This window comes from Leucoraja erinacea, chromosome 21 (genome assembly GCF_028641065.1).
Source record: "Leucoraja erinacea ecotype New England chromosome 21, Leri_hhj_1, whole genome shotgun sequence".
In the NCBI taxonomy this organism is placed as follows: domain Eukaryota; kingdom Metazoa; phylum Chordata; class Chondrichthyes; order Rajiformes; family Rajidae; genus Leucoraja; species Leucoraja erinaceus.
In genome coordinates, this window is record NC_073397.1 from 8,172,282 (window position 1) to 8,244,370 (window position 72,089).

A 72,089-nucleotide genomic window follows, 5' to 3' on the forward strand; every position below is an offset into this window, starting at 1 on the left:
TAAAGAGAATGGGACTGACAAGAGACAACTGGCCTAGAGACTAAACTGAAACTTCTCATATAGATAGGCAACCTCTCACCACCAGATGGGTCTCTTCATGTTAAATTGAAAACCACCGAGAAGGATTTTAAAGATAAAAACCTGAGGGCAATAGTAAATGTCAGCTATCTGTGTGGATAGCAACAGCATCTGTTTCTGGAATATAATCAATAATAAAATATACTCCCCTGTAGTAACATTCTTGTATTTTGAATAAGAGCTGGTAAATATTAGTGCAAGGGAACATCAAAGTTGAAGTCAAGCATAAATATCGGTTGCAGCAGTAGCAAGAGTAAGCTATTTGATCTGGTGAGTGTGTGCGCCCCTTCCTTCAATAACATTGTGGCTGATCTCTTACCTCAGAACCATGCTTTTGATTCACTTAATATCCAAAAGCTTGTCAATTTGTCTTGAATATACCTGGCAGTTAAGGCTCCAAGTGCTTTTCAACCAAGGATTCACCATCCTCGAGACATGCTGATGGCCTCCATCATTTAAAAAGTTGCAAAATTCAAACATGCACTTTTATTCAAAGAGCTCCCATAACATCTTGATTTATTGCAAAGCTGGATTCTAATGGCTCACACAAGCATGTGCAGGAAGGAACTGCAGATGCTGGTTTAAACCAAAGATAAACACAAAATGGTGGAATAACTCAGCGAGACAGGCAGCATCTCCGGGGAGAAGGAATGGGTGACATTTCGGGTTGGGTCTGAAGAAGGGCCTCAACACAAAATGTCACCCATTCCTTCTCGCCAGAGATGCTGCCTGTCCCGCTGAGTTGCTCCAGCATTTTGTGTCTCCCCACACAAGCATGTTCCTTGTGAGGGTTCTTGTCATTTCAGGAGTGGGAATCCTTGCAGGCTATCAATCTCCCACGTAAGGTTCATGGAGCTTAGAAAGGGTATTTGTACTGATGCTCATTCTTGCTCAGATAAAACATTCGTAATGCTGCAATGGACCAGCTTCAGGTCACAAATTCACTTCTCTTGCTGGATGAATGTTTATGTTGGTGGCAGAAACCTTTGCTTCTTTCAAAACCAATTTTATTTACTTTAAAAGGCAAAGTGTGTCTATTGGCAAAGGGTACCACATTTTGCAGATATATTTTATTTGCTTTCACTTCTCAATTGCAACGACAGTGTGAGGTGGCAGTTTGCACAGTAAATGTCATTTTGCCGATACATTGTGTTTTCTTTGTAAAGCAACACGTCATGAGGCAAAGTCTGAAAATGATGAACAGTGAATCAATTACAACATTTACGGGGCTTTGGGGGTTATCTCAAACCTGATGGCACCGTGCAGGGCTTCTCAATGTGAATACATCAGAAAAGCTGAAACCTTGACTTAGATTACAGGTCCCAGCCATGCATTAAAGTTTGTGAAGTGTGAGTTTTTAAAATCAGTGTTTCAGACACAGCGGCTCCTAGTTTTAGCGATGTTTTATTTTCCAAATGGGTCGCTGAATAAGAGACTCCTAATCTACTGATACAAAAGTCACGAACCAGGAACCATTACACCCCAGTAGAGACAGAGAGACTAATGACACAGACTGGTCTGCCGTGAGGGAGGATGGAGGAGGATTGTTCATGACAGTTTGTCTGTCTGGTGGAGATGTAAGGAAGGACAAGAGAGAAGAAAAATCTGCTGGACGTGTAAAACACAGAATGCAGCCGTTGCTGCACGCCCAAAAACAAAGGTGAATATTGGGAGAGTGCAGTATCCATGAAGAGAAAAAAGTTGCACCAGAACTGGCCAGAGATTGAAGACCAGACACCGGGAACTCCCAGTCAACACCAGCCTACATCATCTATTTTCCCTCAGCCTGCACTCTATCACTCTCCATTGTCCTGCCCTCCACTCCCCCTTCGCTGTAACTTAAAGATGCCTGTTTTCTGAATTTTCCCTTTCTGATCCAAGGAGGAGGACCTGAAACATTAACTCCGTTTCCCTCTCCACGGATGCTGCCATATTTGCTACTTATTTCTGGCATTTTCTGTTTTTATTTCATATGTTTAGTTTTTGCAGTTTAGTTGCTTTCCAATTGCTGTAGCTTTCATTCCATTCTGAATGGTTGGCCAGTCTTTGACTATCAGCAAAATATCTTAATATTACTGCTTTCCAATTGCAACTGCCATCAATCCTGCAGCTGACAGTAGCCATGCACTCCCTGTTATTTAAACAAGAACATCATGTAAGGCAGCATTCTTACATACCTGTAATAACAGTTCCTTTGCCGATCTGATATCTTGCAACTCGTTAAGAGTTTTATACAAACAATGATCACAGGTTTTAGGAGCCACATTGTTAAAATGATATTTGATGATATTAAAAAAAAAGTCTGATATTTTCACAAAAAGCTGGAGTTACAGGAGCTGCAATTCCTTTCTACATGGCAGGTTGTAAAGCTTTTCCAACACAGTGTAAAGCAACAGATATCACTATAAATCTGTTTGTTCATTGAGGAATGTGTGTGAAGTATGTGAGAAGTATCAGCTGCCTTATTTGAGCATGGACCTACTTTACGTAGGATTCTGAGGAGGTTTAAAAGGTGTTAAGCTTGATAATCATAAGAAGTGTGGTTGAATCTTTCATTCACGAGTCATGTTTTAACTCACTGACAAATGTCTGTCTTGGCCCCTTCAAATCTTGAGCATTAGAATTAGGGTTCACTGTCTCAGGATTGGAGGCAGACATATAGGGCTGAAGTGGTTATAGTTATTCACTCAGAGGGAGGTGACTCTTTGGAATACGCTTTCCTCGAAGACTCTGCAGGCTCAGTCGTGCAGTTCATTCAAAACAAAATCAATCATTTTTTGGTTTGGAAAGGAATTGTGAGATAAAATAGGGCAGGGAAATAATGTTGACATCGAAGAGCAGCCATGACTGTTAAATGTTGGAGCAAGCTCAAGGGGACAAATTATCTACATTTTTTAGATGCTTAAACAAAGAAAATGTAAATAATTATTTTACTACACAGCGTACAGAAGGTAGTGGCCATGGATCTCCACAGTATGGGAGGTATGGGAAGAAATAAATGTAAGGTGCCCTCTTTACATTTTTATGAGTCAGTCTGACCCATCCTGTTTTCAGGTGGAGGTCTGGGCATAGGGCAACAGAGAAACATCCAGTAATGCAGCAATATTATTGATCACAGTCCACATCGGAGCTCCAACGTAACGCATCTGCTGAACTATAAGACAGCAAACTCAAGCAGAATCTTGACCTAACTGAAGATACTCCAAGCCTGTCAAAGGCAGAAGGTAGAGTAAAGATCAAGGCTTGGAGACACAACGGATAGCGGATGTTGGAATCTGGAGCAACCAAGAATCTGCTGGAGGAATTCAGAGTCGAGTTGCATCAGTGGAAGAAAAGGAACTGTTGATGTTATGAGTCACAACATAACTCAAGACTTAGAGTCACACAGAACGGAATCAATCCCTTTGCCCCAACTCATCCATGTCAACCAAGATGGCCGAATTAAACTGGTCCCATTTACCGCCACCATATCCCTCTAAACCTTTCCTGTCCAAGCATGTTTAAAATGTTGTTATAGTGATGCAAATTGTCCCTTGTGTGTGTGGGATTGTGTTAATGTGGGGGATAGCCTGTCGGTGCGGACACAGTGGGCCGAAATGCCTGTTTCTGCGCTGTATCTATAAAACTAAAATTACATTTCAGATTTCCAGATCTGCAGTTTTACTTTGTTTTTCGATAAATTCAAATACTGTCCTTTATAGGATTAGATTTGTTTTCCATTCATCATACCAGACGTTCCAACCTCTTTGCTTTTTATCCCAGTTTGGCACACACATCTACTCATGAATCTTTTTTTCTACGGTAAGGGAATAAAAACTAGAGGGCATTGGGTTAAGGTGAGAGGGGAAAGATTTAATATGGAGCCTGAGGGGCAACCTTTTCATACAAAAGGTGGTGAATGTTTGGAATAAGCTGCCAGATTATGTTTAGAGGGACGTGGGTCAAACTCGGGAAAGTAGGATGAGGTTAGATGGGGCATGTTGGTCGGCGTGGGCAATTTGGGCCGAAGGGCCTGTTTACGTTGTATGACTCAACAGTTTGTGTTCTGTTCAGAACAATCTGACGTACAGTGTGCTTGGATAGATTTTGACACTAAGGGAATCAAGCGATGTGGGGTTAGTGCAGGTATATCACTGAGATGAAAGATCATATTTTTTCTTGAATGGTACACAACAGTGCAAATGGTCTTTCCTTTCTTCTATTTCTGAACCCAATACTCCAAATACCGAACTGAACCAAATACAGCCTCACCACCGTTATGTATAATTGTTATATAGTGTCCCAACGTCTCTACTCATTATACTGACTGATGAAGGACAATGTACTAAAACCCTCCTTTACTATCTTGTCTACCTGTGACACCACCTTCTGGGAACAGGCAGATAAACATTGTATGTCCTTGAGGTGAATAATGAAACAGCAGCAGTGAGTCTCAGCAGGGTGGGAGACGTCCACAGAGACAATTCTTTGATTTATATCTTCAATTTTGCCATATTCAACAGCCCTTGTTTCACGTCAAGATTTCTCATCATAAAGTGTGGCTGCTCTCTTTTTTGTTCTAACAATTTCCTATTGCAAAAAGAGAAAAGAGTTGTCATTCCATTCCTAAAAGAGTTTTCAACAATTACCATTCATTAGTTTTCAGACCGATACTTTGTGATAATTCACAAATGAGTAGGGGCAGTGAAATTGAAGAATGGTAACATTTCTGATAATATGAGGGAAATCTCAGCAGCAAAGTCATTTGTAATGTTTCTTGTGGAATCATATGAAGCAGCCATAAAAAAGACAGTGTGGGGGAAAACGTAGGTGGGATGGATGTTAGAAGCCTTGATAACGCACAAAAAGCTGGAGTAACTCAGCGGGTCAGACAGGATTTCAGGAGAAAAAGAATAGGTGATGTTTCGGGTCGAGACCCTTCTTCAGAATGAGAGTCTGGGGAAAGGGAAACTAGAGATATAGATAGTGATATAGAGAGACATAGAACAAATGAATGAAAGGAATGCAAAAAAGTAGCAATGATAAAGGAAACAGGCTGTTGTTAGCTAGTGGCAAGGTGAAAACGAGTTGCAGCCAATGAGACTCAACAAGACGACTTTGAAGCTAGTACAACCTGGGTGTGGGAGGGGGGAGGGACGGAGAAAGAGGGTTGCAAGGATTACTTGAAGTTAGAGAAATCAATATTCATACCGCTGGGTTGTAAGCTGCCCAAGCGAAATGAGGTGCTGTTCCTCCAATTAATGTTTGGCCTCACTCTGACAATGGAGGAGGCCCAGTGCAGAAAGGTCGGTATGGGAATGGGAATGGGAATGAAAGTATTTGACAACTGGGAGACCAGGTAGGTCCAGGAAGACTGAACTAAGGCGTTCAGCGAAACGATCACTCCGGCTATGTTTGGTCTCGCCAATGTATAAGAGTCCACACCTTGAACAACGAATACAATAAATGAGATTGGAGGATGTGCAAGTGAACCTCTGCCTAACTTGAAAGGACTGTCGGGGTCCCTGGACAGAGTAGAGGGAGGAGGAGATGCAACAGGTGTTGTATCTCCTATGGTTGCAGGGGAAGGTACCCATGAAGGGACTGCTTTGGGTGCGAAGGGATGCTAACCAGGGAGTTGTGGAGGGAATGGGAAGGCGGAAAGGGGTGGAGATCGGAAGATGTGACGATGTGTGGGATTCCATAGGAGGTGGCGAAAATGTCGGAGGATTATGTGTTGTATGTGATGGCTGATGGGGTGAAAGGTAAGGACTATGGGGACTCTAATCCCACTCTGTCCCAGTACCTCCTTGGGCAGCCAGAGCAAGAGCAGAGCTGCAGGATATCGAGGAGACTTGTGTGAGGGCTTCATCTATGAAGGAAGAGGGGAACCCCCGTTCCCTAAAGAATGAGGACATCTTGGATGTCATAGTATGGAACACCTCATCTTGGGCGCAGATGCAGCGTAGATGGAGGAATTGGGAGTAGGGGATAGAGTCTGTACAGGAAGTAGGGTGGGAAGAAGTATATTCTAGATAGTTGTGGGAGTCAGTAGGTTTATAATTGACGTCAGTTGATAGTCTATCTCTTGTGATAGGTGAGACAGTGTGATCAAGAAAGGGGAGGGAGGTGTCAGAGATGGTCCAAGTGAATTTGAATGCAGGATGGAAATTGGTGGTGAAGTTCATGAAGTCTATGAGTTCTGTACGGGTGCAGGAGATAGCAACGATGCAGTCGTTAATGTAACGGAGATAGAGTTTGGTGATAGGGCCAGTGTACGCCTGGAACAAGGATGGTTCAATGTACCCTACAAAGAGGCAGGCATAGCTGCGGCCCATACGAGTGCCCATACCTACACCTTTGATTTGGAGGAAGTGGGAGGAGTCGAAGGAGAGTTATTAAGAATGAGTACCAGCTTCGCTAGGCAGAGGACCCAAAACATCACCTATCCATGTTCTCCAGAGATGCTGCTTGACCTGCAAAGTTACTCCAGCATTTTGTGTCCTTTGTTGACAAAATACAATCTGTTCTAAAAATGGGAACAAATGGACCTCCCAGCATCAGATCTTCATGTAAATCAATTACTAGACCGGGTTAATCCCCAACGTAAAGAAAATTATGTCATTGATTTGTGTGTTGTATAGACCAGAGGGTTGCAGAATTCCTGGGAGAAGGAACCAAGACTAATTCTCCCTTTTAGAATCAGGCTGGATTTGCTCCTGCTTTCTAGCTGTTCACAAAGTTCTAAAAATCACTATAACATGCATGTTTGTTTATCCAACCCCAATTTCTGTAGGCACAAGCATGAGATCACTGGAGCCCAGTCATGCCATCCTTAATCCAAACAGCCAAGAACAAGGATGGACTCAGCGGCTACTGCGAATGAAGACGGATCCAGTGGGTCACCGCCTTAAGGGAAGCTCGAAAGCGGCCGAGCTTGGCTCTGAAGTCGAGGAGGTGGGAGCTGAACTTGGATCTGAAGACCATTGGTTCGAGGAGGAGGGAGCCGCTGGTGACGATGGACGAGAGGACTGGGCTAGTAGGAGAGGGACCTGGGTATTGCCTCCAGTGTCTTCAAGGTCGGCTGCAGAAGGTACCTCCAGAGCACAAGGTGGGCATGCAAGGAGAGGGAGGCTGGTTAGCAGGCTGAGTCGGTCGAGGGTGACAGAGAAGGCCCTGCAGCAACCTGGGGCTTACCTGGATCGGGGGAGCTCCAGTACATCCAGCATGTAAACTTCGGACTTTTTCTTTTTGTAAATGGCACCAAAATATGGCGACTGTGCATGTGTGAGCAATGACTTCCAGAATATTCTCCGACATTTCTACGTGATCCCATCACCAGTTACTTCATCCTGTCCCCACCCCTTTCCACAGAGAGTCCTCCCTCCGCAACTCCTTGGTTCATTCATCCTTTCCCTACCAATTCTGTTCCCTCCTCAGGTACCTTCCCTGGCAACCGCAATAGATATACACCGACCCTCACAACTGCATCCAAGGACCCCAGAGCCATTTCTGGTAAGTCACCTTTTCAAACCTTTCCTACTCTATTTGGTGCTCCTGAAGAGGCCTCCTTTACATCAGTGAGACCAAGCATAGACTATGCGACTATTTTGTTGAAACACTTGAACTCTGTACACTAAGGCCTGCTGGATCTTCTAGTTGCTAACCATTTTAACCCCTCTTCCCTATGGCGACCTTTCTGGCCTCGCCCTCCTCCACCACCAGTGAGACTACTGGCAAACTGGAGGAACAGTACATTGTCTGGCTAGCTTACAACCAAACAATATGAACATTGAATTCTCCAATTTTAAGGAAAAACATTATTACCCTCTCTTTCTTTCCTGCCCCCTCCCCCTCCTACACTCTGGTGCACACCCATTATCTTTAACACCCTCCCCCCTCCCCCCACCGTCACCCTGCTGCTTTCCACTTTTTTGTACACTCATCTCCCATCCCCAAGTCCCTCATTTTCCATTTATCCCCACTCTCTCTCCTTTCCCCATGACACCTTCCACCTACATATCCCCCCCTTATGCTTCACATTTCATTCCTGTTATTTTGTCCTTGTCTCACACCATTTTGTCTCCTTGTCCCCGTTGTCATTTGCTCCACCCATCTGTCAATCAAACCTCAGACTGTATCCACTATCCTACCTGATCTCACTTTAATTCTCCTTCCCATTCCCACATTGAGCTTTCTGTCATAGGTCTCCTCCATTGTCAGAGTGAGGCTAAATGCAAATTGGAGGAACAGCATCTGATATCTCACTTGGGCAGCTTACAGCCCAGTGGTATAAGTTTTGATTTCTCTAACTTTGAGTAATCCTGGCATTCCCTCTCTCTCTATCCCTCCCCCACCCAAGCCGCACCAGCTTCACGTTTTCACCCAACAGTTAACAATGGCCTGTTTCCTTTATCATTGTTACTTTTTTGCATATCTTTCATTCATTGTTCTATATCTCTCTACATCATCGTCTATATCTCTCGTTTCCCTTTCCCGTGACTTTCAGTCGGAAGAAGAGTCTCGACCCAAAACGTCACCCATTCCTTCTCTCCGGAGATGCTGCCTGTCCCGCTGAATTACTCCAGCTTTTTGTGTCTATCCACTAATAACTTGCCAGGCTTTGTCCCATCCTCACCTTTCTTTTCCAGCTTTCTCCCAACTACAATCAGTCTGAAGAAGGTTCTGATCCGATTAAAGGAAGAGATATATCTGTCGACCCACCCATGCGCCTGCTCACCCCGTCCTATGATCAGTTTCAAATTTGTGTTCAACCATTGTGTTGCTCAAGAAATTCAATAAAAGGAGACCATATCTTTAAAAATTGTTCTGGTTTATCATTCAAGACAAACCGAATTCTCTGTGTTTTGCTCAAGATTCCAACACCTGATGTTCTTTGTGTTTCCCTGGATGCTAGTGTGGTTCACAACACCACCACAAACCTGTGCAGGTTCTGTACTTTTAGAATTAGCATCAAAGCAGCATTGCACAATAACTGGCATTGACATCTGCGTACTTCTGGTGTACTTGAACCTTTGGCTCGACTTGATATTTGCTGCCAGATGCATTATGATGTGACTTAACTTCTTGATGAAAATTCCAACATGATGAAGCAATGTGACTATAACAACCATTTAAAATCTATTAAGTGTTGAACATTCACCAATTATGCCAAAGAACATTGCATAACCTGTAGATTAGGGGATCATTAATAATAACAACTTCATTTTAATGCTTAAAAGTGTGCAAAAGTCTGAAGTTCCCATTTTTATGTCCAATGTTGATATCCTCACTTCTATTCCAGTTTAAGGGCAACATTCATCCAAGGAATGTGATTCCATTATACACCCAGAAAAATTATTGTGTTCAATAATTTCCCCTCTGCTGATAGATAGAAAGTGTGAGTCGCCACTGCTGTAAAAAAACGTTCTCTTTGCAGTTATCTTATTTAAGTAACCAAGGAAAATTGTACCAGTTGAGGCTATTGAAATATATATTGTCTCTGGAAATTTAAAAAAGCTTGCACACTAAGAGGATTATCTCAACCGCGGTGTGCCAGTAAACGGTTGCATTGGCATTTGCTCATCCATGTACAAGTTAATGTAGAAATCCATGTACAAGGCTCATGCAGTTGACAAAAGGTGTTAGGTTTTGATCAACCTTGATGAAAAGGGTGGACTTGCACAACCAAGCCTTCCAAACCAAGCCACTGGTAAGGGTAAAGGGAGTTGGTAGAGGGTGCAGGGATCCCTTGTTTAAGAATGAACAGCAGATGCTGGACAAATTGAAGGTAGACAAAAATGCTGGAGAAACTCAGCGGGTGAGGCAGCATCTATGGAGCGAAGGAATAGGCGACGTTTCGGGTCGAGACCCTTCTTCAGACTGATATAGAGGTGGGGGGTGGGGGGGTGGTGCAGAAAGAAAGAGGTGGAGACAGTAGGCTAAACTGATCCCTTGTGGTCATTTCCCTCAAAACAAATACACTTTTCTCCAGCGATGCTGCCTGACCTGCTGAGTTACTTCAGTGTTTGGTGTCTATCTGTAGAGCCCATAGTGGCTGTTGAGGTGGAAAGGTTGGTGATGAAGTCCTTTTACATGCTTGCTTTTGAAAGCAAGGCCTTTGAGTACAAAAGTTGACATATCATACTACAGCTGTAGAAGTCGTTGGTGAGACCACTCTTGGAGTACTGCGTGCAAATCTGGTCACCCGACTGAAGGAAGGATGTCAATAAGTTGGAAAGGGTGCAGAAAAGATGCTCCAGCATGTTACCTCGCCTTTCAGGCTGAGTTAATGCTGGATAGGCTGCAACTTTTCATATTTAGAGCATAGGAAGCTGAAGGGTATCCTTATTGAAATGTACAAAATCATGAGGGGGATAGATCAAGTGAACCCTCACAGTCTTTCCCAGGGTAAAGGATTTTAAAACTAGGTGAGAGATTTAAGGGGGTCTCAATTGAAATATTTTGAGTGAAAAAGTGATCTGACCCTATCTGAAACATGCTGCCAGAGGAAGTTATAGAAGCGGATACAATTGTGAATTTCAAAAGTAAATTGGATAGATATGTATAAGGTTGTGGAGGGATATAGGCTAAATGCAGGCTAATGGAAATAACTCAGAATGGCAACTTTGTCAGCATGGATACGTTGGGCAGAAGGGCCTGTTTTCATGATATATAGTTCATTGACAAAGTGCCAGTCATGTGTTGAAAATAGACTCAATGCGATTTGGAGCTCATATGTCACTCCAATGTTTCAAATAATAATTAATTGTTCGGGTCAATTTCAGTCAGAGATAGATAACCAAGAGTCACCAAGATTTGCCACCAGCATGCTAAGTCGAGAAATGAATTCTCCTTCGAACTAAAGTAAAGCATGCACACATTAACATGAATGTAAAAAAGAGTAAAATAACATATAATTTAGGCAACTTTAAGGAAAAACTCAGAAAACTGTTTATTGGGCAAAAATGAACTTAAACCCAAACCAGTTATTTCCAGTTTGATCCAAAAAAGCATGTAATAATGAAACTTGTTAATGATTACTTTTTAGCAAAACAGGATAGCAAAGTCATGAAAAACAGGTTTATAATGCTAAGCTACTCACGTACCCAGAATAAGGTCAGATTGAATAATTTCACAAACAGCTTGTTTTGGTAGCAAGAAATGGGTGAAAGGTTATATGTGATTTCTGACTCTCCACCTGTAACATAGAAACATAGAAACATAGAAATTAGGTGCAGGAGTAGGCCATTCGGCCCTTCGAGCCTGCACCGCCATTCAATAAGATCATGGCTGATCATCCAACTCAGTATCCCGTACCTGCCTTCTCTCCATACCCCCTGATCCCCTTAGCCACAAGGGCCACATCTAACTCCCTCTTAAATATAGCCAATGAACTGGCCTCAACTACCCTCTGTGGCCGAGAGTTCCAGAGATTCACCACTCTCTGTGTGAAAAAAGTTCTTCTCATCTCGGTTTTAAAGGATTTCCCCTTTATCCTTAAGCTGTGACCCCTTGTCCTGGACTTCCCTAACATCGGGAACAATCTTCCTGCATCTAGCCTGTCCAACCCCTTAAGAATTTTGTAAGTTTCTATAAGATCCCCTCTCAATCTTCTAAATTCTCTGCTCTCTTGCCATTTGTAAGCAGACTCTTGTCATATTTTTAAAAGCCCTCTTTGCTCTTGGAATGTTCAGTATAAGGCTTTTAAATAGTAAATATCACTATAACGTTGAAGGTAGACAAAAAGCTGGAGAAACTCAGCGGGTGAGGCAGCATCTAAGGAGCGAAGGAATGGGTGACGTTTCGGGTCGAGACCCTTCTTCAGAGCCGAAACATCACCCATTCCTTTGTTCCATAGATGCTGCCTCACCCGCTGAGTTTCTCCAGCTTTTTGTCTACCTTTGATTTTTTTTCAGCATACACAGTTCTTTCTTAAACTATAACATGTTGAAGTGTTTTTAGATCTGAATATGCACAAGGCATTGTAGGAATAATAGCATTAGAAAGCAGAAATCAATCTCGCAAACATATACTGCAACAAATATATCATGATATGACGATTACTTATACTGGCAAACACTTCCATGTGTGTATGCAGAACTAAGCTACCTCACCTAATTTACAATTCTCTTTGTATTAGCCCAGGCGATTTGTCCAAGTTAACTACTAGGACCATCTATCTATATAATATTAAAACTGTGTGTGTGTGTGTTTCTGCCTGACTTGTGGGTGCCAGCCTTTGATTCGTTGCTACACCAACACCAGACCCACAAACGCCCACATTTTTTCCATTTCGGTAGAGATTTCACTTTTCATTCCAAGTATCCACTCCTGATTAAATTTTGTCATGTTTATGTACACATTTTTAATAAAATCCTTCTCCCCCCCCCCACTCACTCATTTTGTTGCTTCTTGCTGGCCAGTAACCATAACGGCTGTTGGCGCCCGCCTCTCACCTCAAAGACGCCATTTAAAAACAGCCGCACTGCTGAGTCCTGAACGACTTGAGTTGGAGGACCACGTCTCCCGTGGGGCTACGGGTAGGAAACGGCTGCGTTGGGGGAGCAGACCCAACGGGTCTGCGCTAGGTCTAGTATAATATTAAAACTCTGTGGCTGGCTGTGTGTGTGTGTGTGTGTGTGTGTGTGTGTGTGTGTGTGTGTGTGTGTGTGTGTGTGTGTTTCTGCCTGACTTGTGGGTGCCAGCCTTTGATTCGTTGCTACGCCAACACCAGACCGATATTTTTTCCATTTCGGTAGATTTCACTTTTCATTCCAAGTATCCACTCCTCGTTAAATTTTGTTGTGTTTATGTACACATTTTTAATAAAATCCTTCTCCCACCCCCCCCCCCCCCCCCACTCATTTTGTCGCCTCCTGCTGGCCAGTGACCATAACGGCTGCTGGCGCCCGCCTCTCGCCTCAAAGACGCCATTTAAAAACAGCCGCACTACTGAGTGCTGGAATCTTATGTTCGGGAACGACTTGAGTTGGAGGAACACGTCTCCCGTGGGGGCTACGGGTAGGGAACAGCTGCATTGGGGGAGCAGACCCAACGGGTCTGCACTTGGCCTAGTAAAACTATAAATCCATCACAATCAAGCTTACTTCAATCCTCAACTGCTTATGAAATATACGGAAACATTTTCATCAGAGGATATGAAATAACAAACAGATGAAAAGGGATCTTCACCTCTGCTAAAGTCCAAACCCAAGAATGATGACTCTGCACTGTACTTGAGGCCTAATAGTAAAGCTATCGGGGATGCCAAAAGAGACTTCCAAAACAAGCTTTGAGGCTCAGTTCAATCAAGTGGATGCCAGACCACGATGATGGGGCCATCATGGACTACGCCAAAATCCATGGCAATTTCTGGCGCAATGCAACAATGTGCTCAATGTATATTACGCCATTTTGAACAGGCAAACAAAGCTTCATCTAAGTACCTCTGTCCCAAACATCTCATTGGCAGAAGTATTGCTATTAATTTATTATTGTTACATATGCAGAGAAACTGAGAAAAACATTGCTGTATGTGCTATCCAAGTAAATCATCCATACATGATTACAATCAAACCATACATGAATATAACAGCATTGACCCTATTACCTCTGTAAGGTGTCAACATACGTGTCGAACAAAAGACTCTAAACCAAGGTTTAGTACAACTTAATCTTTATTAACACTTGAGTAACTTAAACATGCATGCAAACTATTGACCTAATAACCTCATTTACTTTACTATTTCAACATCACTTCTTAAACTAAATCACAAAACTCATGACTTGGGCTCAGATATTACCCGCATGAATGAATTGACCAATAGACAATAGGTACAGGAGTAAAGCCATTTGGCCCTTCGAGCTAGCACTGCCATTCACTGTGATCATGGCTGATCATCCACAATCAGTACCCCGTTCCTGCCTTCTCCCATATCCCTTGACTCCGCTATCTTTAAGAGCTCAACAGATTCACTCTGTTGGTAGGGGGTAGTCTTGTCTGTGCTTCGAACTCAGGTCCTTTCTTCTTGCCATGCACGTTTCCTCGTTGTCGTCCCTGAAGTCTCGGACCATGCTTCTTTTATACAAATTTTCCTTCAAACTCCTAAAGACACAATCTTCTCAAGGCCACACTACATAGCCATGAAGTTACCTTCAGCTCTGCTCTCATCAGATGTCCATCACGGGACCATATTCGCAGTGCTTCTTTGTTCTCTTGGTCCCAGCATTTCTCTGTCTCTCTCGAGCTAGTTGCATACTCCCAAAGCTTGTCGGGATACTTGACATCAAGTCTCCGGCTACAACAGGTAGTGCAAAAAGAGAAAGGAAACAAAGTTCAGAATATAATGTTAGAACTGCAAATAAATGTGCAGATAAAAAAGTGAAAAGGCAGCAACAAGGTAGATAAGTCAATTGAAAATACAATTGTGTGGAGGAGGATGGTTTGCATGATATACTGGGCTATGTCCACAGCTCTTTGCAATGTATAGCAACGTATAGCAGTCTTTGACAGAGTAGTTGCCAAAGCAAGCTGTGAAACCCATATCCAAATCATTCACAAACATGGTAAACAGTATGGGACCTAGTACTGATCCTTATGGGACACCAATAATCATTGACATCCAATCGCACAAAAAACCCTCTATTGCCCCCCTCTGTCTCTTGTTGCCAGGTTAATTTTGGATTCAGTCCAACTTGTCCTCGATCACATAGACTCTTGCCTTTTGAACGTCTCCAATTAAGGATTTTGTCAAAGGCTTTGTTAAGGCCTTTATTTATCACTAAATCACTGCCCTCATCAATACTTTGACTCTTCTTCAAATAATTCAACCACATTGGTCAGACGGGCGGCACAGTGACAGATTTGCTGCCTTACAGCGTAGAGACCCTGGTTCGGTCCTGACTGCAGATGCAGTCTGTATGGAGTTTGTACGTTCTCCCTGTGACTGTGTGGGTTTTCTCTGGATGCTCTGATGTCCTCACGCACTCTGTGTAAAAAAACCTGCCCTGCACATCTCCATGAAACTTTGCCCCTCTCATCTAGAAGCTATATCCTCTAGTGTTGGCCATTTCCATTCAAGGAAAAAGATTCTGACTATTGCCTCTCATAATTTTATACACCTATCATCTCCTCTCCAGCTCTAATGTTCTAGAGTGAAATATCCAAGCTCTCCTTGTAGCTGAAACCCTCAAACCCAGGCAGAATTCTGGTAACTTTGGAGAGTGCACCCTCTCCAAAGCCTCTACATCCTTCCTGTAATGGGGCGACCAGAACTACACGTAATATTTCAAATGCGGCCTAACCATATTCTTATAGACTGCATCATGGCTGCCTGACTCATATGCTCAATACTTCTAGCAATGAAGGAAAGCATGCCATATACCTTCTTTACCACCTTATCTACTTATGCCGCCACCTTCGAACTATGAAGTTGGACTCTAAGATCCCTCTGCACATCAACGCTGTGCACTCTTCCCTTAGATTCAGTAGTAAAGAAAGCAAACTCAATGCCAGCACTTATTTCAAGAGAGCTTGTATACAAAAACAAGGATGTCATGTTGAGGCTACTTTTGGAATATTGTGAGCAATTTTGGGCACCATATCTGAGGAATGATGTGCTGGTTCTGGAGAGGGTCCAGAGGAGGTTTACAAGAATGATCCCAGAAATGAGTAGGTTAACCTATGATGAGTTTTTGTCGGCACTGGGCCTGTACTCGCTGTATTTTAGGAGAAAGGGGGGGACCTCATTGAAACAGACAGAATAGTGAAAGGCTTAGATAGAGTGGATGTGGAGAGGGTGTTTTCACTAGTGGAAAAGTCTACGACTATACGTCATAGCCTCAGAATTAAAGGACATTCTTTTAGGAAGGAGATGAGGAGAAATTTCTTTAGTCAGAGTGTGGTGAATCTGTGGAATTCATTGCCACAGAAGGCTGTGGAGGCCGTCAATGGATATTTTTAAGGCATAGATAGATTCTTGATTAGTACAGGTGTCAGAGGTTATGGGGAGAGGGCAGGAGAATGGGTTAGGAGGGAGAGATAGATCTGCCATGATGAATGGTGGAGTAGACTTGATGGGCCGAATGGCCTAATTCTACTCCTGTCCCTTATGGTATTCAATCTCCCAAAGTGCAACACCTCACATTTGCTCAGATTAAATTAATCTGCCATTTATTTGGCCATTTCTGCAGCTGATCTATGTGTCGCTGTATCTTCTAACATCCTTCCTCATTGTCTGTAACTCCTCCAATTTTGGTGTTGTCAGCAAACTTACTCACCGACCCATCTACATTTATAACTAAATCATTTATATTAACTCAAGAATCAGCAGGTGAATCAACGGGTCAGCAGTACTAATGCCAATGGCTGGGTAATGTTTGACCGCTTTCAACTGAGAACCGTGGGGACTGTATTGTTAGACCACGGTGATAACATGTATTGATGTTCTCTACTAATTCTGTGGAATTCTCTGCCTCAAGGCGGTCGGTAGAGGCCAGTGGAGGCCAGTTCTCTGGATGCTTTCAAGAGAGTTAGATGGAGCTTTTAAAGACAGCGGAGTAATGGATGTGGGAAGGCAGGAATGGGGCACTGATTGTGGATGATCGGCCATGATCACATTAAATGGCGGTGCTGGCTCGAAGGGCCAAATGACCTACTCCTACACCTATTGTCTATTGACGGCAGCGTTAACAACAGAGCCGGATGGGCAATGAGAGAGCGAATGGCTAATGAGGGGGGGGGGGGGGGGGAGAATGGGAAGGAAAGGCTGGATAACAAAGAGCCCGAATGGCTACCTGTTGGGCTGAACAATGTTGAGATAACAGTTTTTCTTTGTCCCTAAGGGAAGAAAATGAGCTTTCTTCTGCCTTTGGCGATGTCGCCCAACTTACTCTTCGATTCTGCAGCAGCAAGTCGCTGCACCGCCGGGCACCCTCCTTCCACGCATGCGCAGAGCCGGACATCCTCCTCTTGGGCATGCGCGAAACCGACGGTCCTGCTTACTGCGCCCGCACGCAGCCGGTCGCCACCTTCCTGCGCCTGCGCGGAGCCGGCGGTCCTCCTGATGCGCTTGCGCTGAGACAGCGGGTCTGTCTGTACCGCTGCCATTTTGCTCGAGCGGCCGATTCCCGCCCGCCCGCCGCCGCCGCCAGCAGGAGGTGAGGACCAAAGATTATAGAGGAGCTGGTGAGGACGACGGTCGACGCCCCAGGCCGGGCCCACGGGAGCGTCGGGATCTCGCCCATCCTGAGGCGGCGTCACCCTCCTGCACCCACCCTGGGCCCAGTGAAGGGGCCACCAGTGCGCCGCCATCACACTGCCCACCATGTCGTAGCCCCAACAGTCACCGTGCTGCATCACGTAGCATTGCTCTCAAGTAAGGGCGTCGAATAAATGTTGCCGGACCGATGAAACCCCCACGGTTGTATTTGAAGGCGTGAGACTACAGTGATGCTTCAGACACACGAGGCAGCCTAAGATAGAGCAAATGCTGCTAAAGATCACAAAGTGCTGGAATAACTCAGCGGGTCAGCCAGCCTCTCTGGAAATCAGCAAAAGGCGACATTTCGATCTGGACCATTCTTCAAATTGATTATAAGTGTAAAGTGCTGGAAACAAAAAGTGGATAGGGGCTGGTTGAAGGAGAGGCGGTGGGACATTGCCGGCAAGTGATAGGTGGATACAGATGAGGAGAGTTTAATTGGCAACTGGATGGGCAAAAGCTGGAGACGAAAAGGAAATGAAAGGGTGTAAGATAAAGAGAGAAGAGGAATGAATACAATAATCCTAGTTCCTCAAGACAGAACAAAGTAAGAGTTCCCCATGTCTTAACCTTTCATTCCACCAGCCTCAGCATCCAACACATCATGCTCCAATATTTCTCTCCCCTGCAATGTGATCCCACCACTAATCACATTCCTGTTCCCGCCTCTTTTTGCAGACTACTCCCTCTGCAGCTCCTTAGTTTACTCATCCCTTCCCATCCAAACCCCTGCTGTATCTGTTCCTATACCTCCTTTCTCACATGCACCCAGGAACCCTGATAGTTCTGTGGCCTGAGACCAAGTGTAGACTAGGTATGTAGGGAGGAACTGTAGACTGTTTCGCTACACACCTGGCTCGATCTGTCAAGGCCTGCTTCTCCCGGTTGCTAACATTTTAAATCCCCTTACCTTTCCCATATTGACCTTGTGTGTAGGAAGGAACTGCAGATGCTGGTTTAAACCGAAGATAGACCCAAAAAGCTGGACTAACTCAGCGGGACAGGCAACATCTCTGGGGAGAAGGAATGGGTGACTTGAAGAAGGCTCTCCGAAACGTTACCCATTCCTTCTCCAAAATGCTCCCTGTCCCGCTGAGTTAATCCAGCTTTTTGTGTCTACCCATACTGACCATTATGTCCTGGTTCTCCTCCATAGGTCAGGGTGTATCTCCTGAATTATTTGATGCTACTCTCACATCTTTATTACTTTCCAATTCCAGAAAGTGAACCAATGATAGTTAACTGAGTCCTGGTAGTCAAAATGTTCTTGAGAAATTTCTGCTGGAAGGAACCTATGAATTATAATTAGCCAAATCACAATTTATTTAAAATATTTGGAGAAAATTCCGAATGTTTTAAATTACTAGTTTGACACTTTTATGTGTGGAAGTTCTGAAATGTATTGGAAAATTCAAAAAATCCTGTAAATCTGATGTTACACTGTGTAGCAGTGATGAAACTGAGTGGTATTTTGAATCTGTCATTGATGTACTGTTAAAGTTGTACAGGTGCACAACCTTTTATCCGAAAGCCTTGGGACCAGACACTTGTCGGATTTCGGACATTTTCGGATTTCAGAATGGAAGATTTTTAGCGTAGATTAGGTAGGTAGCGCGGGCGGCTTGAAAAGTCTGGAGCAGCTGCCTCCTCCCCGGAGACCGGGAGAATCATTGCATAAATGTTAGTCAGTTAGTTTGGAGGGATTTTATGTGGTGGTGGTGGTGGTGTAGGGGTGAAGGGGGAAACTTTAATTCTTAGTCCCCTACCTACCTGGTCGGCGACTCCCAACCTCGCGGAGCTGGGGGCTCCGTCCGGCCGCGGGCGGCGCCGGTTGTAGCTCCGACCCCGGCAACTCTACCCCTGGCTGCAAGGCGCTCCAAATCCAGCGCGGCCCGCGGCCGGACGTCCCAGCTCCGAGAATGTCGGGAGTCGGCGGCGTCGCAGCGCTGGGATACCAGCGGGGAGCGAGCAATGCCTTACCGGGTCGCCGTGCGGCAAGCTCCGGAGCGCTGTGGCCGCCTTCTTCCAACATTCGCGGAGCGTCGCTGGATTTGGAGCCGCGGAGCTGGGGGCTCCGTCCGGCCGCGGGCGGCGCCGGTTGGAGCTCCGACCCCGGCAACTCTACCCCTGGCTGCGCGGCTCCAAATCCAGCGACGCTCCGCGATGTTGTGTGTCGGCGGCCACAGCGCTCCGGAGCTTGCCGCACGGCGACCCGGTAAGGCATTGCCCGCACCCCGCTGGTATCCCAGCGCTGCGACGCCGCCGACTCCCGACATTCGCGGAGCTGGGGCGTCCGGCCGCGGGCCGCGCTGGATTTGGAGCGCCTCGCAGCCTGGGGTAGAGTTGCCGGGGTCGGAGCTACAACCGGCGCCGCCCGCGGCCCCACCAGCCACAGCGCTGCGGAGCTTACTGCACAGCGACCCGGTAAGGCATTGACCGCTCCCCGCCTCTCCGACCAGGTAGGGGACTAAGAATTAAAGTTTACCCCTTCACCCCCCTTCACCACATAAAAGCCCTCCAAACTAACTGACTAACATTTAAGCAATGATTTACAGATGTTTAAGCGTCTCCCGGTCTCCAGGGAGGAGGCAGCCGCTACAGTAGTACAGACCTGGGTTGACCGTGGGTCGTTTTGGGTCAAGTTTGGCGCCAAACGCGAGCTTTGGTGCGCAGACGACATCTGGAAAAAATGGCCGGTTTTCGGAGCTTTTCGGTTTCTGGAACACCGGATAAAAGGTTGTGCACCTGTACTGTGTACTGTACTATGAAAATCTGATAAAGGAGGAAAGTATGGTGTAAGAAAATGCCTTGCAATAGAGCGATTGTTTCTAGTTTCTATTTTCTCTTTCTTTCTTTTCTAGGGTCTAGTTTCTCACTTTACTTCCTTCTCTAACTTCTTTCCTAAGGGGCTTTCTTTTCCCAACACTCTTGCACTTCACGACTCTCTTGCACTTTCTTTACTTTCCTTACTTCTACCTTTTTCTTAAAGCTCAAAAAAAAATGAAGCGGTACAAAAAATGTATTAAGATATATGTGTTGTGTGGGATTGTAATTTACCGTACTTCTAATAAAAATAAAATTAAAAAAAAATATTTAAAAAAAAAGAAAGAAAGAAAATGCCTTGCATATATAAAATACCTTTCACAGCCACGGAAGCACTAAGGTAGTTTGAAGCCAAAGTATTCTGGAAGTGCAGTTTTTAATGTTCCATTAGTTTGAGACATATATTAAATTGTTTTGACTAATTCATGTTTCTTTTCAGGCAACCATATCAGATGAAGTCTCAGAATTGGAAATATTTTGGAGACATTTACTTATTGCAGTTCACTAAAAGAAAAAAGTGATGCAGTTGACAGAATACAAAGCAAACACAAAGTGGAAAAATCTGAAGTTTAGAAACCATGATGGAAAGTGAAATTTTATTCCATGAAACAACTTTATTTTTGACAAAATCAGAGGAGGACATTGTGGAATATTCTGTAGAGCGGGGAAGTTCTGACAAAATGCACGTCATCACATTACAGGTGGTGAATATGGATGATCACGTCCAACCTTGCCTGAATGAGGTTAATTTAATGACAGTGCATCAAGAAGGGATTGAAATCATTCCAACTGGTGTGAACCAAGCATTGGAAAGTGAGGGAGAGATAATGCATACTCTTCCGCTCCCTGAGGGAGTACAAGTGTTTAAGGTATGGAGTTGAAAACATTGCAAAATATGTTTTTACTATACTGATAGCTTTTCTAAAAAGGTTTAACATTTCAAATGATTATTCAGCATTGTTTTATACCATAACTTTTATCATAGAAACATGCAGCATAGAAATAGACCCTTGCAGCCCATCTTGCCTATACCAACCGTGATGCCTAATCCGATGTGTCTACATTAGGCCAATATCCCGTCACACCTTTCCTGTTTAAGTACCTATCCAAATGTCTTTTAAAAGTTGTAATTGTATTTGCCTCGAATACCTCTTCTGGCATCTCATTCACTATCTTTTGTGTGAAAAACTTAAACCTGTCCCTCTAGTTCTAAAGATTAGACATTCTTTCCATCCATGCCTGTCCCGCTGCAAGTTACTCCAGCATTTTGAGTCCATCTTCCGTATAAACCAGCATCTGCAGTTACTTCCTACACCTCTAGTTAAATTTGCCTTTCTGGGCAAACGATTCTAACTATCGATTTATGCCCCTTACATTCCATCGAGAATAAACCCAGCTTATCCAGTCACTCCATGTAACTCCATTTCAGGCAACATCCTGGTGAAACTCTTTAGCCCTTGGATCCACAGATTTACTGAGAGCTGAAATTGGTTGCAGGACAGTGACATAACAATTAAACTAAAGAGCTTCATCTATAGTGATAAAAAAACAAAGACATGAAAAGCTAAAGTGCAAAGATGCTCAAATAAGGAATCATTGTTGTTATCAAAAAGTCCATGAATGGACATAACTATTCACAAAAACGTTAGGCCCAATGCACACTACAAACTTTGATATTAAAGTTAATGTCAGATTCTCTGACTAGTTGTGTGTGATACACTGTACCTTACCCAAACATAGTTAATGTAATCTGGTCACTATTCGTTGTTTGATTTATATTTTTACCCAGCCTTAAACTCACTTGTTGTTAATTTCTTCATTGTTAGGTTGGTCCAAATGGAGAAATGCAGAACGTTGAGCATACAGATCTGGGTACTGCTACTACTGAAGCAGATTACATGGGCACACTGGTGTATCAGGATCATAATCCTGCTAACAAGGAAAAAAGTACATTGCCACTTAACATGCAAGTTGGAAATACTACAGATGTGTCCATTTGTGAACATCGAGAGACACTTTTGGAAGGGTCACGACCAGATGTAATTGTAGAAAATATTGGTCTTGTCAATAGCAACAGACCTATCAAAATTAAAACTAAAGGTTAGTGTTCTTTTCCACTTGAAAATAATTTGTTTGTCCCTTTCTTGCTATCATTCCATCTTGGCTAAGTGTTAAGCGACTAGCTTCCAGGTATCTTGTTATGCTGATTATTTTCTAGGAAGTAGGTATTGATGTAGGAGTAAATACATTCTGTTTCAGTGCAGGCAATTTATTTTACTTATGGTGCATTGTAATGACCTTTAAATAACTGCTCCACTACAATCTGAATTAAAAGCAAAGCAAGTGTCCAGAGAAATGCATCATATCCCAAAGGCAATTTCTGGACGTGGTCAGAGTCCTTCCTCTGTTCAAGTATGACAATTGCCATGTCTCCATATTTTTTCTTTATTTTAGCCCTATAGCTGCTGACAACATAACTGGTTGGAAATTCCATTATATAATGCAATATTTGTTGATCCTACAGTATTGAATTTCTTTGAGTAGTCTTTAAAATACAATTGCTCTATACAAAGTGTTCAAGAAGGAACTGCAGATGCTGGAAGATCGAAGGTACACAGAAATGCTGGAGAAACTCAGCGGGTGCAGCAGCTATGGAGCGAAGGAAATACAAATATCTGCAGTGCAATCGTCAACAATGGGTGGGAAACAAAAATCTTTCCAATCAAATCTGGATTTAACATAACATGGTTGTCCTCTCTTTTGTCTTGTTTGTATGCCACTAGGGGTGTTGCATGATGGCAGCATCGGCCTACAGTCTGTTTGTTTTTCCATCTTTTTTTATTTTTAGTCTGTTTAAAAAGTATGTTTTTTAGTATTTTTATGTGGGGGAGGTGGGTAGGGTAAGGGGGAAACCGTTTCCCAGTCACTTCCTGGCGAGGATGTGACTATTCTTCGAGTTGCATCTTCGCCTACCAACTGGATTGGCGTGACCAGAGCTTCAGCAGTGGCGCAGCACTGGATTCATCACGGAGCGGGCGATTCCTTACCTGGGATCGCCCTTTGAAGCTCCGGAGTGTTGGGCCTGCTGCTTCAACATCGTGGAGCTGTGGTTTGCGGAGCTTCCAGTCTTGGGAGCTGACTTCAACATCGCGGAGTCCTGGGATTCCTTTGCCGAGGGCCGCCAATGTGAATCTCCGCCCAGCTCGGCCTGTGGACTTCGGTAGCCGCAGTCCCCAGTAAGAAGTGGCCGATTCGGAAGTCCTAGCTGCTAAGAATGTTCTTCCGTTCCGACGTCGTAGTTCCATCATCCCGGCGAGAGGGCCTGTGCCTCGGGGCCGCTGTAGCGGCGACTGCGGGGGGCTCGGGAGGCCCCCAATCACGAGTGAACAACAGAGGAGGATGACTGAACTTTGGTGTCTTCCCTCACAGTGGGGAAGTTTATGTTAAAGTCTATGGTGTGCTGTGTTTTTTTTTTATTCGTATGGCTGTATGGCAACCCCAAATTTCACTGTACCAATTGGTGCATGTGACAATAAATGTCTCTAGAATCTCTCTTGAATCTCTTGTGCTACATAGACTCTTTCCTGGAGTCCATTAAAAGGAAACGGGCATAAGAAGGATGATGATCTCAAGCAGTAGAGACACTTAGGTCAAGGTCTCCCTTTAAATGGTCAATGTCATTATCTATTGGGATTTCCACAGCGATTTAAAATTCACCAGCAACCAGTTTGAAGTCTTGGACCAAAGTAAGTTGCACCAAAATTTAAGCGATGTTTTTTGGCAGTTGGTGCAAGTAATCCCCCCACTGTCGGGTCCAATTATCTAAGGCGGGGGTCTCCAAACTATGGCACGCGGGCCACATCCAGCCCGCCACTGGATTTTATCCAGCCTGCAGCTAGCTCAACGCAGAACGGAGCGTGTGTCAGTTAGCCGTCGAGTCAATTCGAGTCGGGGAGCATGGATGCCCAGAGCTGCTCTTAGTGTTGTTACTGGGTAAGTCCCTCGAATTGTCAGAGCCGAGACATCACAGGTCCGTCGTGAAGAAGGGTGCAATGGTGGTGGGGGGGTGTTGTTCGGCGCTGGCGGCTAGAATGGGTTTCGGCAGCGGGGGCAGTGTTCGGCGGCGGTCAGAATGGGTCAGCGGCGCATGTGCGATCGTTGCTCTCTGCCCTCGCACTGTGTGCACTCTTCCCTCTCTGTCCTCTCTCTCCCCTCTCTCTCTGCCCCGTCTCTCTCTCTGCCCACTCTCCTTCTCTGCTTCCTGCTCTCTCCCGTCTCTGCCCCCTCTCTCTCTCTCTCGCCCCCCTCTCTCTCTCTCTCTCTCTCTCTCCTCTCTCTCTCTCTCTCCCTCTCTCTCTCTCTCTCTCTCTCTCTCTCTCTCTCTCTCTCTCTCTCTCTCTCTCTCTCTCTCTCTCTCTTCTCTCTCTCTCTCTCTCTCTCTCTCTCTCTCTCTCTCTGCCTCTCTCTCTCTCTCTCTGCTCTCTCTCTCTCTCTCTCTCTCTCTCTCTCTCTCTCTCTCTCTCTCTCTCTCTCTCTCTCTCTCTCTCTCTCTCTCTCTCTGCCTCTCTCTCTCTCTCTGCCTCTCTCTCTCTCTCTCTCTCTCTCTCTCTCTCTCTCTCTCTCTCTCTCTCTCTCTCTCCCTCTCTCTCTCTCTGCCTCTCTCTCTCTCTGCCTCTCTCTCTCTCTCTGCCTCTCTCTCTCTCTCTCTCTCTCTCTCTCTCTCTCTCTCTCTCTCTCTCTCTGCCTCTCTCTCTCTCTCTCTCTCTCTCTCTCTCTCTCTCCCCCTCTCTCTCTCCCCCCTCTCTCTCTCCCCCCCCCCTGTCGCTCCCCCTCTCTCTATCTCTCTTGAGTTCATTAAATGTATTAAAAAATATATAAAACTGCCTCTATCTCTGCCTCTCAGCCTCTCTCTGCCTCTCTCTGCTTCTCAGCCTCTCTCTGTCTCTCTGCCTCTCTCTCTGCCACTCTCTCTCTCTCTGCCCCTCACTCTCTCACTCTGCCCCTCTCTCTCTCACTCTCCCCCTCTCTCCCCCCTCCCCCCTCTCCCCCCCCCCCCCCCCCCCCCCCCCCCCCCCCCTTCTGTCTGAGTTCATTACATTTATAAAACTGACATTTCTTTATTTTTCCTACGGCCCGCAAAAATGTGCCAAATATATATTGTGGCCCTCATGCTGAAAGGTTTGGAGGCCCCTGATCTAAGGTGCTAGGGACACAATTTAAAGAACTCGGGGCTTGGATGAACTTTGAGATCCGCACTCTTTTAAAGTCCAGACACAGGGCATTCATGTCCGATGATACAGTGGCCTACATGAAGTCCAGATACGACCTTGGTAAGGCCATCAAAAAGGCCAAAAGGGACTTCTGCTCCAAACTGGAGGATGAGACAGATGTTCGGCAGCTGTGGCGGGGCCTGAATGCAATCACCTCCTACAAGGCGAAACCAGGAGGCAGCTCGAATGTCGGTGAAACATCACTCCCTGACGAGCTCAATGCGTTTTACGCACGCTTTGACAGGGAGAATACTGATGTGCCTTCCCGATCCCCCATTCGCTGTGATGGCATTTCAGTCTCAGTCACAGAGGCCGACGTCAGGAAATCCTTCAGAGGGGTGAACCCCCGAAAAGCTCCTGGACCTGATGGTATACCCGGTCGTGTTCTTAAAAACCTGTGCGGACCAACTGGCGGGAGTTTTTACGGACATTTTTAACCTCTCACTTCTGAGGTCTGAGGTCCCCACCTGCTTTAAAAGGGTATCAATTATACCAGTGCCCAAGAAGAGTAAGGTGACGTGCCTCAATGACTATTGGCCAGTGGCACTAACGCCGATAGTCATTGAGAGGCTGATCATGGAGCAAATCAACTCCTGCCTCGACAAAAACCTGGACCCACTGCAGTTCGCTTACCGCCACAACAGATCAACGGTGGATGCGATCTCGCTGGCCCTCCATTCCGCACTGGACCACTTGGACAACGAAAACTCATATGCCAGGCTGTTATTCATCGATTACAGCTCGGCATTCAACACAATCATCCCCTCCAAACTGGTTACCAAACTCGCAGAACTGGGTCTCTGCGCATCCCTCTGCAACTGGATCCTCGACTTCCTCATCCACAGACCACAGTCTGTTCGTATTGGTGGAAATGTGTCGGCCTCGATAACAATCAGCACGGGAGCACCTCAAGGCTGCGTGCTCAGCCCCCTGCTGTACTCACTCTATACCCATGACTGCGTAGCCAACCACAGTGCGAACTCCATCAAGTTCGCTGACGACACCACTGTTGTGGGACGTATCACTGATGGGGATGAGTCAGAATATAGAAGGGATATCGAGCAACTGTCCATATGGTGCCAGCGTAATAACCTGGCCCTCAACACCAGCAAAACCAAGGAACTGATTATGGACTTTGGAAGGAGTAGGAGGGGGACCCACAGCCCCATTTATATCAATGGGCCGATGGTTGATAGGGTCAAGAGCTTCAAATTCCTGGGCGTGCACATCTCTGAAGATCTTTCCTGGTCCGAGAACACTAACGCAATTATCAAAAAAGCTCATTAGCGCCTCTACTTCCTGAGAAGATTACGGAGAGTCGGTTTGTCAAGGAAGACTCTCTCTAACTTCTACAGGTGCACAGTAGAGAGCATGCTGACCGGTTGCATCGTGGCTTGGTTCGGCAATTTGAGCATCCTGGAGAGGAAAAGACTACAAAAAGTAGTAAACAGTCCATCATCGGCTCTGACCTTCCTTACATCGAGGGGATTTATCGCAGTCGCTGCCTCAAAAAGGCTGGCAGTATCATCAAAGACCCACACCATCCTGGCCACACACTCATCTCCCTGCTACCTTCAGGTAGAAGGTACAGGAGCCTGAAGACTGCAACAACCAGGTTCAGGAATAGCTACTTCCCCACAGCCATCGGGCTATTAAACCTGGCTCGGACAAAACTCTGATTATTAATAACCACTTTCTGCTATTTGCACTTTATCAGTTTATTTATTCATGTGTATATATATTTATATCATGGTATATGGACACATTTATCTGTTTTGTAGTAAATGCCTACTATTTTTCTGTGTGCTTAAGCAAAGCAAGAATTTCATTGTCCTATACAGGGACACATGACAATAAATCACTTGAACGAACTTGAACTTGCACCAAGAATTGGTTGGAGCATATGAATAGCATAAAGAAAAAATGTGATAACTGGTAACAGCGCTCACTATCGATCGTGGTAGAGCTCCTGTTCATTAGCGGCGAGATGTTTCAGTGTTGCTGTATGGGATGCAGGTGTAGCCTATAATCAGCAATTGTGTTGTAACGGTAGCCGTCACCTGAGAACTTTCCTGCTTCATCTGGAGTGCAAAATTGGAATGTTTGCAGCTTCTCAATCTTTAAATCTCCAGTAAAAATGGGGCAAACTACCCACACGATCCTCATTCTGAGGGATTCTGCAGGCAAAACTGCATCATACTGGGCACGGATGCAAATCAAGTTTATTTGTCACATACACATACAAGATGTGCAGTGAAATGAAAGTGACAATGTCTGCAGATTGTGCAAAAACAACAGAACAGAATCGAACACAACCAGTATTTACATTTTAGGAAAAAAAAGACATAACACAACAGTAAATTAGTCCCTGGTGAGATTAGAGTTTACAGTCCTAATGGCCTGTGGGAAGAAAATCCGTCTCATCCGCTCTGTTTTCGCAGCGTGACAGTGGAGGCGCTTGCCTGACCGTAGCAGGTGGAACTATCCGTTGCTGGGGTAGTAGGGGTCCTTCATCATGTTGCTTGCTCTGGATCTGCACCTCCTGGTGTATAGGTCCTGCAGGGGGGGTGAGTGTAGTTCCCAAAGTGCATTCGGCCGAACACACTACTCTCTGCAGAGCCTTCCTGTCTTGGGCAGAGCTGTACCCAAACCGGATTGAGATGTTACCGGACAAGATGCTTTCTACAGCCCCAGAGTAGAAGCACTGAAGGATCCTCAGAGAGACTCTGAATTTCCTCAGCTGCCTGAGGTGGTAAAGGCACTGCCTTGCTTTACTCACCAGTGCGGCAGTATGTGTTGTCCATGTCAGATCCTCTTTGATGTGGACTCCCAGGTATTTAAAGCTGCTCACCCTATCCACAGTAGTCCCATTTATCTCCAGTGGCGTGTATGTCCTCGGATGTTGAGCCCTTCTAAAGTCCACAATCAGCTCCTTATTTTTTGTGACATTCAAGAGGAGTCTGTTGTCCTGACACCAGAGTGCCCGATCAGCCAACTCCTACAGGTAGACCTTTTCATCGTTATCGGAGATCAGGCCCACCACCACAGTGTCATAAGCAAACTTGATGATGGAGTTGGAGCAGAACCTGGCCACACAGTCATGTGTGTACAGGGAGTACAGTGGGGGCTCAGGACGCAACCCTGGGGGCATCCTGTGTTCAGGGTGAGGGGGTTGGAGGTATGTCTCCCCATCTTGACCACCTGGGGCGTGGCGGTGAGAAAGTCCAGGACCCAGGCACACGGGAATGTTCAGCCCCAGTTCCAGCAGCTTCTCAGCAGGTCTGGTGGGGACTATGGTATTGAAAGCTGAACTGAAATCAATGAACAGCACCCTCACATAGCTCCCCTTCTGGCTGTCAAGGTGAGAGAGAGTGGTGTGCAGAACCTTTGAGACCGCATCATCCGTGGATTTGTTTGGACGGTATGCGAACTGCAGCGGGTCCATGGTGTGAGGGAGGAAGGCACAGATGTGGTTCTTGATCAGCCACTCGAAGCATTTCTTGGCTACTGAGGTGAGGGCCATTGGTCGGTAGTCATTCAAGCAAGCTGGAGAGGCATTCTTAGGCACTTGTACAATGGTGGATGTTGTTAGCTGGCGAGCTAGGGGTGATGTTGCCCGTCTCGAATCGTGCGTAAAAAGAGTTCAGGTCATCAGCTAGGGAGGTGCCGGCACTCCCGGTTGAGGGGGGGATGCTGTGGTAGTTAGTTATAGTCCGTAGCCCCTGCCAAAGGTGTCTGGTGTCCCGCTGCTCCATCTGCGACTCCATCCTGTCCCTGTACCTCCTTTTTGTGTCCTTCACTGCCCTTCGCAGTCCGCGAACTCACTGATGTCTCTGGAACTTGACTCGACATCGCTCAGTGCATCCTGCAGCATGGCCTCTGTATGGTCAGACCATCGCTTCACGTCCCTCGTCACTGCCGCTTCCCATACTATCTGTTGTTTATACTCCGGCAGCAGGAAAATGGCAGCGTGGTCAGATTTTCCAAAAGGAGGCAGAGAAACGGCCCTGTAGCCTTTCCTGAATGGCGTGTAGCAGTGGTCCAAAGTTCTTTCCCCCCTGGAGACACACGTGATGTGTTGGCAGGTTAGGCATGACCTTTTTGTGATTTACCTTATTAGAACCTCAAAAGGAGTGAATCTTTATAACTCTTGGTAAGATCTCATATTATGTGGAAATTCAGAATGAATCCGGTTAGGAAGAAATTTCACAGCATAGATCCATTATAAAATTGTCATATTTTCATATTCACCAATGTTGATTGTAGCTTTTAGATCATTGGCCGAGGTGCTTTTTCATTTCATTTTGTGACCCAAATCACGTATCTACCTGTATTTATAACATATTGTATAAAAATATTATAGAAATCATACCTGAAACTCGTCAAGACCAAAACCTGCACGTATTTTTCAAATATGAGAAAAACCTCCAATTTTCCGAGCAGTAATTGTCCAATCAATGCGCGTTTTGCATTGAGGCGGACGCCAATTGACCAATCACGCGCTTTGTTACATGGTCGTTATGCAGCGAGCACCCTGGGATCATGACTGCCTCCTAATTACATCAAAACAATAGCAAGGTCTCGAAGGAATAAAGGTAATGTAACGATACTGATAATTTTGTTTTACAACTGATTTATCGTTGTAAAGTTATGATGTGAACTGTTAAATAAAAAAGATAAATAAAAATGTAGAGCTAGGGTTAGGGTCAGTCAGTCGGTCGGGCTGTCGGCCCGCCGGTGAGTGCTGCGAGGGGTCAGTTGGGCTGTTGGTAGGCCAGTAGATGCTGCGAGGGGCCGGTCGGGCTGTCGGTATGCCAGTGGTTGCTGCAAGGGGTCTGTCGGTATGCCGATGGATGCTGCAAGGGGTCGGTTGGGCTGTCGGCCAAGGGGTCTTTGGGGCTGTTGGCCAGCTGGTGGTGCAGCGAGCGAGCGAGCAGGCGGACTGACGGAGCCAGCGCTATGGGGATGCTGAAGGTGGCCTGGGCAGCGTGCAGGGCAGTGCTGCTCCCCACCTCATCACCACGATGATCCAGAAGGGCACACGTACGGAGCCCGCAGCCGGTCCCAAAGCGGCTCTAACTCCAGCAGTGGCAGCTCTGGAAGGGGGACGACCTAAGGTTAGGGTTAGGCATTTTCCTCGCAGTGGAAAATGCCTTCGCCTTCCCCCAGCCTGGCACTGCCCCCGTTCCACTATGGCCGTGACCCCCACTATTCCCACTGGCAGTCAGTGGTATTCAGTAAACGGGGGAACGCACAGGATCTGCCCTCACCCATTAATTAGGCCGGTTCAGGAGCCGATGAAACCCGGGACCTCTGCGGCAGTCTCACTCAACATATACACTCACAATTATATTCATCATATTATTTTAATATAATATAATTATATAGAATTATATATAACTCCAGTCATATTCACGTCATATATATATTTATGGTATAATAACTCAGCACGGAATTAGGCTCGCATAGAGTAATATGAGCATTGAGCACTAGATGGCACTTACTTTTTCGATCTAATTTTCTAATTAGCTTAATTAAAGTGCAACTTTTGACACTGACGAGATATGAATTCCTTCTCAATTATATTTTATCTTATCTATGTCAAATTTCAAGTTGATACCAGACATGGTTCACAAAAGTTAAATTCTAGACACATTTTTGATGCTCAGCCCACAGCCTATTTGCACTTATGATTTTTAATGTGTGTACTTGAATTTGTCAGCAAGGTTTAAGTATATGCCAGACCTTCAGTCACTCCTGGATTATTTGTAATGTGGCACAATAACAGTCCTAATCTATCTCCACTAATCCTTATTTTCCAGCATAAACTAATGATAGAAAAATTATGCTGTGCATGTAAATCAGAATCAATATTATGCAGCTTTTGATTAGAACTGATAAATGTATGCTTTCTATAAGTCAGACCCTACTCGTAACACTTTCCTGGAGCCAATGGTGACACGATACAAGATGAAAGGTACCATTTGTTCAAGCACATTAGAAATAATCTCATTCAACCATCCACATGAAATAAACTTGCTCTTCAGCTTTTGTGCTCTTCTTCAGATACCCTTCATTATAGCAGACCATAGGGGAGGGGGATGGTGTCCGTTATTGCCGATTGTTCGCGATCACCAAGTAAGGGATTCGCTCCAATCAGTCACTTCTTGAAACCATTTGTTTTCAAATACAAAGTTCTTTATAACGGCCAAAAATGTATTTTTGTTACTGCAAGCTAAAAATACCAAAGGCTGTTTGTTACATTGTTTAATAGAGTATCATTGCACACGTGTGGATCGAAGCAAATGCTTGTCAATTTCGATGACCTCCCGCGGTGTAACTATCAGCCTTTCTTAAAGAGACAGTGGTGTCTAATTACTGTGGGGACACTCTGTCCGTTATAACTGAAATTGGTTATAAAGGGATCCGTAATAACGAGGGTTATTTGATTACTTCATCCACTTGAAGCTATTTTTTTTTAAAGTGTTTAAAATTAACCAATAATTGTGGGTCTGACATTACCCATTATTAAAGTGAATTAGGCAGGCTAATCATAGTTTTGCATCCTCATTCTCGATTGCCCTAATTTTGGACTAAGATTTTCTACAAACCTTTCTGGCAAGCTGAAGAATTGTATTTTGTAATTGGCCAATGACGATTAAGAAATCATTACTATGTAGTGCATTATTAACTGAGAATCAGTTCCCTCAGCTCAGTTTGTTTATTATTAGTAAGATTATTTGACATTCATGAACAGTAACTAACATGTTTAGTTCTTTAATTGCTTTTTATTCTACAGGCGTTAAGAAGACTTTTCCGTGTAATCTATGTTCACGCACCTTCCCTCAACGATCTAGTGTAGACCGTCATATGAGAAGCCATACAAATGAACGGCCACATAAATGTCATCTATGTGATAAAGCTTTCCGAACCATCACCCTCCTCCAAAACCATATCAATACTCATACAGGTAAATGTGCTGGTTACCTTCTGTGTTCATGTACATTACAATGCGGTGTTCTTGATTCCTGGCCTGTTGGAGACCAACATTTGAATGAGACATCAATTAAATCCTGTCTGCCCTCTCCTGATAGGTTGTGGTAATGCATGGTGTTTATGAGCTATTTAATAAGCATGTTTGGTATCTCGATAAACGCAAGGAATCATAGGATTTGTCAAAGGTCATTCGGGATTTTTTTTAAGTCCTGTATAAACTGTAAGTGCATTTTCGTTCTGAGTTTTCGTCTTCTTTGAATCATATTGGTTATAGCTGATCCAAATTACAACGATATGTCACTGGATGATTTTCTGCGATGGAAAGTCGAAGCTTTGAAGCATTTTTTAGCGGACAGAGAGTTGAAAAAGGGGGTTGAAAATGACAGGACGAGAAATCTCACTGCTCTTGCTTATGCTGCATTGTACATGAAGAAGCCCGTGCTACCGACTGCCGGTGAAGAAAAACGTTGTCATGCTGATCAATACAAGGAACTCTTGAAATGTGGAGAAAAAATTCTTCCCGATCCTATGAGCGAACTGAACGATGGGTGGCTTGGTGAATCACAAGGACTAAACTGCTGGCCTCCCACACCCATCGTCGAGCTGTCAAATCATCTTGCCAGTTATGATGAGGCTAACCAACCGGCTACTTCACTGAAGTCTCTCCTGCTTAGTGACCTATCAGAAAATTGGAATGTCAAATACTGATTCAAATTATCCAATGTAATGGGATTGAGAAGAGACATGATTAGTCAGGAGACTCGTGGCTGTGTTTTGTACTACACAACTTTACTTACACATGTACATGCAGAACTCATTCAGAAGTCAACAAATGTGCATACAGCCCGTGGCCGTTGACTAGTATAGTAAGAGGTGAAAACCTCACAAATACTTTTCATATTATCTATTGATAGTTTTAGAAATCATACATTTCATTTCATCCTCTTTTTTTCCCCCCCCCAAACAAAAACAATAAAAAAATGGTTGTTATTCATTGTCACGATCTCGCTTACTCACCGAAGCATAAAGCAATATAACCACCAAAATCATCGTAGTTTTGTACAAATGAACCATAAATACACACAGTTAATAGTTTTGAAAGCAGTATTTTCTTACCTCGAAGACGCAAAACTTAAAAATACGTTTGAAACGCAGGTCCGTATACACACAGTAGCTCAGCTGCCGAGAATGTTTATCCCAATTGACCTGGGCATGCACAGGTGTAATACTGAATTTGCCTATTCCAAATGTTTCTTACTTGACTGGCCTGTGAATTTAAGAGTTGGGCCCACTTTGGTTTTACTGACCATTTTTCCTTTGAAAGGTTTCTATGGGAATTATGAGAAAGTGAATTTACTCTTCTATTTCAGACTGCTACATATAATTTGCTTGTGTAGGAAGGAACTGCAGATGCTGGTTTAAACCGAAGATAGACACAAAATGCTGAAGTAACTCATCAGGACAGGCAGCATCTCTGGAGAGAAGGAATGGGTGACGTTTTGGGCTGAGACCCTTCTTCAGACATAATTTGCTTGTGACTCAGAGAGTAGTTGCTTAATCATAACATTATAGTGTTAAGTCGTGTCTGATGATTTCAATGTAACGTTTAGGTTAAGATTTCAGTGCAGTGTTGTATGATTGCTTCCCTGTTAGATGAAACATAAACTGAATTTCAAAGTACATATGGATAATTTCCCTTGGATTTGGCTATTATTTTTCCCTTCAGTCACATTGGTGTTTATGGATCTTGTCAAATCAAGAGAATTTAATTGTCATATGTACCAGCGACAGGACAGTGGCATTCTTACCAACAGCAACTTTACAGACTCATTAACGCAATAATATAAAAATAAATATACAATAATCAATAATACAATAATTTAATAGTTAGGGCATCACAGTGGTGCAGCGGTAGAGTTGCTGCCTTACATTGCCAGCACCCATTTCTCACTTTCCTCTTCTCCCCGTCCCCTTCCACCTATATTCCTTATTCTGGCTATGCATTTCACACCACTTCTAACCTTAGATTCATAGAGTGATACAGTATGGGAACAAGGCTTTCGGCCCAACTTACCCACATCGGCCAGCACGCGCCAGCTATACCAGTCCCACCTGCCAGCATTTGGTCTATATCCCTCCAAACTTGTCCTATCCATGTACCTGTCCAACTGTTTCTTAAATGTCCCTGCCTCAGCTACCTCTTCTGTAGTTTGTAGAGCTCAGATTCCTGTTAAATCTTTTCTCCTTCAACTTAAACCTATGTCCTTTATTCCTCAATTCACTTACTCTGGGCAAGAGACTCTGTGCCTATACCCGATCTATTCCTCTCATAATCTTATACACCTGTATAAGTTCACCCTTCATTCTCCTGTTCTCCAAGGAATAGTGTCCCAGCCTACTCAACCATTGCCTATAACTCAGATCCTCTAGTCCTGGCAACATCCTCGTAAATCTTCTCTGTATCCTTTCCAGCTTGACAACATCTTTCCTATAACACGGTGCCCAGAACTGAACACAATACTCTAATTATGGCCTCACCAACGTCTTATACAACTTCAACATGACCTCCCAACTTCTATACTCAATACTCTGACTGATGAAGGCCGATGTGCCAAAAGCCTTTTTGACCACCTGTGACTCCACCTTCAGGGAGCTATGCACCTGCACGCCAAGATCCCTCTACTCTACAACACTACCCAGAGCCCCACCATTCACTGTGTCAGTCCTGCCCATGTTAGATTTCACAAAATGCAACACCTCACCTTTTTAGATTAGATTAGATTCCTTTATTGTCATTCAGACCTTTAGGTCTGAACGAAGTTTCGTTGCCTGCAGTCATACATATAATAATAAATACCAAAACATACAATAAACACAAATTAACATGCACCACAGTGAGTTCACCAGGCACCTCCTCACTGTGATGAAGGCAAAAGTCTTAGTCTCTGTCTCTTCCCTCCTTGTTCTCCCTCTGCGCTGAGGCGATCCAGGCTTCCGTTGTTGTGACCCTGCCGGATGATGGTAAGTAAGTCCCGCGGCTCAACCGAGCTCCGCGAACGGGCCGGTTCAAGCTCCGTGGCGCGGGGTGGTCGAAGCTGCAGTCCAGCGGGTGCAGCTGTAGTTGCGGGAGCTCCGGAAAATCAGGTCACCAACCTGTGACCTTCGAGCTCCCGACGATGTCGTCCATTGGGCCCGCGGCCGAGCCCCGAATTCAGGTCGCCGCCGCCTCAGCCCCGAAGCCGGGCCACCACCGCCGGAACGCCTGCCACAGCCCAAATTCGGCCAGCCTCACGTTGGTAAGTCCTGGCTGGCTCTGCCTCTGGAGCCTCGAGGTTGGTCGCAGTTGGAGGCTGCCAGCTCCACCATTAGGCCTCAGTGCAGACAGAGGCAGAGAAGGGGGATACGACAAGAGTCGCATTCCCCCGAAGGAAGAGACAAAAAAACATGTTTCCCCCCCCCCCCCCCACACACATATACACAACCTAATAAACTAAAATTTAACTAAAACAGGACAAAAGAAAACAACAAAAAAAGTAAAAACAGCCGGACTGCAGGCGAGCCGCAGCTGTCAACAGCGCCGCTACTTCCGGAAGAATCTTTCTGCATTAAATTCCATCAACCCATTTGGCCAATTAATCAAGATCCTACTGCAATCTTTCACAACCATCTTCACTATCTGCAAAACCACCCACTTTTGTATTATCTGCAAACTTGCTAATCTCACCATGTATGTTCTCATCCAAATCATTGATATATCTACAGCTCTGCCCTCATTGACCTTTTTGGTCACGTCTTCAAAAAACCGAATCAGATTTGTGAGACACGACCTCCCACGTACATAACCATGCTGACTACCCCTAATCAGCCCTTCTCTCCTTATCTCACACTCTTTGTCTTTTCATCTCTGCCCTTGTCCAACCATCTGCCAATCAATCCCCTCCCCCCTCACCTTTATCCATCTATCACTAGACAGACTTTGTCCCGTCCCTACTTCTCTTCCTACTTTCTTCCCCCCCAACTACAATTGGTCTGAAGAAGGGTCTTCACCCAAAATGTTGCCAATCCATGCTCTACAGAGATGTGCCTGATCCATTGAGTTACTCCAGCACTTTTTGTCTTTTTTTTGTGGTAAACCAGCATCTGCAGTTCCTTGTGTCTACCTATTCCATAGTCTCACTAACTCAGACTGAGCTTCTTCCCCAGCTCATTCTAATGTGGGTACACAAAAAAGCTGGAGAAACTCAGCGGGTGCAGCAGCATCTGTGGAGCGAAGGAAATCGGCAACGTTTTGGGCCGAAACCCTTCTTCAGACTCGAAACGTTGAATATTTCCTTCGCTCCATAGATGTTGCTGCACCCGCTGAGTTTCTCCAGCTTTTTTGTGTACCTTCGATTTTCCAGCATCTGCAGTTCCTTCTTAAACTCATTCTAATGTGGATTGGATCTTCCACTTGTCCTATTTCAGTTTGGGCAACTTCCAATGAGTCCCAGCTTCCCTGTTTTGAGAGCAGATTGGCCTCAGAGCAGTGCTTTACCTAAAACATACTACAATGGCTGATTGCGAAACACATTCTGTAAATTATCTATTAACGTGAAATATGAACATTTTGAGAAAAAAGGTACCTGGTCTATTTTTGATTTTGCAATTAGTATGCACTATAGTTTAAAACGAATGCTATGAAAAAGTTAATTTAATCCACATTTCTACTAGAAGCAAATCATTAATCTTACGGCAATCTTTCTTTTAGGCACTCGACCACACAAGTGTCCAGACTGTGCTATGGCGTTTGTTACAAGCGGGGAAGTAGTGCGACATAGACGTTACAAGCACACTCATGAGAAGCCCTTCAAATGCTCAATCTGTGATTATGCCAGCGTGGAGGTGAGTGCTGTACAATAGCTAAATGGGTTTCAGATTCTGGCAGTTTTTCCAAATGTATGTTTTCTGACGGTTTCTTAATTCCCAGGGACATAAGACAGAAAAGAGAAAAGAAAAAGTATAATTATCGGGTCTTAGATCCTTTCATTTTGCTTAGTGTTTGTATTAGGTTTCTTGCCAGGGAGAGAGTCTGTTTATCCTGAAACTAGGACTAAATGTGCAGTAAATTTGCAAAGGAGGTAAGATTGTCCATTGCAGTTATTCCCTATATTTACCTGCAAATATATTGGACTATCATACCGAGCACAAAATAAACCTGTTGGCCAAATACCTAGCATTACTCCTGTATATCCTTGGACAAGAGATAATAGCCTGAGAAATCACTGTGTAGTCATGGGGTCTTACAGCGTCTTACAGTCTAACGCTCACACCGACCAACATGTCCCATCTACACTAGTCCCACCTGCCTGAATTTGGCCCATATCCCGCTGAACCTATCCTATCCATGTATCTGTCTAACATGTATAATGTTTCTTGAACGTTGTGATAGTAACCTGCCTCAACTACCTCCGGCAGCTTGTTCCATAATCTGTTTACAAAAGTTACCCCTCAGGATCATATAAAATCTTTCCCCCCTCACGTTAAACCTTCTCAATTCCCTTACACTGGGTAAGAGCCTGTGCTTTACCTGATCTATTCCTATCTTGATTGTATACACCTCTATTAGATCACACCTCTTCCTCCTGCACTCCAGGGAACAATCGAGTCCTAGCCTGCTCAACCTCCCCATTAAACTCAGGCCCTCGAGTCCAAGCAACATCCTTGTAAATCTTCTCTGCACCCTTTCTAGATAGACAACAGCTTTCCTATAACATAGTGCCCAAAACTGAACAGAATACTGTAAATGTAACCAACGTCTTATATAACTGCCCAAAGTTTCAGAGAATGTGATTAGTGATCGTCTCATTCTGTGGGCAGTGGCGAATGATGATTCTAAAGCAAAATGTTGAAACTCAGTTCCAGAAACTCCAGACAAGAGTATTCTTTAGGCATTTACCCAGTACCCAGAAATGCCTGATCAAATTACACAAAATACTGACTTGCCTCATGACAGTTTTGCAATTTTGAACTAAAACAATTGAAAATAATTTGAATGATGCTGAAACACAGCTCTGCACAATGCAATTTGTATCTTAAATGTGCCCTGCTGTTATCTTTCTTTCATTATTTAATATCTTGGTGTCTTCATTTTGGTAACCACATTACTCAGAATGCAGGATAAGACTCTTTGGTCTACCATGTCCGTGTTGATCATTTTACCACTTTAACCTAATCCCATCTATTAATCCCATCAGCTGCCGCATTGTCCATAACTTTCTATTCATCCAATTCTATCTAAATTGTGTCTGTCAAAATGCCCCGCTGTCGTATTGTCTCCCCACCTCCCCTGGTCGTGCATTTCAGGCATCTATCATTCTCTGTAAAATAAACCCATCGCGCACATCTCCTTTAAACATTTACCCTCTCACTTTAAACCTCTACCCTTTTGTATTTCATCTTGTCACCCTGGGAAAAAGATTCTCATGATTTTTTTTTGAAAAGGACCCTATGCATCTCCTAATTTTATATACTTCTATTAGTTCACCCTCTCAGCCTCCTACTATCTACAGAAAGCGATCCAAGTTTGTCCAACTTCTTCTTATTGTTAATACAATCAAATCCAGGCAACATCCTGGTGAATTCCATTAGTTGAGTTTCACCAGCAGATTTTTGCTCAAAATTCCCACATCTGAAGTCTCTTCTGTCTCCATCTTGTTGAACCTCTCTATCCTTCGTATAGTGTGATGACCAGAACTGCGAATAATACTGACGTTTTTTGCAGTTGCAACATGATGTTCCAAATTGTATACACAATGCCCTGACTGATGATGGCAAGCATTCCTTATGCCATCTTTACCAAATTATCCACTTGTGTTGCCACTCACAGAAAACTATGGACTTGGTCAATGCTCCTAAGGATCCCCACCATTGTTTGGCCATTTTCCTCTTATATTTGACCTCCCAAAGTGCAGAACATCACAGTTGTCCAGATTAAACCCTATTTGCCAATTCTCTGACCAAATTTCCAATTGATCTATACCATACTTTACCCCGTCCTCACCATCCACAAAGCCACCAATTTATGTACCATCTGCAAACTTACTTTTCAGACCACCTATAATTTCATCCATATCATTTATATATACATCATAAACAGCAGTTATCCCAGCATTGGGGGTACGTTATTAATGACATTACTATTAGATTAATGAATTGTATTTCAGATAAATGGTTTAATGCAGATTGATTATCATTGCGACATCTTAAGCATAACTAACATTTAATACAGTATTAGGAACATAATCCTCATAGCAGTGCCTAGGAATGATAAATATGTAAATTCTGCAATATTTGTATGTTTTCTTAGTACTATAGCCAGAACCACATGCAGATTAGACCTTTGATGTCAGCAATGCAACTGTGACCATTGTAATGCTTTAGAAAATTAATGTGTCTCCTGTTCTCAAATTCAGGAAGAACATTTTATTTAATCAATTTTTGGAATAAAACATCCAAGAATTTAATAATTATTTAAACTGATTTACAAGGATCATGCGGTAGAGATTAGAATGACCAATGAACGGAATTTAGTTTTTAAGGGAAGAGGAATTGGAGGCTAGAGATTAAGAGAATTAGTTGATTATTTTCATGTGTACTAAGATACAGTGAAAAGCTTTTACTCTAGGAAATGAAATAGACTATTTACTGACATTGCTTCCTTAATCTGTAATGGGGTGAGTATCATGATGAGCAAAGGCTGAAACTTTAGCTTAAATTGAAGTCAAAGGGCAAGAATGTGGGCTCAAACTTTAAGGAAAGATAATTAGGAATCCACCACAAATTACACTATTTGCCATATACCAATGCCAACCAGTTTTGGAGAGTCATAGCGTTGGTTATGGTGAACCACTAAACCAACCTATCTGTCTAACGAGAGTGAGTCAATCTGTCTAAAGAGGGTTGATTGGGTAATATATCTTGGATAAAGACTAATTGTTAGACAGGATACCTGGATAACTCCCCTGCTTCCCTTGAAACAAATTTAAAATGCAGTTATTTCATCATTATGCAATTGAAGCTCAATTATTTCTGTAGCGAAACATGATGATGGGCATGTTTTACTCTAGTATAGACATTTAATGGGCATTACCTGGCATGTTGGCCTTGTGTGGTAGATGTGATTTCTGCATCAGTGATGAACCAGATGACGCCATTCCTTTTTGTTGCGAACTGACAATGTTTATCTGGATGATTATCTTTGGACACTCTTAACAATAACCATTTTAAAATTATTCTGGCATTAAACAGTTAAGTAAGCCCTATGCTTTTCTGCCTCTAGATCACTCCTTCACCACTCAATCTAGCCCTTAATTCTACCTGTCCACATTTTCCAGACTCTCATGCCTTAATCCTCCTGAAGGGCCTGTCCCACTTTCACGACCTAATTCACGACCTTTTTTTACTCGTGGACATTTTTCATCAGGCGAGAAAAACGCCTCAACCTACTTGATGCCATGAGCACCTACGACTAGCATCACGACCTCCTACGACCACATGACGACCATGCTGCGAGTATGAGTCAAGGGCTAACTCGGCAGAGGTCGTGAATTAGGTCGTAAAAGTGGGACAGGTCCTTGACACCCTGACTGGAAACTCCCAACGAAGACCCCAATAGTTCTTGGCAAAAAAACGAAATACTGGGGAGCTCAGTGGGTCAGGCAGCATCTGCGGAGGGAATGGGCAGACCATGTTTTGGTTCAGGACCCATCCTCAGACTGATGGAGTGGGAGGTTGAGACACCTGGGAAAGAGAGGTGGGGGTGAGGAATAACCTGGAAAGTGTTCGGTTGATACAGGTGAGGGGATGATTGGCAGATGCATGGATTAGCAGATGCGAGGGTGAAATGGAGATAGGAGTCAGTTTAGGAAATAAGAGAAGAGAAATGTAAAGCTTTCTCTCCCTACTTCATGAGTTTGATGAAGGATACTGACCCGAAATGTGGTATGTCCATTCTCTCCAGAGATGCGGAATTTAGTTTAGAGATACAGTGCGGAAACAGGTCCTTTGGCCCACTGAGTGCACGCCGACCAGCGATCCCCGTACACTAACACTATCCTACACACTCGGGACAATTTACAATTTTACAAAGCCAATTAGTTTAGAGGATGGGAAGAAACCGGAGCACCCAGAGTAAACCCACCTTCTCACAGGGAGAACGTACAAACTCGCAACATTCAGCACCTGTAGTCAGAATCAAACCCGGGTCTCTGGCAATGTAAGGCAGCAACTTCACTGCTGTGCCACCCCCCCCCCCCCCCCCCCCCCCCCCCCCCCAGCCCATTTTTTTAAATTTAAGGCTCCAGCATATGCATTTCCTTGATCCCAAATCGTTCTTTCCCTTATCGTCCATATCATCAGCATAGATGTCTGTGGCTGAGAGCTCTCCTCAGATGATCTCTGGCAGCACAATTGCAGTTACAAAAACATGTAGTATCCATTTAGTTAGTTCTTGGAATTTGCAGCTTGGGGATCATGGCTAAAATATTTGTTAGCAGTTTAATCCATTTGGTTGGATTAAAGCATCTTATCGAGTGATTTGAGAGACGATGATTTGCAATTTGCAGATTCACAAGTATTTAGAATGTCAGTTGTACATTTCTTAAAATAACACTTGCATTTACTGTGTCACAGTTTCCATTTAATTCCGCAGCTTACTTTATAATTCTCTATATCACAGATTTTGCTCTTCAGTGTACTTCTGCATGTTTTGTTTTTAGGTAAGTAAGCTGAAGCGACACATCCGCTCGCACACCGGCGAGCGTCCTTTCCCATGCACATTTTGCAGCTACGCTAGCAGAGATACATACAAGTTGAAGAGACACATGAGAACTCACTCAGGTATGTAAAGAACATTTTGTATCTTCTTTGTAGGGGGTTTGTGATGTTATGCAATTTTTATAGCGCAGAACTCCAAAATACGTTAACTTGAGTTTATCCAAAGTCCCAGTAGTTTGCATTTATTTTAGTCTATTATTAACACCTAAAATGTTGTTGGCTGTTTATCTTCAAATTATATACAATAAATGGAAAGATTCACAGACTGGGTAACCGGCTGGCCATAACATAGGATGAGAAGTGCCATGTGTTCCACAGAACATGAGTTTTAAATTAATTGTTCAGCTAGAATTTACAGAATAATCTTATGTCTCCTTAGTTAGTTTGAACTTTGCAATGTTACCTATAACGCATTTAATAGGTTGTTATTTAGCAGGACTTGTTTTTAAACATCATGTGTAACTATGGAAAGATTCCCCAAAAGACTTATAGGTCACCAGCACTGTGAAACAGATCAGATGATCCTTTGAGAGAGACAAAAGGCTGGAGTAATTCAGTGGGTCAGGCTGCATCTCTGGAAAAAAGGAATAGGTGACTTCAAAACATCACCTATTCCTTTTCTCCAGATATGCTGCCTGACCCGCTGAGTTACACCAGCCTTTTGTGTCTGTCTTCGGTTTAAACCAGCATTTGCAGTTCCTCCCCACACAGATGATCCTAGGAGTTTGACAGTGTGTTTAGTTGATCCTAACCATGGCAATAATTGCTATGGGAATGGAATGTCCACTGATGCATTTGAGAGTCTAGTTGCAATTTGTAGTTAATGAGCAGCTACTAATGCTGTAATTTCCAATCTTTTGCAGGTGAGAAACCTTACAAATGCCATATTTGCCAGGCTAATTTCACACAGAGTGGTACAATGAAGATGCACATCCGGCAGAAGCACATGGACAATGTGCCCAAGTACCACTGTCCTCACTGTAATGCTATAATTGCAAGAAAAAGTGACTTGGGTAGGATCATCTGGATGAAGGAATGCTTTGAAAGTGAAGACAACGAAAGTCTATATTCTATTAACTTATTCTAAATATTCTTCTTACCATGGCGTGGAACTTGCAACAGCAGTGGGCTAGATCTTGCTGACACTGATGTCACATGTAGAGTGCTGCCTGTAGTCCCTTTGTGTATATGTATGCTTGCATTGCGTTGCCCCGATGCATTGCTGGATTTCCATCAATACAGCTGCATCTACCTTGAAAACTAGTGCCTTAGGTGGTAGGTTGAGGCGATACTGGCCTGGAAATATCCTTGATGTCCAGCATAGCTGTGAGCGCATGTTATAAGCTGTAAAAGCTGAAGCTCAAATGTTTCTGACATTGAGAAATGTTTAAACAATTGAAATTAACAATCACAACGTGTACAGTAAACCCTTGGGGGGTGGATGCTGTCCGTTATTGCTGATTGTCCGCTAAACGAGTAAGGTATTATTGTTGTATTAGTAGTAGAAACAAACAATTGCGGAACACAAAAGGACACAAAGTGCTGGAGTAATTAACAGGTCAGGCAGCATCTCAGGAGAACATGGATAGTTGACGTTTTGGGTTGAGACCCTTTTTCAGGCTCTCGGTCAGAAACTGGGCCTGGAATCCAGGTGAGTTGATGGCCCTGGCCTGCTGGTGGTTGGAGGAAGAGGTGAGGATTAAGGGAGCCAATGGTTGCAGTCCATGGGTGGCTGGAGTGCAGGTGGGGATCAGTAGCAGCGGCAGACACAGATTCATTGGGATGTTACCTGGTCTTGCAGAGTTATATGGAGAGATTAGATAGGTTGGGACTTGTTTCTTTGGAGTATAGGAGGCTGAGGGGGGACCTCTTTGAGGTGTACAAAATCACTAGGTGCATGGATAAAATGGACGCTCAGTCTTTTTCCCAGGGAGAGAATTCTGAAACTAGAGAGTGTAGCCTTAAATTTTTACGATTGATTAATTTATTGCTTGCAGTCTTATGAATGACTCAGCAGTTAACACTCTTCATTTAGAGCAAAATTGAATATCACAGCAACAGATTATTTAATATTTAGAAATGTTAAATAAAAGCTACTATCTCAATCAACTTGCATTCATTTATTTTCACACCCACTCAGTGCAGTGGTGTAGAAAATTGATAATGAACCTGTTTTATGCCTCTTGTCATGGATAGAGATACAAAACTGGCTGTGACTATTGCACAGAATTATAATCTACCCCGATTTTTTTTTTAAGTTGTCCACAGTGATATTCAGAAATAATGACACTGGTATTTTTAATCTATAGGCGTCCATTTACGAAAGCAGCATTCCTATACAAGCTCTGGCATGAAGTGCCGTTACTGTGAGACTATGTTCCATGAGCGCTACACACTTATTCAGCATCAAAAGACCCACAGGAATGAGAAACGCTTTAAGTGTGACGAGTGTGATTATGCATGTAAACAGGTACACAGCTCAAGACTATTCAGGTATATGAGAACATAAGAAATGCAGACCATTCACCCTATCGAGCTTTCCTCACCACCTATTAAGGTTGAAGCCAATCACCAAACAATGTGCAGCTTCCCCTTCACTACCCTTATTCTTTGATTGAATTAGTGCTCAAAAGTCTATTGGTAAACTTAATGATCGAACATCAACCACCCTTTAGGATAGCAGAGTCCCACAGATTTATATTCCTCAGAGAAATGTCTCCTCATCTCCCTCCTAGGAGCGGAAATCGCTATCAAAACATGGGGGGGGGGCACAATTTCTTGGCAGGCTCACACACACGCGCGCCTGAGGCTTCGGCCGTGGGCCCCTGTGGACGGTAACATGGGGAGCTGACCTGGTTGGTGACCGACTCCGAACTCCAGCAACAGCAGCTCAATCCACCCCGATTCGTGGGGCTTGAATTGGTCCGTTCGCGGGGCCTTTCATCGCCCGGCGCGGCTTAAAATCATCCGCGAGATCTTCTGTCGTCGGCGGGGCTTCAACATTGGGTGCCTTGTTGCAGCAATTTGACCGCGGGGTGGTGGAAGACCCGTAGTCGATTTTAAGCCGCACCGGGCTGGGCGATGAAAGGCCCCGCGAACGGGCCGATTCAAGTTCCGCTCTATGATGTCCAATCACTGCGCTCTATCCTCAGTCCCACACTCCTACTTCTGCCTCTGACTGACACCTCCCTCCTCCAATCATCGCGCTTAATCATCATGTCCTGCATCCCCAACCCCCCCACTGCCTGCTGACCGACGTCTCTCTCGTCCAAAGGTGGGCCTTCGATCGTCAGTCCCACCCCCACTGTCTCGGAAAGTGGAGATTTTTTATTTTTCATCAAATTTCAAAATCCGGATTACAAAACATGGGGGGGGGGGGATTGTCCCCCACCCTCTCAAAACCCCCCCCCCCCCCCCCCGGATTTCCGCCCACGCTCCCTCCCAAATGTCCACTCCTTTATTCGGAGGCAATACAGTCCCTTCTTCAGACTGATAAGCTATGAGCTCTGAACTGCAAAAGACTTATTATTTGTTATTTGCACTATATTTGTTGTTTATTGAACTTTTTTTCCCGTTATTCTGTTGTGCTGCAGCATAGTAACATATGTCTGTTGTGCTGCGTCAAGTACATATGACAATTGTCCTGTCTCTTGACTCTACTTTAGGTTCATCAATGTCATTAAACTCTTGGTTCCCCACTACTTCTACTATGTTTATTGTGCCTTCTTCAGTAAAGATAGTTACCAAATGAGTTTAATGCCAAAACTATTTTCCTGGTACAATTTCTTTTGCTTATTTTGAGAGAGCTGTATTTATTTTTGTCAAGTATTTGTAGCATTTTTTTAGATATTTCTTTCCGATTAACTTTCTTTCTGCACCAAATATTCACCACATTAGTGCAATGAGAAATGTAACTTCAAGATTTCAACCCAATCTCGCTGAATTCCTTCTACTTGGTTGTTGTTAGGCCTGCATAAGGCTTGTGTTGTCAATGTGATGATGGACGGTTCTCAGACTTTTTAATTGATCAATTGTGCCACCATATTATTCAACTAGTGGCTTCACATCTGGATGATGGTGTTTGGCAGCATAAATAGGTGGACTAGTAATACAATAGTCTAAAGGTAAAAACTTAAATACACCAGCTTCTGGGAGCTTACGCCAATGCATCTGTTCAGTTCAATAGCAGTATGGTTGACTCTGATCTGCCCTCTAAATTGGCAAGCCATTTATTTCAAGAGCAAATGGGAATGAGCATGATTGCTACCCTCATAAACAACACATAAATTGTGAACAGATAGGAAAACAAGGTCAATTGCCCATTCTGCATCTGAAGGGAAGGTTCTCGCATATCTTGGAAAAAGTTTACAGTACTGTGCACGTAATGAGTATCTCTGAAACTAATTGTTACATGGGCTAATACCGATTTTCTTCCTGAAATCCATCTTTTATCTTCAATTGTTACTGGACCTGCTAAATACTCTTTGTTTTAATTCCACATTTCAAACTTTCTATTTTACTTCTTTAATTTCTGAAAGCCAATCTGATTTAAATGAATCTGATTACTAGTGCGGGTGCTATTCTATCCACAGAAACGTCACATGATAATGCATAGGCGTATCCACACTGGAGAGAAACCATTTAACTGCACTCAGTGTGATAAAAGTTTCAGACAGAAGCAGCTGCTGGATCTGCATTTCAAGAAACATCATGATCCCAGTTTTGTTCCAGAGGCGCACGTTTGCTCCTGGTGTTGCAAAAGCTTTACACGCAAGGTACCTTCTTATATTTTGCCTTTATCAAAAGGTGTACGTAATCCGTCAGATACCCTAAATTTCTACCACAGCAGGCAGTTTGCATTGCAGTCTCGGGGCAAGGGAATTATAATGAAGGAATCATTTGCATTTCCCTTAACTGCTGATAAACATCCGTACATGTTGTACAGTATGTACTGTGAGGCAGTGTGTGCTTTGACTGCTAAGAGTGGCTTCTGGACATCAAAACTATTCATCATAATTTCCAATTTCATGATATTTTATAATGTCCCATAGTATTAGGAGTATTGATCTGATTTGTAGCTGTTAACCTCTATAAGAAACTTTAGTAGAGCACATGGTCTTGAGCACAGGCACACCTTAAGCTGCTGCCAACGACCCTGGTTCAATTCTCTGTACCCTGGCACACAGAGATTGTATGTGGAATTGGTACACTGTCTACAAAATCTGTGTGCCCACAATGCACCAACGTTGGTATCTCATTGAACATTTATGTCCTCCACCCTGGCACACAGATGTGGTAGTGTACACTGTCTACAAAATGTAATGACGTTATGCCCAGGCTAGTCCAAGAGCATCTCACAATTCTGACCTGCTATTTGGAAGGGCAAAGGCAGCTGTTTCCATCATCACCATTTCCAGATTCCTCTCCAACTCGCATACCATCCTAACTTGGCAATGTATCTCCATTGTGGTGCTGGATCTAAATCAAGTGGGTATATCTTCACCAGAATCTGGGCACCTCTGGCAGGACCAACATTTACTGCTCATACTTAATTGACCTTGTGAAGCTGGTGAGGGGATCACCAACAGATTCCCCTCCACATCTTCTCAAGGTCAATTAGGGATGAGCAGTAAATGTTGGGCTTGCCAGTGGTGCCCAGATCCTGAAAAAGGAATAAATAAAAAATAAAAGTTTGGGGTCCATGCTGCTGTGAGTGATTGAAATTGACTTCAGGCATATAATTTGCATGTAACCATCCGTAGCATTGCTTTTTTTTAACTGTAGATTATCCACTTTGCTCTTTAAATTGGGTGTTTACTGATTAGATGTATTTTACTGTATAATTTGAATTCTTCTAATTTTCACCAATTTAAAAAGTCAAAAGCTTTCCCATATGCTATTTGAAAACATTGAATGCAATAAATGTTAATCATGCTGAATTAAAAAATTTCATTCTTATTCATGTTGCTTCAAGAATCACATACGTGGCTCTCAAAACGTGCACATGTATTGTTAACTAAATCTTTGTGTTTGTGAGATGTGCTAGTCAGTAAATGACAGTGATGAATAGATAGGTGATGGAAAGCATTAATATTAATATGGTGAATTTCAGGAAGGCAATTTTGCAGTACACTGATTTAAAAAAAATGAGAAAACACTCTTGAACAGAAACAAAAATAAAACCCGAAATGTTCAAGTAGCGTATATATATATTGACAGTTTTCTCTGAGACGTATGCTCTGCCCTATCTCAGTTCATTAGTTAATGGTATTCTGTTATGTCAGTGTCTGAATAGTTTAGTGTTGCGTTTACAATGATTAATCATTCCTGTTTATTAGCTGTACTATTGTTTATTTATAATGCTAAATGAAGATGACAGTGAACATGACAATGTTATGTACAAACATCAAGCAAAAGTCTGTTGCTTTATTAGAACATCATGAAAAAACATGCCGAGAAGTGCAGGAGTCAGAGGGTGCAAGATAAAGATGCGGCAGTGACAGCAAAGAAAATCAAGAGTAGCAAGATGATGCTGGACTCCAGAAACCCCAAAAAAGCAAAAGAAGGTGCATTTTAAACAAATAACTCGAGCCAAAATTATTATTTGAAAAGATTAATCATCAGATAAAAACTACATTTGCATTTCTGTGAGCAGCATGCTCTGAATTTACCTTGGGTCTGTTATAAGCTGAACTTGTGGGCTTAATAATGTTAAGATGTTTTTATTGTTTAAATATTGATTATGTAACTCTCTAGAATCCCATATTAAACTTTCCCACAGAATCCAAATTTTATGAGCTCGGGTTTCTCTGCCTGCTCCTTTGATTTAACCTTTTTCATCTAGCTATCAGTCATTTGATATCCCTATGTGAATCACTGTCGAATTTTTGTTTAGTGCTCCCTGAATTTGACTTATTCTTACATTAATGTGCAGCATAAATGCATTCATTGTCATATATAAATCCCTTTTGAAGTTTTATTTGGCCAAATGTTCATGCTTAAAGACCTATTTTTATAAGATCATTTTGGATATTGTTGATTGTTTTATAACCTATTGAAAAGTTAGTGCCTTTTGAGGTTTAAGTTTAGGTTTATTATTGTCACGTGTATAGAGATACAGTGAAAAGCAACTGTTTGTATGCTATTCAGTCTTCTTCTTGCATATGGCGTGCACAGACTAAAGTTGTAGGACAACTTGTTCTTTTTTATCTTATTTGATTGCACGCCAGGTTGATTGCATTCGTTGAAACAGGGTGGTTGCAATCTTCCACCCCATGCTATTCAGTCAAATTGGATAATACTATAGATGAATACAATCAAGCCAAACACGTAGATAGAGCAAAGAGAGAGACACCAGACTGCAGAATATATATTCGCAATATTGTAACATAACAATTCCAGAGAAAAAGTCCAATGAGGTAGGTTTGGAAATTGGGATGTAACCTAACTTATGGAAGGACCATTTTGAAGTCTGATAACAGAGAGGAAGAAGCTGCTCCAGAGTCTGGTTTTACATGTTTTCAAGCTTTGGAATCTTCTGCCCAGCAGAATTGGGGAGAGGTAATGAATAGGATGGAAAAGATCCTTGATTATGTTGGCTGCTTTCCCGAGACAGCATGAGGTGTAGATGGAGTCAATGGTGGGGAGTCTGTTCTGTGTGATGGACTGGGGTACAACACTCTGTAATATGCGGTCATGGGCAGAGCTGTTCCTAAATCATGCAGTGATGCAACCCGACAGTTTGTAAGAGAGATCTATTTGGATACATCTCCAAGTCAGCAAAACAATCGGAACAAAAAGCATATTTTTTTTTTAGCTCGAGGATGTACGTGGAAAATGTGCTGTACTAAAGATGTGTTTCTGTTCATTATAGATGAGCCTCCAGTTGAGCAAAAGACCTCGAAGATCATTGAAAGAACAAATGATGCTCACATTGGAAAGTATGTCCAGACAAACACAGTTGAAGAGGTGGAAAATATTAAAGGAAAGTCAGGTACAGCACTTTATACTGCATAATGGAGATGGAGAGTAAAGCTCAATGCATGTGACTTGCCTGTGATATTCTTTTCTGCTTCTTGGATACTCCACCTGAATTTCTAATAATTGTCTGCTTCAGTTTACCAACTCGGGAACAGTGCTTCAGATCTTAGTACAGCTTTATCTTTCGCAGGGAAACCAATCTAGGCAGTTCCTGGCACAGATCCATGCTTTCACATTTCACAAAATCAATGGTAATCTATATTAACACCGCACCACTTTCCTTCACTAACCCCATATCCCTTGATTTGCTTAATATTTAAATATATACTCATCTCCGTGTTAAATGCATCGATCAACTGAACTTCGACTGCCTTCTTTAGTGAATTCCAAAGATTCACTACCTATGGTTGAAGATCTTTTGTTTACTTCCGTTGTGAATGTTTGGCAGCTTATTTGGAGACTTACCTTTGGTTCTAGACACTCCAGTTAGAAGAAACATAATTATGCACTCACCATCAATTTTGTATGTTTCAATTTGATCACCTCACTTTCTTCTAAAATGACTCATTATGACAAACCTACCAATCCAGGAATCAATCCGTACAATCTTTTCTACATACCCTCTCTCCATTGCAAGTATATTTTCCCTCAGTCGGGAGACTGCATCAATACCTAATATTCTAGAGGAGATACAAGGAACTGCAGATGCTGGTTTATACAAAAAACAACATGAAGTGCTGGTAACTCAGTGCATCAAGCGGAGGGTGGTGGGATGGGTTGACTGGCAGATGGTTTGACGACCAGAGATGAAAGACAAAATTTGAGCTACGGTTAGAAGAGGTGCGGATTGTGAAGCCAATGGTAGGAATATAGGTGGAGAGGGAAGGGGAGAAATGGGTGCAATTCCAGATGGGACACAGGGAAGAGAGGGGGAAGATACGTGCAGATCTTCTTGGTGTGCAATTACACGGCTTTATATAATTGGAGCAAGATGTCTCCACTCTTTTACTCAAATCCATCTCTATGCAGGCCAAAGCACAGTTGTCTCACTAATTGATAAGCCTGATACATTAACGTACCTTTTTTTGATTGAGTTTTCTTTCTAATCATTGTTTCTTTTATTTGCCATTGTTTCTCACCATTTTGTTATCCTTATTCAGCTTATATTCCTCATTTAATTTACTCGATTCCTTTTCACACTGAATATTTTTCTTCAGTCCTCACTGTTTTTCTTCTGTTCTGCTGTGAAGGGTCTTTTTTTTCTCATTTTTCTCTTTCCCCATTTCCATGACCCAGTGCTTTTGGAACTTTATTGATTTCCAATTCTCTGGATTTTTTTTTCCACACTTCTGAACTTTTATTTTATCCATTTGTCTGATCTATCATCTTTCTCACTACTCTCATTCCCCATTTTGTGGATTTGAATAAATTGTCTCTTACAGTTTTGAACGTTCATGTATCCTTTACACTTCGCAGCTGACATGAACCCTGGCCCACAGGATCCTGCAGAGAGTGTTTCCAGCCACATGGACAACAGCAGAAAGCTGGATACACAGCATACTCAAGCCAAGAAAGAGATTACTCCTGAGATGATCCTAAAAGAAATGGTCCTTTGAGGAATCATCTCCTCTCCTCTAACATTTTGTCACTGTTTTTTTTTACAAGGAGCTGATTAAAAGATATATATATAATCAGAGTTGAAAAGAAGTTCCAGAGAAATTATTGTAGTTTTTAAGTCTAAATCAGCACACCAAAATAAGGGACAAGATTGTTTAAAAGTGAAGGCACTTGTATATAGAAAATTAAGTAAGAATTTACAACTACCAAGCAACAGTTCTGAAAGCTAGTATTGTGTTCTTTTTCAGCTCAGGCTTTTTTTTCATTCATAGTTGTTAGTTGGTAAATGTAAATAGCTGTGTTTTACTGCTTTTTGTTTATATCTTTCTCCAAAGCAAGTTTTGAGAATATCTCTGGAGCTTCGTGGCACGCCTGGACAGTTCCGGTTGATCTTTAGGTCATTGTCTTAGGATTCATTGCCATTGCCAGTTTGTTCAATAATGAAAGGAGAGTTGATGTCTAACGCATTTGTGCAAAACATCGTCATGCATTTTGTAAACTGGTGCTGGTGACAAATTTAGATACCACCTGAAGAAAATTAGCAAAGTTACCAAGTTTTGTTAATTTCCATGATTGGAATAAAAATTGGAGGTAATCAATTAGTGTTTGGTGCCATTAGAAATTGCGATAGATCTACCGCACTTCTGAAATGTGGTTCCATTCACTTCATTGGAAACAAATCCTGAAATATATAGCACATTGATGATTTTCAAAAACGTATTCCAGAAGGGTCATGAACATCGGAGATGAGTCAGTCAGCAGTGGTTGCATCAGAGTTCATCCCAACTTTCCTATTAGGAAAAGGAAAACGTCCAGGTTCTATAGAACGATCATTTTTAGATGTTACAGGAATGGCAAATCATCCAGGTTTCAAGAAAATGTAAATCATCCAGGTTCCAGTAGCTTAAATGCAATTCAATGATTTTTCTATTGATCAGCAGTTTGCCTATCAGTGAAAAGTTAAGAATTGGCTAAAGAAATATAAGAGCATTTTCCAAAAATATTTGAATTACTATTCTGCACCACTATAGTTAAAAGAGCTTGCAAATCAAATGATGGTCCAAGGCATTTAGATGACATGTTCTGAGTGAACATGGTGGGCTGAGTGAAGACTAATATTGGCTAAAATGTTAATGACATATTTTGCTGGCAAAGGGTGAAATTTGCAGTGTAATGTGGCCCAAGCAAGTTGATCAGATGTTGATCTACCATTAACCCTCCACCATTCATCTTTTTATTTCTCAATTCTTCTTTCCCATAACTGCCCATCAAGGCACAGACCTTTCTTTTTCTTAAATTCTTCTGTGTTCTTTTGACCATGAATTATTTAAATAAAGTTGTTTTTAATGATATTAACAAATATTTTAATCTTACTGTTGGAAAGAGTTATTAACTTTTGAGATGATTTGTAAAGATGTCCCTTGTATTATGGCCGTTCAGGTAATGGAAATTCGCCTCTAACAAATTCACAAATCACTCTCCAAAACACTGAGATAAGGAATAAAATTATTTCTCATGGAATTTATGTGAAAAAAGTAAATAAATAAACACAATGTTGTTTTCTACTGTGTTTCTTGATCTGGTTCTTGACCAGATTTTTAAAGTGGCTTTACAGCATAAATACAGGAGATAATTGTAAAAGGAAAAATATCATTATCATATCAAGTTAAAGCAGACTTCTTCCTGGCTTCTAGTATTGTCACTTTTTTTATTCAGTTAAGACTGGGAATATGTGCCCACCTCCACCATCTACAGATTGACCAGTTCATCCATCTCATATGTTTCTGAAATCTACCTATGCAAAGTGTGTACTATATAATAACTAACTGTGTATTGTTACTTTCTTTTTGAAGCACTTTGGATGTTTTTGGCAAATATGAAGCAGTGTGACTTAAGTTTATTTTCATTGTATTGTGCTATGCAACATTTTTAATCATCCTTCGTCAACTGCACTGTAAAAAATGAAATGGACCCAAACCTCTCCATTTATCTGACTTTGCTTGCATTTTCTGTAGTTACCATCAGAAAATTAATTTCTGGTACGATGAATGTATGTAGGGTGTTTGTACAAAATATCCTCTGGTGAACTGGGATCTTGTTTCTCCGGATCCAATTTTCCTCTCCGTCACGTTCATTGGTCAAGGGTATGAAATTAAATTCCGAATCGTATCACCCATTTTGTGTAGCCATCGAGTAACAATGTTTGTGAAATGAAATGACTAATAGGAAAAACAGAGTGATCATAATCTTTGCCTTTCATGTCTTTTTTGTAATTGTTATACATGTCATAATCTAGCATATAGTGGGTGTTTAAAAAAATGGAATTGTTGAAGTTGATGCTTTCCTTCTGTTAAGTTATTTCAGCTGTTTAATAAAACTTTCAAATATGCTGCATTTAATTTTTGTAACAGAAATTATTTATTTCGTGTTTTGTATCTTACACTTAATATAATTGCACAAATATTGTGCTATCTGAATGCACAGGTGTTTCTTGAGGCACTGCTTCATGTGAAGTGTTTAAATCATTTGTATCATTGAAAATTAACTTTTGTCACAAGCATCTGTAAAATTTGACCTGTTCTGGATGTCAGAAGATTTTCAACCCAAAGAACTGAACAATGAAATTCTTACTTGCTGCAGTTTTACAGTCACATTAATGCAACAACACAACAAAATAGTAAGGTTAAACGAGACCTTACCAGTTTGATCTTGATTTTATGAGGAGTTACGATGAGCGATTACGTGAAGAAGGGCCGTCCGTCTGCGTGCGCGTCAATCTTCAAAGCAGCGGTGTTAAATCACAGATAAAAAGAAGACCTGAGAATCGTAAGATTGTGAAGAAACTAGAACTTCCATATGACCTTGATAGTATGAGGGTGGGAGCGGTGGGCACGTAATCGCTCATCGTAATTCCTCAAAAAATCAAGATCGAACTTCAAACTGGTAAGTTCTCGTTTAATCTTACTATTTTACTTCGGAATCACGTGAGTGACTACGTGAAAATTTCAAAGCTCTGTAATTTTACGCCGGTTACGAATCCAGGCGTCACACACTGGATTGACCTTGGATGAGTGTAATCATTAAAGCATTCAGACATTACATAGTTAAGTAAAGACACTGATGCTTTAAACGAAAGAAAACGTTTAAAAAAAATAGTTACCCCTCACAACCTTGGAGGGAAACTAGGAAACAGAACTTAAAATGGTACGAGCAAACACCCCCGATCCGGTTATGGGTTTGTTATAAAACTGGTGGACCGTTCGTTCATTTGTCCATCCTGCAGCCGCTAGGATGTCGTCAAGGAGCACGTCCATTGCCATTGTAAATGCAGCCCTTGTGGAGTGAGATTTAACGATATGAATGTTCACTCCTGCTACTGCCATTACCTCCTTTAACCATCGAGATGGTTTGAGTTGACACCTTCTGATGTGTTTTTTTATGGCTGATGAGGACCGATTGTTCTGAGCCTCTGAGGTTCTCCGTAACTCTCAGATAGTGGTGTTAGTATGTTACCACAAATGGTCCTCTGGATATGCCAAGAACTAGATCTTTATCCCTGGCATTCCTGGCCTGCTCTTTATCAGGTTCCTGATTACGAATGTTATGTTGTTCATATTGGTGGTCATGTAGTCCAATCGTAGCTTTTGCAGTGTCTGGACTCTGTGCAGTTAGTAGTGCCATCAGCATACCACCTTCAGGGTTAATTTTTATAATGATGAGGCCATAGGCGGTCCCCACTGTCGAAGTAGGGTTTAGTACCACGCTCACATCCCATGTGTCCGTGTACCTTGGCCTTGGAGGTATTAAATTGTAAATTCCCTTCATAAAGGGGTGCGTTCCTATCGACCCGTGCCCTGCCTCCAGCATCAGATAGGAGGAGAGTGCGCCTCTGGCACTATTGATTGCACTATAACTTTGTTTATAGTCATAGTACAGAGTTGATAGGAACTCCAAGACATCCGTTATCCGAACTGTGTTGTATTTGTTCGGACAGTCCAATACCTTGAAATGGCCTCAGAATCTGCAGACCAACAAGTTAATACGTTCATGTAGTGGATGATTGCTCCCTGTAACTGGGTTCACTAGGAGGTCCCTGCTCTTGGGTACAGCCAAAAATTGGCTGGACTATAATTCCCAAATTTTTTGGGGACCAGGCTTGAGTAGGCCAATCTGACACTACCAAAATGCCTGTGGCTTAGTCTTGCTTGATTTTGGTCAAGCATCGGTTTGTGAGACAAATTGGCGGAAAAGCATACATAAACATTCCTCCCCAATTGAGGGAGAAAGCATCCACTGCCTCTGCTCCTGGATCCGGCTCGCAGGACACATATCTGGGTAACTGATTGTTTAGTCTAGATGCAAACAGATCAATATCTGGTATGCCAAATTGTGTAGTTATTTCATTAAATACTGCTCGATTCAACATCCATTCTGTGTTATCATTAAACATTCGTGATCTAGCATCTGTCACCGTGTTATATCTACCTGGTAGATAGACCGCCGTAACCCAAATATCCTCTCGATACACCAGTGCCAAATGAGGTTTGACAATCTGTTGCAAGATACAGATTTTACACCACCCTTGTGATTGATATATGCCACCGCTGTGGTGTTATCAATCTGAATTTGAACATGCACAAGTTGCATGTTGCTACAGAAAGCCTTGAGCCCATATTGTGCCCCCAACAATTCTAGGTAATTGATTCCATGTTGTTGGGGAATTACAGACTCTTGCTCATTCCATCTGCCCCCACAGCTCTTGACTGTGTTTGTGGCTCCCCATCCTTAGCCGCTTGCATTGGTCTGAAGAACCACCGATGGCTTTCGAGCAAGATTTCCCTTGAACTGTCTCACGTTCGTTATCCACCATAGTAATTCAACAATGGCCTCTGCTGGCAATCCATAGGTTTGCCAATTTGGCCTGCATGGAATCTGAGTGCTGGTTTCTTTGCTCGCTGTAAATTCTGGTAATGCAAAGGCCCGTAACGTACTGCTACTACTGAAATGCAGCTACTATTTTCCAATTACACTCGCTGTTTGCCTGATGGATGGCTTGTATTTGACTATCAGGTCATAGCAGGCTTTACTCAAATCTTGTTGTTTGCCCCTAGGCAAAGTCACATATTTACTGTGTTTGATAGTAAATCCTAGGTAATCAATTACCCTTGTAGGTGTCAATTTTGATTTAACTGGATGGATGAGGAAACCAAGTCTTTCAAACAAGGTTTTGGTTTGCTTTGACTGATGCTTCTGCCAATTCTTGGTGACTCCAAAAATGAAAATGTCATCCAAATATGCCATGACTATGTGGTTCTGAGAACTTAGTAGACCCAGAATTGGTTTCAGTAGTTTAGTTAATAGTCTATGAGTTGATGTCAACCCATTTGGCAGAGCCATGTATTGCCATAATTGACCCATCCAGTTAAACTTCAAATATCTCCTGCTCTTTGTGAATAGACACCGAATAGTATGCATCTTTGAGGTCGATGCATGCCATGTGACCATTTTTGGAAACCAACTGAGTTGCTGTTCCAAAATTGTCCATTTTGAAATGTTTATATTGCACATATGTTTTGAGTTCCGTAAGATCCAGAATGATGCGGACCCTTCCATCTTTTCTCTCTTTTGAGAAATATATTGGATATAAATTGGTGAGGTTTTGTATGTGACCTCTCAATGACATTTTTGTCAGATAAAGTTCCAATTTCCTCCTGTATATCCATAGTTTCTTGTTGAGAGAACACCTATGTGCGAAAATTTGAATGTGTTGTGGGTGGTGATGAATTCAAAATGAACTCAATTTTGAACCCTCTATACTGTGCAGTACAAACGGATCCATTGTGACTCAACACCATTCTTTGAAAATATATTTTAACCTTCCTCCCATCCAGTATGTGAGGCTTGTCTGGGGTGTTCCCGAAGAAACTGGTTTGACGTACTTCTGACGTTACTGGCGGTATGGCACTGGTTTTCGTTCGCGAGGTTTTGGAGTTTGAACTGGTGGTTGTTCTCTCCTCATCCTCGCTGTGGGCCGGCTGGGCCCTGCCCCTAAGAAGACCTTGACTCCGGTGTGGGTCTCCCTCCAGTGTCTGGCCCTCTAGGCGTAAAACGCCGAGAGTTGTAAGGATGCATCCTTGGCGATGGACCCTTTTGGGTAACCTGACCTCTGGTTATTAGGTGGATCGTTCTTGCCTCGTCGTCCAGATCCCGTATCTGTCTCGGCAGGTCTTCCCCGAATAGGTAGTTTGCGGGCTGGACATTGCTGGCTTTGCACAGGACAGCGAACCGAGTTAATCGATGGTTTGATTGCATTCTTCCGAATACAATTAATCTCAAAGTGGACATTACACAATAGTGCCATTGTGTCCTGTTCTCTGTCAGTGAGGAGTCCTCCTTCCACTCCTGCAAATTATGTGATCCCAGACCCCAGTAGGTTTAATACCTTCTGGAATTTTACTTCTTGGTTTCAGATGATAGGTCCAATCTGTCCCCAGATGACATGGTTCACTGCTTGGACCTTCAGGCAAACACAGTTAGCTGGTGGGGGTACCTGTTCCTGGTTTCTTCCTTCGCCAGGTATTAAAGTTGATGGGAAGCTAGGTAATTGATATTACTAGCTAGATCTTCATCCAGGGAAGCACCCAGTGGTGTTGTGATAGCAAACCTGGATGATTGCAGCGGTACTTCTTCTGCTCGTCCCTGGGAATGTTCCCCCCCCCCTACCCCCCCTGTGCTTTTGTACTCTGACTCAGAGTAGTTTCTTCCATATGTACTTCCCCCTCCAATGAGGAAGACATTGTGCTGCCCCATGTGCGAGGCTCCTGGCACGGTCTGCTGTGGAGACCCGTGCTGATACTGCTCCCTCCTTCGGAGCAGATCATTGTGGAGCAACTTCTCCATAAGTTGCTCCATGTGGGAGAGTCGTCCTCGGACGCTCTCCGTTGAGGGAGGGTATCCCTCTTCCCCGGACTCATCCGAGTCAACGGGTCTGTCAGACTTGCGAGTGGTTTTACGTCCCGCCGGGACCACCACGGAGCTCTCCTCCTGCACCAAGTCTGCTGCTGCCGGTTCTGCTGCCGGCTGTAATGTCGGGTACAAGACCGTCGCCTGCTACTGGGAATGCTGCGGTCTTCGGCAGCCGACTTCCCCGCGGACCGTCTCCTCGACATCTGGGCTCTGAAATTACAACAGCTTCAAGCCCCAAAAGAACGCAGGTAAGTAATTCAACTTTCCTTACCTGCCGCTTGTTTTTTGAAAATCCCAACGGCTGGGAGGACGCAGTGCCTCTGCCAGTCCGATTCAGATTCAGATTCAATTTTAATTGTCATTGTCAGTGTACAGTACAGAGACAACGAAATGCAACGAAATGCATTGCACAGTCCGTCGTGCGCGTTGCGTTCAGACGTAATGACGCGCACGCAGACGGACGGCCCTTCACGTAGTCACTCACGTGACTCCGAAGTAAAATTATAAATACAATACAATACAATAAATTATCGGTATTTTCAACGTATTTCAAGTTTCTTAAGCCTGGGACCAGAAAAGAAGGGAAAATGTTAATTTGCAAGTCTAATCGGTAATAAGGACGGCAAATGCAATGCTAGCATTTTTTTCAAGAGGACTAGAATACAGAAATGGATGTAATGCTGAGGCTTTAAGGCGCAGGTCAGACCGCATTAGAAGCACTAACCAATTTTGGGTCCCATATCTGAGGAAGGGTGTGCAGGCGCTGGAGAGGGTCCCGATGTTGTTTGTGAAGATGATCCCAGGTTAGCTTTTGACGGCATTGGGCCTGTACTCATTGGAGTTTAGGATGAAGGATGAGGGGGAACACCTCATTGAAACTTACCGAATAATGAAAGGCCTGGATAGAGTGGATGTGGAGAGGATGTTTCTACTAGTGGGAGACTCTAGGGCTAGAGGTCATAGCCTCAGAATTATAGGACTTCCTTTAGGAGGGATTTCTTTAGTCAGAGGGTGGTGAATCTGTGGAATTCATAACCACAGATGGCTATGTAGGCCAAGTCAATGGATAATTTTAAGGCAAAGATAGATAGATTCTTGATTAGTATGGGTGTCAGGGATTATAGGGAGAAGGCAGGTGAATGAGGTAAGAGGGAAAGAGATCAGCCATGATTGAATGGATTAGACTTGATGGGCCGAATGGCTTAATTCTGTTATCACTTATGAGAGTAATGTGCAGGATAATAATAAGGAGCAAGGGAATGATGCTGATCGGATTCCATATCTGAAGAAGGGTCTTGAACTAGTTCTCCAGGGATACTGTGTGACTCGCCATGTTACTCCAGCACTGTGTTCTTTGTAAACCAGCATCTGCAGTTCCATCCTTGGTCGGTGGGGGCGCTGCACTGGCGGCAGCCCTGTCAGCAGCGCGTTAGTTTTTTCAACTTTTTTAATTTTTTTGGTATGTTTTAAAGTATGTTTTAATGTTCCTTCGTGTGTTTTGTGTGGGGGGTGGTGTGGGGGGGTAAGGGGGAAACCGTTTCGGTCGCCTCCTCCAAGGAGAGGCGACTTTTTCCAGGTCGCCTCCCCCGTGGCCTAACAGCGAGGATCGGCGCGGCCTTTCCCGGAGACGCGCCCGGGGCTCGGGGCTCCGGCGGCGGGTGCAGCGTGGACTGTCAGCACGGAGCTGGGGCTCGCGGAGGGTTGAGGTCCCGACCACGGGGGAAAATGGAGGAGGACTGGCCAAATTGTGTGCCTTCCACCACAGTGATGAATGCTGTGGTGGATGTTTATGTTAAAATTTTATTGTGTTTTTTTGTGTGTGCCCTTTATCAGTGTATCGCTGCTGACATATCATTTCACTTGCACTTTTTGTGCAATGTGACAAATAAACCGTTGTATTGTATTGTATTGTTTCTACATACTGGTGGAATTACTCTATTAGAAGCTGGCATGGACTTAATGGGGCAAATGGTGTCTTTCAATGCTGATTATGTGATCCTAAAAAACACTTAAAAAATATCTTCCCTACCTCTGTTTGACTTGACGTTGATCCAGGCTGCCATAACTTTTTACCAGTGAATTTTGAAGCCTTTCCACACCTTAATTCAGGCAACTTCAGATAGAAGGATGGGATTAGAAACACCCTGCTCCCAGTCGTTGCTTTAAACCACAATTCCCATCCAGATCCACCAAACAGAAGGATCAAGGTACACAAAATTGCTGGAGAAACTCAGCGGGTGCAGCAACATCTATGGAGCGAAGGAAATAGGCGACGTTTCGGGCCGAAACCCAAGGGTTTCGGCCCGAAACGTCGCCTATTTCCTACGCTCCATAGATGCTGCTGCACCCACTGAGTTTCTCCAGCAATTTTGTGTACCTTCGATCTTCCAGCGTCTGCAGTTCCTTCTTGAACAGAAGGATCAAGGTTTCTCCTCGTGCCATTGCTGTGTCCGGATCGCTCTTAGTTTGGTCACCAGGTGGCGCAATCATGCTGCTGACGAGACCAGTCCTTAGCAGGCCAAGCCAGGCTGTGTGTGCCAGAATAACCATGCTCTCGCGTAACCACCTGTCACATTACCTCGCTCGTATTTTGAGAAAATACTCTCTCCGTACTCATGACTATGTAGCAAGACACGCCATCTTTAAATTTACCACCATCTTGGACAGTAATGATAAGGGTATAGGAGAGATAGACACAAACAGATGGAGTAACTCAGCGGGACAGGCAGCACGTCTGGAGAGAAGGAATGGGCGATGTTTCGGGTCGAGACCCTTCTTCAGACATAGGAGGGAAATGAGCTTCAGTTTAGGACCAGAAGACAAAACATATTTACTTTGATGAGGATTTAAAGCAAATTGCCAGATTCTGGAATAGGAGAAGGAAGCATGAGATTTGTGTAAAACATAAATACTAGTGCAGCCTTGTTTTTATTCAATTACAGATTAGGAGCATCTGCCGTTCAACCTGGAACTAACTTGATGATGTGCATCCTGGATCTCCACAGAGGGAGGCTGCTTAACCAGACGGGCAGGGTTGAGAACATACAATAGGTGCAGGAGCAGGCCATTTGGCCCTTCGAGCCAGCACCACCATTCAATGGTGATCATGGCTGATCATCCCCAATCAGTACCCCATTCCTGCCTTCTCCTCACATCCCCTGACTCCACTATTTTTAAGAGCCCTATCTAGCTCTCTCTTGAAAGCATCCAGAGAACCTGCCTCTACCGCCCTCTGAGGCAGAGAATTCCACAGACTCACCACTCTCTGTGAGAAAAAGTGTTTCCTCGTCTCCGTTCTAAATGGCTTACTCCTTATTCTTAAACTGTGGCCCCTGGTTCTGGACTCCCCCAGCATTGGGAACATGTTTCCTGCCTGTAGCGTGTCCAAACCCTTATTAATCTTATATGTTTCAATAAGATCTCCTCTCATCCTTCTAAACTCCAGAGTGTCCAAGCCCAGCTGCTCCATTCTCTCAGCATATGGCAGTCCCGCCATCCCGGGAATTAACCTTGTAAACCTATGCTGCACTCCCTGAATAGCAAGAATACATAGCCTCCCCCCGACCCCCCCTCCGCCCCCCCTCTTACATGTGACATTCAATCTGTGACATGCCTATTACACTATTCTCTGCAGGCCAGCAGCACCTGAAACCTCTACACTGTGGCGCACAGTAATTCATGTAAGTTGATCTGACATCTGATAATAATGTGTAAGAAAGAACTGCAGATGCCGGTTTAAATCGAAGAGAGACACAAAATGCTAGATTAATTCAGCGGGACAGACAGCATCCCTGGAGAGAAGGGTGACATTTCGGGTCGAGACCCTTAAACAGACCGAAGTCTGTCCTTCTCTCCAGAGATGCTGCCTGCTCAGCTGAGTTAATCCAGCATGTTGCGTCCATCTGATAATAAATATCCAGACCACACTAATGGCACCCAAGTAACTTTCACAACCTTGAATGAAAACCTTGAATGGGAAAACTCTTGATGAGTCACCACACTAATTTGCCCAAGCAAAGGAATACCTCTGCCAGAGAGTCACTCAACATGATGGCACATCTAAAACTTTAGGATGAAGGGACCCTACTGCAAATAGTCACGGGTAAAGGTTTTAATCGTGACGCAATAGGTAAAATGCAAGGGGAAACCTCAATGGAAAAATTAACTCTGTAGTGTTAACCAGCTGTTCAGATACTGGGATATTGGCTACACATCAGAGATAAGAGGTGGGGTGCTAGTAAATCTCAAGATGTAGATAAACTTAAAGATGCATGAGATTAACAGGTTGAATTGTACCGAGAAACACAAGAGCAACTGTGTGCTGGAAGAAAGAAAAGTGGCAGTCACAGGTGTGCTGAGAGATGCACGTACAAGCGTCCAGGTGTGCTGAGGGGAAGATATAAGGAAGTCACAGATGTGCTAATGGTTACATGAGGCACATATTCTGTGACACACAGAAAGAGGGGGGCAGGTACACTGAGGCAAGATTCGTGGATGTAGGTGTGTTGAGAGACTTAAGAGAAACTGATATGCTGAGGGGGGCAGGTGCACTTGGGAAAAAGGTGCAGGTATGCTGAGGGAAACTGATAGAGGAAGTAATTGTATTCTAAGGTAAACAAGCATGGGAGATATGTGTGTGCTGAAGGAAAGAGGTGCAGAAGATCCAAGTGTGCTGGAGGACACAGACATGGAAGGCACGAGTGTGCTGTGGAATACAGATACCAGAAGTACGTGTGTGAAAGAATACACATATGGGATAGATGTTTTGCGGGACAGATGCAGGGCACACAAATGTATTGAGAGACAATGACCAGAAGTACAGAAGCGTTGAGGGACAGGTATATGAGACACAGGTGTGCTGAGGGAGACGTGGAGGACGTGCAGTACTCAGCTAAACCATATTAGGTGGTTGAATAAATCCTTTCAGATCATTAAGAAAACATTTAACTTATAACGTGCACAATTAAATATAACCGCAAAATAAAGCTGTTAGCACATTGTTACACTGTGCATTGAGGCATCTAGACCTTGGATCGGATTCTGGAATGCATAGCTGTCAAGATATTTATTATTTTGTGGCAGGAATCCATGTCAGCACAGAACATGCATCAAGGGGAAGGATCCTGTTGCAGATATGCCAGCTGATTGTAATTGTATTTATTTCCTGTGAGTACCTCATCTGTTTACACACCCCCTCACCATGTGCCACTCTGAAGATAAGAGGAAGGAATAGCACTGGTTGCAGGGGAGGGCTGGAATCAGGTGGGCAGATTTTTGCCGTACCAACCGGCACAGGTTGCATTTGGCTTTGATATCAATGGACTGTATCAATAGCAAAGTCCGCTGCATTCAAAGCCACCGGTCAAGAATTGACCACTCTTTTTTCATTCCATAGCCAGCAACAAATCAGCAGGTACACAAAAATGCTGGAGAAACTCAGCGGGTGAAGCAGCATCTATGGAGCGAAGGAGATAGGCAACGTTTCGGGCCGAAACCCTTCTTTAGACCCGAAATGTTGCCTATCTCCTTTGCTCCATAGATGCTGCTGCACCCGCTGACTTTCTCCAGCATTTTTGTGTACCTTTGATTTTCCAGCATCTGCAGTTCCTTCTTAAACAGATCAGCAGGCAAGGTGCCTGATAGTGAGTGACTGACGAAGGGTGGTCCCATCCTGAAACGTTGCCTATCCCCGCCTTCCAGAGATGCCGCCTGACCAGCTGAATTACTCCAGCACTTTGTGTTCTAGGCTCGATTACAAGACCTAGCCCTCAGGAGAAGGTCCCCTTTGTTTCAGCCCTTTGTTGGCAGAAAACGAGCTGCTGTCCTGCATCCCCCGACACAAAGAGGTATAAGCAACGTTCCGCAGATACTGGGGAGCTGATGGAAAAGCAATGTGGCAAGTACCCACCGGTCAGGCAGCATCTGTAGGGAACGAAAGGCGGGTTTGCTGCTTCAGTCTTTGGTTCTTTTGAGATGAAGTGCCTTATCATGAGCGGTGGGGAGAGATATTAGAGGTGAAGAGATGTTCCGTTCACAACAGATTATGACAAAGGTGAGAGAATTTGCAATGAAATTGCCTAACAGATTTCACTTTTGTCTGCTGCAAATTAATTCCATTTTCAGCCCTGCCGTTTAAAAAATCTGCACATTTCCTGATAGTGGTGCGTGTCTGAAAAACAACAGTGATCTTTAATAATGTCTTCAACCGTGACCTTTGACCTGCCTTACAAGAAGGCTGCTGTCAATTCCTATCACACTTGTTGGAGCCTATTGTGTTGTTTGAATGCATTCAGCTGTTTGCCAGGATAAGTGGTTTAACCAGGTCATCGTGGCTCCTTGCACACCAGCCTCCTGCTGTGAAGCCTGCCCCTGCCTAGCAGCAGCCTTCCTTCCCACTGCTGTTCTTTCAGTGGCTCACGTCTGACCAGACTGAAAGCCTCCCCTGCTGTGCCAGAGCCACTGTTCATTGGGGCAACGGGCAACACATGCATCCCTCACTTGTCTGGCTCAGAATCCAACCGTTACTGGCAGTGAGACTTTATGAGAAAACCAAGGAGGTGAATGGTGAATTGGTTCACAAAGCGACAGAGAGTTTGCAGTTCTGTAAATCATTCCTAATAATTATTTGCAGCAGATGCTGAAGCTGCACAAAAGCTGCCCCCACCTTGCGTCCTCTCATCTCACTGATAGTTCCTTCAGTTATTCTCCTTAAATGTATTCTCTCAACATGTGGTATAAGCGGGAATGATTTCTTGACTGGGCCTCAAGTTAATGATTTCTTGACTGGGCCTCAAATGTCAAATGTTGACATTTGATCCAGTCTGGGGATGGGGGTGGTGGTGGTTAGTGTTGGGGGTGGTGGTGGTGGGGGTGGTGCCAGGTTTGGCTGGAAGCAACTGAGGAAGCCTTGTTGGTGGATGTACATCTGGCCGGGGAGGCGGCAGGAGCCGGTGGTGGAGTGGGCAGCCATCAATGGGTCAGTCCACTATAACCACAATCTGTTATAAAGAGGTTCGGTAAAACGAGGGTTTACTGTGGTTATACCATCCATCTGATCCCACAAGAGAAAGGGTGGTGGGTACAAGCAACGAGCTGCCAGAGGAAGTATTTGAGGCAGGGACTATCCCAACATTCAAGAAACAATTAGACAGGTACATGGATAGACAGGTTTGGAGGGATATGGGCCAAACACAGGTCAGTGGGACTTGTGTAACTGGGACATGTTGGCCAGTGTTGGCAAATTGGACCGAAGGGCCTGTTTCCACGCTGTAACTCTCTATGTCTCTGTGACTCTAAATCAACGCATCCAACTTGTTACACATGCGTCCTATGAGGGTATCGTTACTAGATATAAACAATATAATGGATATCACTTTTATTAACATTGCCTTCAGATCCAAGCGCCTTGAAAATCATAACACTCTTTCAGGCAAATATATTACTTAAGAAATGGTGGCACAGAATTAACACCATGAACAAGAATACATCACAAGAATGGAAAAAAATGGTACACATCAATAAAACCCAAATGACCTGCACTTCAAGGTACCTCAGGCATGCTGATGTAGTTCAGGGCATTCTTCCAGGCAGCGTAATGCCAGCTATAAATTATATAATTACATGTACACCCCCCACGGTTACAACTGCAGAGTGAACAATGTTTCCAGCTTTCTTAAACAGTCAGTGGGCTCTTAAACAAAGGTCAGTGGGGTCCGACACTCCATCTACTAACTCTTGCATCCCGACTCTCTCTGTCCCTCCCGCACCCAAGTCGTTGTACTAGCTCCAAAGTAGTCTTGTTGAGCCTCATTGTCTGTAACTCGTTTTCCCCTAGCCCACAGCTAACATGGCCCGTGTTTAAGAAGGAACTGCAGATGCTGGAAAATGGAAGGTAGACAAAAATGCTGGAGAAACTCAGTGGGTGCAGCAGCATCTATGAAGAAGGATTTCAGCCTGAAACGTTGCCTATTTCCTTCGCTCCATAGATGCTGCTGCACCCGCTGAGTTTCTCCAGCACTTTTGTCTACCTTCAGCTAACATGGCCTCTTTCCTTTATCATCGTTACTTTTTTGCATATATTGTTCTATATCTCTCCGTATCATCGTCTATACCTCTTGTATTCCTTTCCCCTGACTCTCAGTCTGCAGAAGTGCCTCGACACAAATTCCTTTTCTCCAGGGATGCTGCCTGTCCCACTGAGTTACTCCAGCCTTTTGTGCCTAACTCCATCTAATGACTTGGCTGTACGTTGATATTCACAGACATTGTCTCTCGGTACTCACACACTTTGGGATCTCCTACCCCAGTCATCATTCCTCACCACCTCACCAACTTTCTCTGCGCAAAGCAAGACAAAGAGTTCCCTTGCCAAGCTTCTTAACCTCTTTCCCACATCTTGTGCAAGAGAGGAAGGAAAAGTGCAAAATAAATCAGAATGCAGGCAGCATTTAGGAAATAAGGGTCCCGACTGGAAAAGTCATATAACTTTTTTCACCATCGTGGTAGCCTTGCCAACAATCTGTGTGTCCTTTCTACAGTTTTTATTATTTTAAGTATGTTCTAAAAGTTAGTTTCAATGTTTCTTGGTTAGTTTATGTGGGGGGTGGGGGGGAATAGGGGGAAACTTTTTTTCAGTCATTTACCTCGACGGAGATGCGATTTTCTCAGTGTCACATCTCCGCCCCCCCCCCCGCCGCCCCCCCCCCCCCCCCCCCTTGCGGCCTAACAACGTGGAGTGGTGCGGCCTTTCCTGGAGACCGGCCTGAAGCTTCACGATGCGGGCGCAGCGCGGATTTACCATCGCATAACCGGGGATACTTTGTCGAGGATCGCCAGAAGAAGAGCTGCGATCACGGGGCCGACTCGGGAGCTCCATGTTCCCAAACAATCCCGACGCCGGAGTTTCGATCATCCCGACGAGAGGGCTTGGACATCGGACCGTCAGCAACGGCAAGTGTGGCGGGTTCAAGGCCCCGACCACAGGTGAACAAAGAGGAAGTTGACTGAACTTTATTGCCTTCCATCACAGTGAGGAATGTGGATTCCACTGTGGTGGATGTTTATGTTAAATTTATTTTCTGTGTGTAGTGTGTTGTTTTCACTTAATATGGCTGTATGGTAACTCACGTTTCACTGTACCTCAGTCGATTAAGCAACAATAAACTCGAACTTGAACTTGAACTTGAACCCTCTGTGCAGGGAGAAGCAGAGTTAACATTTCACTTTTATTGGAGTAAATTCCACACCTGCAACATCTCTGGATCGACAGTCCAGAATCCAGGCTGCTGGTCCAGTAATTTCACTGCTGCACTATCATAGCCCAACTAACTTTGAGTTAAAGATAGACACAGTGTGCTGGAGTAACTCGGTGGGTCTGGTAACGTCTCTGGAGAAAAAGGATAAGTGACGTCTTGGATTGGTTTCTTCAGACTGAAAGGAGCCTCCAGCTCTCCCCCCCCTCCCTCCCCACTCCCTACTTTCAGTCTGAAGAAGGGTCCTTACCGGAAAAGTCACCTAACGTTTTTCACCAGAGATGTTGCCTAACCCCAAGATACAAGATACAAGATACAAGATACAAGATACAAGATACAAGGTACAAGATAGATTTAATTGTCACGTGTGCCTGATGGCACAGTGAAATGAATTTCCATACAGCCATACAATAAAAAATCAACAGGACACAACGCACCATACAGCCATTGTCACTGTAATAAAGGCATCAACAGGATTTCTTCCTTCACTGAAAACGCTCTCCCCCCCCCCCCCTCCCCACTCCCTACTTTCATGAAGGGTTTGACATCAAACATCACCCCACCCAGCAAGATCAAGTTCCCCACTGTAGATTTAATTGTCACGTGACTGATGGCACAGTGAAATGAATTTCCATACAGCCATACAATAAAAAATCAACAGGACACAACGCACTATAGGGTTTGACATAAAACATCCCCACACAGCAGAATCAAAGTTCCCCACTGTGTGGGAAGGCACCAAAGTCAGTCTCTTCCTCCACTATTCCCCGTGGTCAGGGCCTCCCCAAGCCCTCCGCAGTTGCCGCTACGGGCGGCCCGATGTTCAGGACCGCACGCCGGGGTGTTAAAAGTCCGACGTCGGGGCTGCGGGACGTCCTCAGCGGCGTGGACACAGAGTCGGCCCCCTCCTACCGGAGTCGGTGGCTTCCAAAGTCCGCAGGCCGCGCCGGGTGGAGACTGCTGCTGTAGACCCTCTACAAGGCGCCCCAGGACTCCACGATGTTGTTCAGCGCCGCCCGCGTTGGAAGCTCTCCGCACCAGAGCTCCACGATGTTGGAGCAACGGCCCAACGCCCCGGTGCTCCAAACGGCGACCCAGGTCGGCATCGCCCGCTCCGCGATGACTCCAGCGCTGCGCCGCCGCTGTGGCAGCCCTGGTCCGGTTCCTGGTCCCCGGCAGGAAAGGCCGCTCCGATCCAGCTGGTAGGCCGCGAGGTGGGGGGGGCGAGGACGCGACTCGGAGAAATAGTCGCGTCCCCGCCAGGAAGAGACTTGGAGACGGTTTCCCCCTTACCCTGCCCCCCTCCCCCACATAGAAAAGTTAAAGTTTCCCCCTAAAACTGACTTTGGTCTAACTAAAAATTAAAAAAAGATAGAAATGACACACAGGCTGTAGGTAGAGGCTGCTGCCAGTGCAGCGCCCCTAGTGGATGAGGGGCCACTAGTTACTATGAGTTACTCCAGCACTTTGTGTCTTTCCTTGATATCAACCAGCATTTGCTGTTCTTTGTTTCTCCATGTGAGCAGCTGGATGACCACAGGGCCATCCGGGAACGGACCTACAATGCGGTTGTCGCGCCGAGGATACGGGAAGAACGAAGGTGTGTGACTGAGAAAAAGGGTGGTAACCGTGGAGTGCAGGAGACCCAGGTGGTTGTGCCTAATGAAGACAGGTACGCCCTCTTGGGAACTGTTGGGGGGAGACGATGCTTCCAGTCTGACTGGCGAGACCGACGTCGGGCAGAGCTATAGTGGTGGGTGACTCAATTGTCCGAGGTGCGGACTGGAGATTCTGTGGAGGCAGGCGAGACACAAGGATGGTCTGTTGCCTCCCTGGTGCCAGGGTTCAAGTCAAAAACCAAATTCAGAAAATCCACGGGAAGGAAGGTGAACAGCCGGCAGTAGTTGTGCACGTGGGCACAAACGGCATCGGGAAGAAGAGGAAGGAGGTTCTGTAACGTGAGTTCAGACAGTTAGGAAGAAGACTGAAATGCCGGACTTCTAGGGTGGTTATCTCTGGATTGCTTCCAGTACCTCGTGCTAGTGAGAACAGGAACAGGGAGATAGTGGATCTGAATGTGTGGCTGGGGGGCTGGTGCAGGCAGCAAGGATTTAGATTTATAGACCACTGGGATCTCTTCTGGGGTAGGGGTGACCTGTGCAAAAGGGACGGGTTACACCTTAACTGGAGGGGGACCGACATTCTGGCAGACAGGTTCACTACGGCTACACGTGTGGTTTTAAACTAAATAGAAGGGGGGGAGGGATTGACAAATTGGGAGTATAAAGATGGAGTTGAAGGGGAAGTGATTACAGGAAAAGTTACAAAAGCCTCCCGAATTAATGGGAAAGAAAGTTCGAGAAGGTATACAAGAGTAAGGTCAGGGTCAATTGTGAGCGGTGTGAGAGGGGAGGTGAATACGAAGGTCAAAGTGTTGTATATGAATGCGCGAAGTATAAGAAATAAAGTGGACGAGCTTGAGGCTCAGTTAGAAATTGGCAAGTATGATGTTGTGGGAATTACAGAGACATGGCTGCAAGAGGGCCAGGGCTGGGAACTGAATATTCAAGGGTATACCTCCTATCGAAAAGACAGACAGGTGGGCAGAGGGGGTGGGGTAGCTCTGTTGGTGAGGAATGAAATTCAGTCTCTTGCAAGGGGTGACATTGAAACAGGAGATGTGGAGTCAGTATGGATAGAACTAAGGAATTGTAAGAGTAAAAAGACCCTAATGGGACTTATCTACAGGCCCCCAAACAGTAGCCTGGATATAGGGTGCAAGTTGAATCAAGAATTAAAATTGGCATGTAGTAAAGGTAATGCTACGGTTGTTATGGGAGATTTCAACATGCAGGTAGACTGGGAAAATCAGGTTGGTACTGGACCCCAAGAAAGGGAGTTTGTGGAGTGCCTCTGTGATGGATTCTTAGATCCGCTGGTATTGGAGCCTACCAGGGAGAAGGCAATTCTGGATTTAGAGTTATGTAATGAACCGGATTTGATAAAGGAACTTGAGGCTAAGGAGCCATTAGGAGGTAGTGACCATAATATGGTCAAGTTTAATCTACAATTGGAGAGGGAGAAGGGTAAATTGGTGGTGTCAGTGTTACAGTTGAATAAAGGGGACTATGGAGCCATGAGGGAGGAGCTGGCCAAAGTTGACTGGAAAGATACCCTAGCAGGGATGACAGTGGAACAACAATGGCAGGTATTTCTGGGAATAATACAGAAGGTGCAGGATCAGTTCATTCCAAAGAGGAAGAAAGATTCCAAGGGGAGTAAGGGGCGACCGTGGCTGACAAGGGACGTCAGGGACAGTATAAAAGTAAAAGAGAAGAAGTACAATGTAGCAAAGATGAGCGGGAAGCAAGAGGATTGGGTAATGGTTTAAAGAGCAACAGAAGATAACTAAAAAGGCAATACGGGGAGAAAAGATGAGGTACGAAGGTAAGCTAGCCAAGAATATAAAGGAGGATAGTAAAAGCTTCTTTAGGTATGTGAAGAGGAAAAAATTAGTTAAGACCAAAGTTGGACTCTTGAAGGCTGAAAAAGGTGAATTTATTATGGGAAACAAGGAAATGGCAGATGAGTTGAACAGGTACATTGGATCCGTCTTCACTAAGGAGGACACAAACAATCTTCCTGATGTACTAGTGGCTAGAGGATCTGGGGTGATGGAGGAACTGAAGGAACTCCACATTAGGCAGGAGATGGTGTTGGGTAGACTGATGGGGCTGAAGGCTGATAAATCCCCAGGGCCTGATGGTCTGCATCCCAGGGTAGTTAAGGAAGTGGGAAGGACAATCGTGGACGCATTGGTAATAATTTCCCAATGTTCTATAGATTCAGGATCAGTTTCTGTGGATTGGAGGGTAGCTAATGTTATCTCACTTTTTAAGAAAGGCGGGAGAGAGAAACCAGGGAATTATAGACCAGTTAGCCTGGCATTGGTGGTGGGGAAGATGCTGGAGTCAATTATAAAAAATGAAATAGCGGCACATTTGGATAGCAGTAACAGGATTGGTCCAAGTCAGCATGGATTTACGAAGGGG

The 72,089-nt window shown here is 44.0% G+C and overlaps 1 protein-coding gene across 2 annotated transcripts; it reads left to right on the forward strand.

The window, feature by feature from the left end:
* The first annotated feature begins 17,323 nt into the window (after positions 1-17,323).
* Positions 17,324-54,213, forward strand: LOC129707214 (transcriptional repressor CTCF-like). Of its 2 annotated transcripts, XM_055652046.1 has the most exons (12): positions 17,324-17,435; positions 20,584-21,013; positions 21,971-22,244; positions 32,214-32,384; positions 37,158-37,291; positions 42,166-42,286; positions 43,087-43,236; positions 44,533-44,693; positions 46,816-46,998; positions 48,657-48,789; positions 50,097-50,216; positions 51,680-54,213. In XM_055652046.1, the coding sequence occupies exons 2-12, from the start codon at positions 20,723-20,725 to the stop codon at positions 51,817-51,819; spliced, it is 1,878 nt and encodes a 625-aa protein (XP_055508021.1). In that variant the 5' UTR covers positions 17,324-17,435; positions 20,584-20,722; the 3' UTR covers positions 51,820-54,213. The 2 variants fall into 2 exon arrangements, with proteins under 2 accessions (XP_055508021.1, XP_055508022.1); XM_055652047.1 differs by lacking the exon at positions 17,324-17,435 and having other exon boundaries at positions 20,433-21,013.
* Positions 54,214-72,089: the final 17,876 nt, after the last annotated feature.

Coding starts and splice junctions, on each gene's coding strand:
- LOC129707214 (XM_055652046.1), top strand. CDS start 20,723: ATGATGGAAAGTGAAATTTTATTCCATGAAACAACTTTATTTTTGACA. Junction 32,385..37,157: donor CCATATCAATACTCATACAG/GTAAATGTGCTG, acceptor TCTTTCTTTTAG/GCACTCGACCACACAAGTGT. Junction 50,217..51,679: donor AAATATTAAAGGAAAGTCAG/GTACAGCACTTT, acceptor TACACTTCGCAG/CTGACATGAACCCTGGCCCA.